The 72,089-nt window shown below is 44.0% G+C and overlaps 2 protein-coding genes across 3 annotated transcripts in view; one reads left to right on the forward strand and one right to left on the reverse strand.

Annotated features, from left to right (window-relative positions):
- Positions 1–1,679: 1,679 nt before the first annotated feature.
- LOC147894677 (7-dehydrocholesterol reductase-like protein) lies at positions 1,680–19,281 on the reverse strand. Of its 2 annotated transcripts, XM_087384681.1 has the most exons (3): positions 19,003–19,281; positions 18,751–18,870; positions 1,680–2,390 (listed from the first exon to the last, which is right to left on the reverse strand). In XM_087384681.1, exon 3 carries the CDS (start codon positions 2,385–2,387, stop codon positions 1,983–1,985), a length of 405 nt encoding a protein of 134 aa, XP_087240807.1. In that variant the 5' UTR covers positions 2,388–2,390; positions 18,751–18,870; positions 19,003–19,281; the 3' UTR covers positions 1,680–1,982. The 2 variants fall into 2 exon arrangements, with proteins under 2 accessions (XP_087240807.1, XP_087240806.1); XM_087384680.1 differs by lacking the exon at positions 18,751–18,870 and having other exon boundaries at positions 1,687–2,390.
- A 48,706-nt stretch (positions 19,282–67,987) lies between these two features.
- The window catches only part of LOC147894678 (callose synthase 10-like), a 16,174-nt gene continuing 12,072 nt past the window's right edge, over positions 67,988–72,089 (forward strand). Inside the window, exon 1 of the mRNA XM_087385355.1 lies at positions 67,988–68,183. Within this exon, the coding sequence (XP_087241481.1) occupies positions 67,988–68,183 (196 nt within the window). The remainder of the gene's footprint in view (positions 68,184–72,089) is intronic.

The raw sequence follows: 72,089 nt of genomic DNA on the forward strand, positions 1-72,089 counted from the left end.
CCAGGAGAATTTCTCATATCATTGGACCAACTATAATAAACTAATCCAAGATTAGAAGGCTCAATTATCTCGCTGAAGGTCCTTCAATGGACCCCCTTGTAATGGAGGCTTTGCCACGTGGCTATCATGATGATTCAAGTCACACCAACATTATGATAGGTACTCCATGACTTGGTGAGTGGAAACCAGGAGAATTTCTCATATCCTACTTCAAATCCTACTATTAGCTTTGCTTGCTTCCTTCAAACGAAATGGCAAATCCTACTATCAGATCTGCTTGCTTCCTTCAAACGAAATGGAGCTTATCTTTCACTCTACATCCTCCTCACCAAAGGGGTCTCGTGGGTGGACTTCAAATATTCACTTAACCCTGATTGCTAGGCTTTAGGGGTAGGGAGATAAATGGTGGCATCTTGTGGAGGAGATTCCTACCAACCGTGGGGAGCCTATATTAGTGATCCCTCACTTCAACAAAAGGGTTAAAATAGAAGTTGAGCTCCTACTGCAATACATGAGTCAATTTGAGTAATAATAGAGTTGCACTTCTTGTGTATCTCTGAATAGAATTAGTCAATTTTGGTTCTTGTGTGCATCTTTGAGTGAGTGTTTTAGTCGAAGTGCACATCATTAGTATCGGAACTTAGTTTTGGAGGTGGGGATACTACATTCCTTAGTCTTCCCATTTCCTGCTCATTCCACTCCCTCTATCTCCAAGCTCTCTCTTGATTTCCTTAGACTCTTTCTCCCTTTTAAAGTCCATAAGAAGGCTTAAGTTGCAGCAATTTACCAAGAGCTCAATGAATTAAGGGGCACTGGAAGAAAAGACATATCCTCTATGGAGGTCAACATGTAAAAAATTTCAGGTTCCAACACTGGAAGCTGCTATCTGCTCCGCTAAGTCTGCTGGCTGCTTGTGTGCACTACACACAAGCTCGTCCATGACAGTGCACTTATGCTGATCTGGTGCTGCTGTGAGGGCTGCCCCCCAATGCTGATAATAGAGCTCACCGAAACTGACAACTATCTACTGAACCGGTATAGCTCCTAGACCCATTTCCAAACTGGCTGCTCTATAAGTGGGGGGGTGTGCTCCTACATCACAGGAACTGTTTCCAATTGGAAGCGTGGTCTACTGCTATTAATGGACATATGAACATCATCTACGCCTGATGCTGCCGCTGCGCAAAATAGTGGGCTGTTTGCCTCTAGTAAATGACCACTCAATGTTGCAATAGCTCAGCTTCACTGCCCCAGATGATTCATTTACTACTGCTACCAATTGCTCACATAGCACCCCAACCATCCACCTCAATGGAAAACTAGCCTGTTGGCAACATAGGCCAACCCAGAGTCAGGCGTTTCATCAGTGGCCAAAGTTGACGTTTGAGGTACCAAGCATTGACTTGGTTGTTTGCCTGTCCTTCAACAGGATTGAAATGACACTATGGCCCGGGCTGTCCCAAACATGCTCATTAAATTAATCACTTTGCATGCAGTATGAATGGATTTTTTCAAATAAAAAAATCTCAAATGAGAAACGCCGACATTGGCAAGGTGAAAAAGACGAATCCGCATTTAATATATCTGGGCGAAAAATCAAACGAAAATCAAAATGATGATAATTCTGCAAAACAGGCATGCAAAAGAGTCACTGAAAGCCTTCACTTTCAAACCTGGTATGGTACACCATACTCATTGTGCTCAAAAGCATTCAAACAGATGGAGGAAAGTATTCCCTACATAATTAATACAATCCCACATTATAAGGTTCTGATAAATTCAATGTACATCCCTGATTGCATCTTTGTGACACACAATTCACATATACAATGATGTGTCCCAATCTGAGTTACCTGACCTTCCAGTATGATTGCAATATCAAAAGAAAAAGTTTCTGAGCCTAGAAGTTCCTCATTCACTGATTACCAAATATGGTAAATACAAGGCCACAGCCATTCATTGCAGCAATTGTCGCTCAAGAATCAACCAGGTCCCACCTTAGGGATATCATAATGCTCACTGAGATTTGCAAGATACTGATTAAACCCTTCAATACGCTCCCTATGCGATTTGCTTGCTGTTTTGGCAAGGCGACGTGCTTCTAGCTTTAGTTTCTGTTCATGATACCTCTTCTCAGCAGGGGTACGATGGTCCTCCAAAGGTGGCCTCACTGTATCACCCCCTGCATGCTCGCTGTCACCTACTTCCTGTGAAACAATTTCGGTGCCATCTGCCACCAGGCCGGCAGAAGTGTCATCATCAGTAATGACAGGAAGTTGCTGAAGGTGCAGCTTGTCTTTCTTCCTCTTTTTTTTAACACCTGATTTTACATCCAAAGCCTTTCCTTTGAGGTTAAGCTTACCCCCCACGACATTCTCATAAGACATTGCCTGCAGACAAAAACCAGAAACAATATAATATCACCTATATGCTATGCAACAAAGTATAAAGAGTATTACCTAGAATTCCTTGATTGCTTCCATTTTGATTGCTTTCTTTTTTGAACGTTCTACCTTTCTTTCACAAGAGACAACAATAAAAACAGATAGAGGGTAAAACTTCAAGGGGTCTTTTCTCCTATGCTTTCGGTTAAGGATTGCCGGTAAAGCCATATATGAAGCGGGCAGTGTGCCACAATAGTCCTCCCGTTCATGTTGTACAGAAAATAGAACAATCCCCCAAATTCAAAGAATTCCACCTCCAGGGTTTGGAGTCCCATCTTGTGAAGACATTTGAGGTGTGGCCCAGCACCTCTGGATGCGACTCTCCAAAATTGAGAGGTTACAACCCTTACAATCTCTCAACTGCATAGTCCTTGGTTGTTAATTTACGGACATCCACAATGAATGCATACAATATACTTTACGGTGGTGACAAATACAAGCCTGAAGGTTATTAACACGAGAATCATAGTGGCGTCTCTAAATTGCTCCCTAATTGAGAGTCGTGAAGCAGGTCCAGACGGAATTCTAACTAGCACCTTGGCATAATAGAATTTGCACACCTTGCTGGCTCAGCTCTTTTTTTTTTTTTGGCAAAAAAGAGACTTCTATTAAGTATTAAAGAAAACCGTTAGAGCAAGCTCCATACGGGAATACAGGATACACCATACAATGCATGAAAAGCTCAAGAGCCAAAAAGAAAGGATTGGGGCTGATAGTGCCATCTCAATCTGGTAGCAACCTCCGAGAAAGGGGAGAACCCCTCCAAACTCGAAGAAATACAGTCCTCCTAGAAGAGGCTGCCTGTGAAGGGCCCTGCATGCTAGCCCATATGGCTATCAAAGTGTGAAGGCTCAGCTCTTTTAGTCGTTGGGGCTCACACAAATTGTTGGGTACAATAGCTCCCCCGTTGGTTGCCTATGCTGTTACGAGCTGAACTGTTTCGATACATACTCATATATGCGATGATGCAAAAAAGAGATAGTATCAGCCCTCCAATGGGAAGAGCACTCTCGTGGGACAATTTATTTCTACGTTGACCTACATGCAAGGTGGGAATAAGATGCAGATGAATGCAATGCGGAGAGAAGAATGCACTCGCACATGAAGAAGGATACCCCTTCATTCATGACCCTTAACATCACTGAATTGTGAATAACCGTGCATACACGATTTGAAATTACATTTGGCCGGGGTGTGAAGTCTTGTCACAATAACTCACACAAAGAAAACTCACAAGTGTGGTCAATAAACATATGATCATAATAAATGGAAATAAGATATCCAATAATGATTCATAAATGCAGTGCAAGAACTGTAGACAATTTCTTGCATAAGGCGTTCATGTTTCAAATGCTTGGTATGGCCAACAAAACCTCATTACTTGACCTCTAGTCACAAGAGGACAAGAAGTGGATAGAGGTCAAATGGCATTCGAACACAAGTCCGATTCGAATCCATGGTACAATGCCCTAGTCGGTGTTGTTTAAGGAGACTCATAAGTATTTGCGAACGTAGTGTATTCCACCTTATAGGATGAGCTCTTTAGAAAGGATGAGTTGGCTAAGCAAATGCAGGACTTGAAGATCACCCTGGGGTGCCCCTGTCTTGTTAAGAAAGAAAAAAGATAATACATGAAGAATGTATGTTGATCATATACGATTGAATAATGTGACAATTAAGAATAAGTATCCTCTCCCTAGATCTGATGACAATAGACAAATTGGCGGAAGTAAAGTATTTGAAATTTCACTAAGATTGATTGACTATTAAACATCTAAAAAGGACGACCTTTTGAACTAGGTATGCTCATTGCGAGTTTCTCGTATTACCTTTTGGATTGACCAATGCTCTTGTAACCTTCCAACAAATGATAAACAACTTACTGCGAGATTATTTGGGCAAGTTTGTCGGTTTGTTTTTGGATGACATCTTGGTTTACAACACAACATTTGAGGACCATATTGGTCATCTTTGGATTGTCTTGGGTTTACTGCGAGAGAATCACTTGTATGCCAAGATGAGTAAATGTGACTTATTTACGAAGGAGATCATATACTTAGGACATAAGATTTCACGGGAAGGCGTCAACATTGATCTAGATCGTATTCAAAAGGTTTTGGATCAGCCGATACCTCAGACTGTGAAACAACCTTTGGTCTTTCCTAGGATTCACTAACTTTTTTAAGAAATCAGTATAGGATTATTCTAAAATCATTGTTCCCTTGACCAATATATTAAAAGGTCGTGGACGTCAGTCCAATCAGCCTATCACTTGGAATGAAGAATTCAACAAGCCTTTTGACACATTGAAAGTTTGTGTCAAGAAGGCACCCATTCTAGCATTGCCCGATCGTACTCGACCTTATGCTTTGGAGGCTGATGTGAGTGATTACGCAATTGAGGCTAGTTGCTTTTGAGAGCAAAAAGCTAGATGACACTCAATGTCGGTGGCCAACGCTAGAAAAGGAACTTTATCCAATGGTGTATGCTCTTAAGGTTTGGAGGCACTATCTGCATGGTTCCAGATTTGGCTAATCATCAACTAATCAAATATGTGTGTGATGGGACTGATTTGAGGTGAAAAAAGGCTAGATGGGCAGAGTTAATGCAAGATTTCAAATTTTAAATCCGGTATTGGAAAGGTTTCTTAAATAGTGTAGCTGATGCTCTAAGTTGGATTAAGATACTGAATGCTATGTCATTCACCGAGATATCCTCTGACCTATTCCAATCCTTTACAAGGCTTTGCGCCACTGATAGTCACTTTAGTTTATACTAGCAAAAGGTCCAAGATGGGAGCGCCATGATTGACCAAGACTCAAGGATTTTGCCACCTAGAATACAAGCAACAGGAGGTCAGTGGGTGATTCGGAAATGGTTTGCTGTTCCGAAATGAAAATATTTGTGTACCTAGGATATAGGCAACAAGAAGTCAGTGGGTGATTTGGAATGGTTTGCTATTGCGAAATGAAAAGATTTGTGTACAAGATTTATTGGATCTCCGAATCATGGTACACAAGACACTATCTCTACTGAAGCATACTTTCTATTGGCCTTGGAATTTTGTACAAACTATGTAGTACGTTGGCGAATTTGTCAAGTGCCTACAGATGGGGGGTTTATTACAGCCATTTGCAAATTCCCAGTAATAAATGGGAAAGTATTGCCATGGATTTTATCACGTGTTTGCCAAGAACACGCAAGGGTCAGATGCCATATGGGTTACAGTAGATCGTTTGACAAAGATGGCTAGATTTTTACCTACTAGATCAATTGTTACAGCAAGTCAATTGGCTCAACAGTTTGTTGACCAGTTATTTTGCCTGTATAGTTTGCCAGAGGAGATAGTCAACGATAGGGATTCTAAATTTACAAGTGATTTATGGACACTTATTAGATACCACACTTAGTTTGAGTTCCTCTAAACACGCATAATCTGATGGCCAAACTGAAGTAGTAAACCAAGTTTTGGAAGATATGCTCCGTGCACATGTTTCCAAGAGACAGTCTTCATGGGAAGAGTTCTTACCCATGATTGAATTTTGCATACAATAGTGCCAAATCATTCAAGTATAGGATTCGGTCCTTTTATGCTTATGTAGTCACCCATAATGGTTGGATTCAAGAATGATGCGGCAATATCATTTTGGAAGATATGCAAGAGATGTTGCAGTTTGCCAAAGAGTCTATTAGCAGTGCCCAAGACAGGGAAAGATTTTATTCTAATAGAACTTGTTCCCCATGAGAGTTTTCTAAAGGAACAAGGTACTTTCACGAGTTCCCAAAGAATCTGGTAAGGTCATAAATTATCCCCCAAATCCTGTGGTCCATTTCGGATTAGAAGAAGAATTGGACACCTTGCATATGAACCATAATTGCCTCCAAATGTGAGAGTTCACCTAGTTCTTCACCTTGGTACACTAAAGGATTATTGGGTGTTGAGGATCAATTAGTAACTCCACAAGAACTTATAGGGGTTGAAAGTTTAACCTTTGTATCACATGAGCTTGAAGGTATGTTTGGATTTTGTGAACATCGGGTCAGAAATAGGACAATCTATGCTCTTAGCACAGCACCTTCATCCACAAGAGACTCTCCTACAACTATTATGATGTAGAGAAGGTGCCTCCTAGGTGGATTTCAATTGACTACGCCAAAAATAGCAAAACCCTAATACATATGTGCCCTCGCAACTCAATCCGAGAATTGCCTGCCTAGCTCCAAGTCTCCCTAGGCTTTCTAGGCTAGTCTTGTGCACCTGAAGCCCACGTGAGATACGGTCCATGCTCATGACATACTCCCCTTCCTCTAAGAACTCTCTCTTGAGTTCATAAGAAAGTCCGAAAACTCTCTTTGAAGCTTAATCTATCCTTCCACATAATCTTGTATTCCATGGCCCTAAAGCTTGTGCTTTTGGAGCGTTGTGCTTTCCTGCCAAAGCTAGTTGCTTTTAGAAAGCATGGCTTTCCTCAAAAGACACTGCTTTTTAAAAAATCTTGCCTCAAAAAGCTACTACTTTTTGGCCAAAACACATTGCTTTCTTCCAAAAGCCAACTGCTTTTGGAAAGCACAGCTTTTAGGGTGCTTTTCCCTGAAAGCTGTCAAAAGCTCTTGCTTTTTTCTCAGGGACTCTCAGCCAGATATAGCCCAAAAGCAAGGATTAGCTGCGATTCAGCCTGTACCCTTTCCTAAATTGCGATCGCTTCACAAAGTGAAACCGTAGCTCTACTAGTCTATGCGCAGCAACTAACGATTTCAAAGCTGATGGACTCCTTTCCACGATTCTTGGCTGATTTTCTCTCAAGCCTCCCTAACAATCAGAGTCATCTTGCAGGAAATCTACCATCCTTTATCAAAAAGAAATTCCTCCAGACCCTAACAAAGGATTTTAGTTGAGCTTGTGGCAAAATGTGAATTTTTCTACATACTTAGAGAATACCCTAGCCAACGATTCCTTCTACATAAATTCGCTTCGGAAGTTGGTTGTGATACCAACTGACATGACCCAGAGCTCCTAAAATCCTCGACAAAACAAGCACAAAGAAACAACCACAGAAACAATATAGAAGGATGCACCACCAAACTAGGGCGTCCGCAAGGAAAAACTGAGCATCCCCTTTGAGCCATGAGCTAATCAATTTGGCATCCCACACCACCAACCGATGCCCAAGGGCCTTGGAACTACTGCTGGGTCGGGGGCTACGTTAGGCAGCAGACACACGTCCGCGACATGATCCTAGATCAAGACTGGCAAGAAAGAACTAGACTTACTCTAACTTGCACCCCCTAATCTATTTGTGCCCTCGCAACTCAACCTGAGAATCGCCTACCTAGCCCCAAGCTTCCTGGGCTAGTCTTATTCACCTAAAGCCCACGTCAAATATGGTCCATGCACATGACAACTATTCATAAGCTACACATTGCATGTTTGCAAGAACACAATCAACACTCTTTAGCGGGCCATGAAGGTTTCTTTGTTTGTAAATGTGTACATACCAATTATAGTTGCAAGAAACGATGTTTTCAGCCGTCAAAAACGGAAATGGAAACGAAAACAACCGACATTTGTTTATGGTGCAACACATGACCAATTCTATGACAAGTGTAGAAGAAAGTAATGATGTGTGGTATGTTGACTCAGGTGCGTCAAACCACATGACAGGTCATGCAGAATGGATGTAGGATGCAAGAAAAATGGAAAACCATTGGATTTATTCCAATTAATATGAGCCCCTGCTACAGTGCAAAATAAATCCAAAGCTGTCCTAAATGAAGTGAGTGTTTGTGGCGTGGCATCCAAAAAAACAGCCATGTCATCTGCCAACTCACATCCCCGATTTTTCGTTTCCTTGTTTTTTGGGAAAACCCTAACTACGGGTTTTTTGCACCGTTTTGTATGTGTTGCCTCTTTTCGCCACTCCCGCATGCTTCTACCCTCTATCCACCTACCTGCCTATTGCAGCTTGCTCTACCCTCCACTCTCCTCTACCCTCCTCTATCCTACTCTCCTCTCCTCTACCCTACCCTGCTCTATCCTACTCTCCACTCTCCTCTACCCTCCACTCTCCTACCTCTCCTCCGCCCTCCACTCTCTTCTACCCTCTCCACTACCCTCTACTCTCCTCTACCCTCTTCACTCTCCTCATAGTCCCTCCGACCTCCTTGAGGATACTCATAGATGTTGGTACTTGATTCTTGAAGCATCATGCATGCTGCATAAGTCATGACTTAATAGCACTAAGCAGATGCTAAGTAGCATAATTTGTCACTTTAAGCACTATATTCATAATTGTATTATGTATAAAAATTTAATTTTTACACATAAATTGTACTATATTGCCGTTTCTCGTTTCCCCGTTTCAGCTCGGGCTGAAAACTCCATTTCTGGCATTTCTGCCGTTTCCGTTTCGGCTGGCAACTATGATATCAATCAAGTGCCTTATGTATAATCTTCACATATTGTTTGTTTGCAAGAACAAAATCAACTCTCTTTGGGCTGTGAAGACTTCTTTGCGGGTTTTCACATCTTTAAGCCGGCCGTGCTTCCTTTTCAAGGGTTGCCATGCTGATTCATCATGACTTGCAACCGCAAATGGTATATAACGACAACAATGCTCGTTACCTCATTGTTAGATGCATCATAAATGGCAATACTTATGAATTTGCTTCAATGTATGCATCTTCTACTTTTGCGGTTCGGGCTGGATTGCGGCATCGTTTGGCAGAATTCCCTTGAGGAGTAATGCTTTCATATGTGTCTAACAATTTGCATGCTTGTGACTTATGGCAGCGTGTTGTGCCTCATAATGTTGGATTCACATTCCACCATATGCGTGATAATGTTGGATACACATTCCACCATAATGCATTCACTCAGTATTGGGCCCGCTTGGATCGATGGTCTGCATGCAGCACAGTTTGACGATTTTAGGGGTGAGATGCATTTGGATTATACTTTGCACTTATCTTATCATTTTCCTATTTCCATGACCTTGCAGTTTGGTCTACCAGTGCATGATGTGTAGCCGCTATGCAAAAGGCTTTTATTGGTGATTTTTTTTAATCTAAAGCATCGTACCTTTCAAGTTGTGGTCAAGGCTCTCATTTGTAGACTTGTTTTGCATGCTTCTGTCAATGTGGACTAGCCATAGGACTGTTTCTCATTGGGTATGCAGGGTCTTAAGATTAGAATATCTCCAATCTTACATATTAAACTTTTTATAGAACAAAGGAAAAAATATGTACTTTTTAATAAAAGAGTAAATGAGAAAAATAAAAAAATTATGGCCACAGGAATCTGCATTGCAAAGTGGTAGACACAAAGGCTATGATGCAGCACTTTACTTCTGTAGCGCAGCAGCACTAATTGTCCATGGATGACCAATCTACTTTTCAAGCAGCCCTTCATTGCTTGGCTGAGAAAGATAAACGGAAACTACGAAAATGTCGCCAGAAGCATTCTCTATATCGGCACGATTGTTTCAAGACAATGAATAGGCAACAGTGCAACAATACAATTCTACCATGTTTGCAACCCCTCCTTCCCTTTACCTATAAAGGTTGATGCCAATAATGTTTTCTTTCGCAAAGTTCGACCAATTCTCTCCCAGGAGGATACACATGAATCGGAGCTGCCTTTTACGGATCAAGAAATAAAAGTGGCTCAAACGTGTGGGTGTTTGAGTTCCAGTCCTGAGTTCAAGCCCCAGGGGCAGCTTAGGGCTTTATCTTGGTCACCCCGTATGGGAGCATTGTTGGCACTTCCAATTTCAATGCAACACAAAAACAAAAAGGGGAAAAAAAAGAATTAAAAGCGGCATTGTCTAAGTTGGGGCGCTCAAAATCCCCGGGTAGGGATGGCCAGATCAGCTCAGTCATGTTCTATTGCACATGATGATAATGCTTGGCTCTCTGCCACTATGCCTTTGCTGTGGAAAAAGAGATTGCTGTGTTTGACTCCAAAAAAAACCCTATGCTAATATTTGTTGGATTAGCGGCCAATCACATTGATGCCTGTCGTATACAAACTGGTTTCTAATATGTTGGTTCTGCACATATCGCATTTCTTATATATGGGCTTGCACCTTGCTCAGTATGGCTTTGTGCCTTGTAGGCAGATCATGGACAATATTGCAAATGCTTATATATGCCAGTATACCCAGCAGGATGTTCTAATTAGGGAAGTCGATATTCAAAAAGCCTTTAACACTATCAGATGGGATTTTATCTCAGCTATTATGCAACAGTTGGGCTTTGGTCCCAAGATGCAAAAGGTGGTTTACTGGCATTATGAAGATGGCACAGCTTGTTGTTATTTGATGCCCTTTCTTGTTCATGAACCTTGGGCCATTCTGTTCGTCAAGGTTGTCCTCTTAGTGCGCCGTTGTTTGCAATTGCTACTCAGATGCCTCGGTGTCTCAGCACTGTTTCGTATTGAGTTTCCTGAAGGCACACATTTTGTAAGCCAAGCTTAGTTGATAATTCTTTTTCCTTTGTGCTGAACTCTGAAGTAGTTGTTAGGCATCTTATGCAGGCACTAGATTTTATTTGGTCTCGCAGGTAGGTTGAAAGTGAATTTCAGTAATTCAAAACCTTTGCCTTTGTGTGAGCGCAAATGGCATTGCCTTTTGTGGCCTGGCCTCTTTCTCCCTCCTGATCAAGTGGTGCGCCATTTCGGTTATCCTATTGGTTGGCATATTGCTTTTCTGCAGTGAGTGAGAGTGAGTGAGTGAGTGTGTGTGTGTGCGCACGCGCGCAGGTGTGTGGATACCCCTTACGCTGTCCATATCCTCTACTACGCTTCAGTTCTCCTCCTCCACCTCTTCTGTGATGGATTCTCATCCTCAACTCAAGCATTATTCGCACAGGAATCACTCTCTTGATCCCAAGCGAAGACTTACAGAAGCTCCTGCAGAGGATAATCTGGATGCACGCTATGTCTTTGACACGCTTCATGAGGAATTTTTCCAGAGTAGGCAGGCATGGAACAAACCTGTTCCGGAAGTCAAGTACAAACTGAAGCTTCCTTCATTGGTAAATCCTCTGAAAAAGCTATCACAGACTGCTGTAATTTTGTTTTTTCCAGGAAGAATCCCTGCTGCTAATGATGTAGCGCAGTGGATAAAGGCCTTGTTGGGTGGATGTTTTGTTGAGGGAATATATTTTGCCTCCAAGGGCGTCTTGCTTATGTCACTTACAAGCAGAAGTTATTGGAATTCTGCCCTTTGTTTTATGGCAGACAAATGGTACATGTTTTACCTTGGTCTCCAAATAAAGACTATCAGAATTTGATCAGGCACCATTGCCCTGTATGGGTGGGATTGGTTGATTTTTGACTGGCTGCATCTTTGGGGCAAGTGATATGTCCTCCTAGACCTACTGGCTATCGCAATAGATTTTACATTTTATGGGACACTGACAAGCCTACACCTCCTTCCATTGCAGTTGAGGTGGAGGAGGTTCAGATGGGAGAGAGATATTTTGAGTTGAAGTGGGGGGGCTTTTGTAGGAGCTTGCTTCGCATGCCACAAGTTTGGTCACCTGGCATCAGAGTGCCCTACTGTTCTTCACAGACCTCAGCTATGCCTCAAAATAATGCTCAGCCTTTGCCTCGCAATGGAGAGCAGCTTCCCAACATTTCAACCAATACTACTCTAGATAAGGCATCTAAATCAGCAAATGAGCATTTGATAAAGGTAAACACTCCTACAAAGGCAAAGGACAAAGGTAAAGAGAAGCTAAAGGATATACTTCAGAGAATGAAGGCTGGCAGCAACCTAAAAAGGTTATTTCTTTAAGTGAGAGACCTTTGCAATCCAAACATTGGGATGCCTCTTCTCCCACTCTTGGGCAGGCTTCTAGTGCTCAGGTTTCCCCTGCCACTAGATTATGGACAGATGTCCTCAAAAAAGGTATTCCAATCCTTGATTTAGCTGATGCTGCTCCTCCTTATGAGCATGGGTCTCAATAGGAGGCAGAGGACATGGCAGTGACTTGATGCTTTCTCACATTTCTTGTACATATGTATACAGCTTTGAAATGTCTTTCTAACAATGTTCAAGGCCTCTGCAATGTAAATAAATGGAGGCTACTTTGGCGTTATGTACATACTATGCATCCAGATGGAGTTTGTTTGCAAGAACATAATCAGCATGATATGGTTGGACAGCAAGGACACTTTGCAGGATATGGCATTCTCTATGCAGGCACTTTGAGTTTTTTTGGGGTATGCATCTTAGTCAAACATGACTTGTATCCTTTGCTGGCTTTTAATGATCAACATGGCAAATGGATGGTGATACAATGCCTGGTTGATGAGGATATCTATGAGTTTGCTTCTGTGTATGCTTCTCAAACTTCAGCTTTGCGTGCACAGATGTGGGATGCTATCAGTCACTATCCTTGAAAGTCTAATGTCTTCTAATGTGGGGACTTTAATAACTCTCCTCATCCACAGGATAACACTACTCATAAATCTCATATGATACCCTGTGAATTTGGGACATGGGAGAATATGCAGACTACTCTTGATGCAGAGGATTTGTGGAAAGTTTCTTAACCTCAAACATTGGGCTTCATGTATCATCATAATGCATTATCCAATTACTGGGCGAGATTGGACAGATGGTATTTATTGAATGCTCAACAGTTTGATGCTTTCACCTGTAATTTGTGGGTTGAGTATACTCTTCAACTGTCGGATCATGCTCCCTTATGGCTGGAGTTATGTTTTGCCCACACAATAGATGATTTGCAGCCGTCAAGTGTTAGAATGCTTCACATGAACTTTCACACAAGCAATTTCAAGACACAAGCAATTTCAAGAAGCTATCTTACTTGCTATCCGCCCTCTTCGGTTGCATGCTTATGAGGATGTGGATTATGCATGGGAGAGTTTCGTTTGTCGTGTTCAGTTAATCATTAAGGATTATGGCATATGGCTGAATTACGACAAAAAAGACTCTGGGATCAGCATCAGTGTCAATGCCTCTCATATTAGTCATGACCGACATCTCACTTCTAATGAGTTAGATACTCTTTCCGCAGCTCAGAATTTTTTGACTAAAGAAAGCTTTGTAAATGGCAAGTTAGAGCCAAGGTTAAGCCGTTGTTGGATAAAGGCTGTTCTTCCAAATCTTTTTTCAAGAGTTTGCATGCAGGAAGACAGAGACAATCAATTCAAAGAATTAAAAATCAGGATGGTTGCTGGACTCACTCTCAATCTCAACTGGAAGATGCCTGTGTGCAGCATTTCAAACACATTTTCTCTCAGCCTTTGTCTTCTTCTGATCAGTTACAAGCGCGGTGCAGATTTCTGGATTGTGTCACTCCAATCATGACTTCTGATGTTTCTGCAGCTCTTGAAAAGACTTTTTCAGCCACTGAACTTGATGACATTTGGCAAAAGGTAAATCTTCAGGCTGGGATGGTTTAACAGTGGAATTTTTTGTGGCAGTCTGGGGTTAAGTTGAAAGATATTCTTCTGAAAATAATTAATTTGGCCTGGCAGAAGCAGCACCTTCCTTGTGCTTGGAAGCATGGCATGGTGAAATTGGTCCCCAAGAAACGTTTGTGTGAAACTCTCTGATTGGAGGCCAATCACTCTGATGCCTGTCATTTATAAGCTCCTTGCTAAGATGATTAGAGAGTTAAGGGGATTTTGCATCATGAATTGCATCCAAGGCAATATGGGTTTGTACCTCAGATGCAGATCAATCACAATATTTCCAATGCCCTGATTGCAATAGAATATGCAAAATATACCTCACAGGATGTTTTAATTATGCAAGTGGATGTTGCAAAAGCTTTTGATACTGTTCACTGGGTTTTGAATCTAAAATGATCCATGTCATCTATCTTTTATATTCGGCTTCCACTGCTCAATGCATACTTTGCAGACACTTGTCTAGGCCTTGGACTTTGTTCAGATCTGTGCGGCAAGGTTGCCCCTTCAGTGTTTTGTTATATGCCATTGCTACACATCCACTGTTGTTATATATGGATTATCTCACTGATTTGGGACAGCTGCATGGTCTCAACTACCTGGAGCTCAATCTTTTTTGGCACACGCGTATGCTGATGATCCTTTTTTCATGCCGCAAAATAATCCTGCTGAACTTAGGCTTCTCATGAGAACTCTTTCTGATTTTGGATTGGCTGCTGGTCTGCATATTAATTTTGATAAATCTAAGCTTTTGCCCTTGAAAGCTTGCGATTGGCATTCGCTTCTTTGGCCTGGTCAAATTTTGCCTCCAGATCAAATTGTCAGGCATTTGGGCTATCCTATGGGCTGGAATATTACTATTAAACAGCAAATGGGATGGGTGTCTGAGAAGCTTTATAAGAAATTGGATTACTGGAAATTATCTACATGGCCTCTGCATGTTCGCCTCAGAATTGCTATGGCTCATGTCCAATTCTATCTGCCGCTTTTACATTGGTTATTGGCTTTACAATGATAGTAACACTGCTTGCATACTCTCGGCAGATATTTCTGAAGCATGGACTCCCCGGTGCTCAATTCGTCAAGGCTGTCCACTTAGTGCATTGTTTTATGCTATTGCTATCCATCCCATGCTTCAGTATATGGATTATCTCGTGGCAATAGATAGACTTCATGGTTTGGACATTCCTGGCAGTGGTACGCTGATTGCTCAAGCATATGCTGATGATTCTTTTTTGACTCCAAGGAATACTCCGCAGGATTTATCCTCTCTCATACAAGCACTCTCTCTTTTTGCTTTGGCTGCTGGACTTCATGTTAATTTTCAGAAATTTAAATTGTTACCTTTGCATTCCAAGGAATGGCATTCTCTCTTATGGCCTAGGGAAATTGTTCAACCAAATCAACTGGTTCGTCACTTGGGCTATCCTCTTGGTTGGATGATTACTCGTCGACAACAATCTGATTGGGTTTGGGCAAAATTGAAGAAGAAACTTGAATACTAAAAACTTGCCACATGGCCTTTGCATGTCAGGCTACGGATTGGTTCAATCCATTCTTATGGCATACATTCAGTTTTATTTGCCCTTGATCATGTTCAACAAAGGGCATCTTTCAGCCTTCATCTCTCTAGTTATGGAAGCCTTTTGGCGCTCTAAACACCGCAAAAAAAGCTTACGGTTACTTTCGGTGCAGCATTTATGTCCTCCCAAGATGCATGGAGGACTTAATATTCTAGATATTCATGTACATATTCTTGCTCATAAAGGCAAAATGATGCTGAAATTTATGCAAGGTTCTCAGCCATGGGCTGCCATGATGCGTCATTTGCTCTCTCAACCGACTACCCCTGCCTTTGGTCACTCCTTGGGATTTCATTTTAGGTTCTATTGAGGGAAAAATCAAAGGCTGCCCACTGATCTCCAAAATGTTGATCAACTGGAAATATATTCTATCTCACTGGCTTTGCAAGAGCCTCGACATTCTTATTTTCTGATTATTAAGGGGATCCATTCTATTGCAGATGTGATTCATGATGATGGGATCCCTCTTTCATTTCCTCAGGCTGCTGCAAAATTGTCTTGGCATGCATTACCATCCTGTTTGGTATCTTATTACTCATATGCTTCAACCTTATATTCCAATACCTCCTTTGGAAATTCAGAAGATTGGACGCTTCATTTGCCATGGTCGGCATGTCATCCCTTGAAGTTGTCTCACATAACAATTTCTTCTTTGTCTAAGGTTCTTCAGCCCTTGCCTTGGGTTTCGCAACGGGCAAACAACCTTTGGCATATGAATCATCCCGCAAAATGGTGGCGACGAAGATTGCGCGGGATTTGGAAATCTAAAATTCCTCTTCGACACAGGTTTTTCTCTGGAGAATATTGCTAGGAGTTCTTCCATCTAGACAGTTTTTGTTACGCAAACATGTTTCTCCTCCTGTTTGTCATAGATGCTTGGCTTCACAAGAGTCAGAGCCTCATCTTCTTTGGCATTACTCTCACACTCGTGACTTTTTAGGATTGCTCCGCCAATGTTTACAAACTAGATTTCCCACTGCAACTTTTGAAAAATCTTTCTGGTTATTTGGGATTCACCCACACCGACAAGGTTTTGATTTGTTTTTTGTATGGGTTCAGTATTGGGCACTATGGACTCTCTGGAAAGATAGAAATCATTGAGTCTTTGGTGACCCCTTTTTCCCCTATACTCCTTCTTCAGGCACTCTTTGCAGCAATCTTTTTTGATTGCTTGCAAACATGGACTTTTGATCATGATGTATATTTGTCATATCTTGAAATCTTCTCTTGATGTACTTGAGCACATCCTGCTTTGAAATTGTGACTCTTGTAATATAAAAATAACTCTTTTCAACCCAAAAAAAAACAAGTGTGTGTGTGTGTGTGTGAGAGAGAGAGGGAGAGGGGGAGGGAGAGAGAGGGAAGAGACTTTGGGTTCTACAAAAGCTTTTTTGTAAGCTGGATTACTAGAAATTGTCTACTTGGCCACTGCATGTTCACCTTTGGATTGTGCAGTCCGTTCTTATGGCATATGTGCAGTTTTATTTGCCACTTCTTCCTTGGTCTTCTCTGGATATTTAAGAATTTATCTCTAAGGTTATTGAATGCCTTTGGTGCACATGGCATGATCGTAAGGTGTTCCGTCTTCTCAATAGAATTATGTTCGTTCGTCGAGGATGCATGGGGGTTTGAACATTCTTAACACACACACTCATATGTTAGCTCGCATGGCCACGCTATTAATCTCCTTTTTGGAATGTTGTCAGCCCTGGGCTCTTATGCTTTCCTGTATGGTTGTCTCTCTCCATACAGATTCTTTTGGCCATTGGATTCCTGTCAGCTCTAGTGTTATTTTTGAGCACTTGCAGGCTCATATTCCAAGCTGTCACTTTTTTACTCGCCTGATTCATGATTGGCAGCAGCTTTTGGCTTATTTGCATTGATCAAATTGACTTCCAGATCCTGGCAACACCATCCTTTTGCAGAGTTTTGCATTGAAGTTGCATGTTTGATTCCCCTTTAGCTCATCTTCAGCTTTTTTGCATCGCTTGGGGGTTACAATGGATGATGCGGTGGATGATATGGTCTGCACTCATCTTTTTCCTCGGGCTAGAAGACACTTTTGTCTGGGTTTGCATTTGGTGTTCGCTCTTCTATGCTGCAACCTTTTCAGCCTATACCTCACCTGTTTACACAATAGTCTTCCTCTCTTGGATCGAGCACTTCCAGGTTACTTTTCTTTTTCCTTTGCAGATCTTTCTGCCCAGAAGGCTAATCATTTGTTACTTTCTACCATCATGGATCCAAGACTATGGGAATCATTTCTAGTATCTTCATAAGCCTCTAGCCTGGTGGAAGGTTTGTCTTCATTGCATCTAGGGCAGTAAGCTTCATGTGGCGCTCTTTCATTGGGCATTACCGGTGGGATCTTTATTCGTTACCAAGCATATAGATTCTTAGCATGCCCTACTGTTCACATTTCACGGAGGCTATGCTACATTGTTTTTGGACCTATCCCAAAAATATGTGTGTGTGTGTGTGTGTGTGTGTGTGTGTAAGAGAGAGAGAGAGAGAGAGAAGGGGGGTGGTTAGAGAGACTGCACGGTTTGGATAGGATGGCATGAATAGATTAAGAAGTCTCAGATCAAATCGTGTGTACATGGAGTACCACCGTGACTTACATAGTGCCCTCTGTAGTATCCATGTTGGCCCCCTCTATGCCCAATAATTTGGCATATTTCCCCCCCTTCATTACAGCAAATCATGATCCAAACTCATATTTTCTAAAACCTACTCTTCTGGCTGCTAGATCAGTAACCCCAAGCAAGATGATAACTACATCACATTTAGATCCATACACACCAGGGTTTTAGCAGCAGCATGAATGTCTAAACAATTGTGGCAGAACCATGCAAATAAGAGATGCAAAGAACCGTCAGGCAAGGAACAAACTTATGATTTCAACTAGACTACCAAAACATATCTTGGCTGTCCCTTCATTTCTCTCTCTTAATCAAAACTGCAATCTCAAAGAACGGAATTGGATAGATGCTGGGATTGAATGAGGCAGACAAACCAACCCACATTTCAAGCAACACAAAAAGCCCTTACATGAATGCATCCACCTTGATAGCGCCATGACTGAAGTGAGCGCAATCTGAGCGCTAGCACTAGAAGGAAGGGACAAAATTTGACGCTATGAACAATTGGGAGGATCACAGGGAAGTCCATAATATTTGCTCCAACAGATAGAAGACAAACGCTTTGATAACAAAACATGGGACAACAAAGTCTAATCATCTAGTTGTTACTCCAAATTATTCAAGACGGTCATTTTAACTCGATTTTAGCCGGTTGCCTCGCTCGTATGGTTCAGATTGATAGGTGATAGCTTCGATTCAAAGCTGTTCGCGTTGCGCTCAAATTCCAGCTTCATGCATTTAGGTGATGAATTTTCTTTCTGGCAGCACTTTTGAAAGTTAGAAATGCTTGATTTAGATATAGCGTTGAAATCATACGTAATGCAGCCAGTGGAAATGCAAATGAACTGACAGCAGGAATGGAAGGGTTAAGGATTGAGAAGTTCTCATACCTTGAACTGAAACGTATTACAATTCCAGTGACGCTGCGGCTGTAAGGGTTCCTGGTGCTTTATCCCAGAGTCTACGTTCTAGTTTACCTTCTTCATCATCTTCGGTTGCTTCTCCCAGTTGGCTTTCGAGACCGCAAATTCATCAACAACTCATTCTCTCGCCTTCGCAGTGGACGCACAGCTTCTCTGAAGGGAGGTCGATCCCAAGGGAGACTGGGTAGCTGATCCCTTGAAGTGTGTGAGACTCTCTCTCTCTTTCTCTACTGATAACCCTAGCACAGAGGTGGGAAAGCTAAAAATAGATTTCAAAAAAAAACTTGAGGTTTTTGTGATTGGTTGTGGGCTCTCTTTTTTAGCCACCATAGATAGGCCTTAGTGAAGAAGTGCTTTGCACCACCAAAGATGCGTGACCATCCTCAACCACTCCCCATGTGAAGGTGGATCTTTGATTCTTAAATTTTGGCTAAGTCCTAACCCATGGCTCAGAGACCTTCCATCTCCTCCTTTCATTCCATTAACCTTCCATCTCCTCCTTTTTCCCGAAGGTGACCTTCCATCTCCTCCATTCCATTGACCTTCTATCTCCTCCTTGCCCCTAAAGCTGCTCCAAGCCTTCATCCAAGAGCTCCTTCTTGTGACACGTGGTAGGCTCTTCTCCTCCAAGCTGCCACATGTCCTCTCCCTTTTTTTTTTGGTGTCTATGGTTAATAGGTTAAAGATTGTGTTTGGGAGATGGGAAAAATATTTATTGTGTATTTTCATGTGCCTCATTTTGTGGGTTTTTAAGGGATTGGTCCACATTTTTCACTCCATGAATGTTAGCCGCCTAATTGCAAATTGGTTAAGTTCTCTATGATTCTCTAACTCCTATGATTCTCTGAGTTTAGTGCTCAATTAACGTGTATGGTTGGAACTTCTTTTGCAATCGCGAGCTTTTGGTGGTATTCTTCATGTTTTCATTGACAATTCGTGCTCTCTTATTAGAGAGTATTGAGTTAGACTATGGAATGATAGCGCACGAAGAATTCTGCAGAATCTCCTTCAAGATGGTATTTGCTCTTCTTGTGAGAGGCGTATGGAGTGGACGAGAGGGTATCAATGCAAGAGATCTCTTATGCATGCAAGGCTGTAGCAAGGGAGGTGGTTCTACTTTCGATTGTATATAAAAGCAACGAAGGTGTTCGCCGCCCATGGAGTAGTGATTCTGTGTGTTTTTGTTCGTTTGCATTTCGATATGGCCGACTATGAGGGCGTGGGAGATTCGATTAGTGATCACCGTGTAGAAGGAGGATCTGCTACTGCACCTGAAGGCTCTCCTATGTCCATGGACATAGGTAACGATACTTTCCAAAGGGGTTTGATTCTTCTTTATTCATCTTTCTGAATTCTTCATTCGCTCTTCTAATTCGACTTTACTTTGCGAAATTGATTTCTAATATATGGGGAAGGGTGTGCTGCAAATAGAGGACGACGCGATGTCCTTAATGAAAGGTATTGTCGCGTGCAAAGGTTCAGGGTCATTGCTCATAAGACTTGTGAAATCCTAGTAGTAATATTTGTGAATGCATATTCAAAGGCAAACACTGACAACAAGTTCGAAGGGAAGACTTTTCCATCAAGGTTTAGTTTGTCGCTCATGTTTTCAAGTGGAAGTAAGCCTCCTAAGTAGTTTGAGTTGCTTAAGAATTCTCCTATTTCCAAGAATATTAAGCGTTCTCTTCGCAAGGCTTTCCAAGCAACAGCTCAGGAAGCATCCGCTGAAGGTGTTGATACTCTGTTTTGCTTTTCTTTTCATTAACAATAGTGTGCTAACCTTCCGTTTCAAATATTGTGGTGGATGCAAGTCTATGTTTTGCCACTATTGTTGCACGTATAACAAGTGGAAAGAAGCTATGCTGTGTTTTGATGATTATGTTTACAGTGTGAAAGCAGTAGAAAATTAGAAGCAACAGTTTGGCTGATTGTTTGGAGGTTTGTTGTAGTATTTTGTGGAGTAACTCTTCAAGTTGTGATGAAGAATTAGTCAACCAAATGTTACGTTTAGTTTTTCATGAGCGTGAGATTTTTTGGGACAACCATTCATATTTAACAGACAATGCAATATTGTTGTTTAGTTTATTTCTTATGTGTGTCATTTTTGGACTTGTGGATTTGTGCTTCATTTGCTGAAAGAAATCTTTTTTTTTTTAAAGAGTTTGGGGAGTCGAATGTACGTTGATCATTAACCATGCCCATGAATGTCTAAAGCAGTTGGAGTGAAGCAAAGCCCTAGACTCAAAGGTTGGCTGTGAGTAGTTTGCACCTGAAACACAAAATGATAATTTGCCACATTCACAGGACCCACGAGGACGCTCTCTAGAATTGGTCGTATTTTCATCCTCAACCGATCCCACATATATTAGCTTCCATTGCAAATGTGCATAAAGTTGTATGTCACAATAAAAACCAAATCATTCATAAACAAGTAAGCTTGACCTAAGGGATAAAACAAATGTAAGTCTCACGCATAAACGAAGATGTCATAACAGTGTAGCCCAAATTGTTCTCAATATGAATCACACAATCTCGTTAGCAAGGCAGTAATAAGGCTTATGAATTCGTAGACTTGTTCAATTATTATGAACTGCAAATTGTTTTTGTTTGCCTATCATGTTTAAGCAGATTTTATTTAGTGTGAAGTCTTGCTTGTTGTTTGTTTTCCGTCCATACAAAGGAGTAAATTACAAGAGAATTAACTCAAAGGTTTTCCATGGACATTGAAAAAGTGAATTAATTGAAAGCTTTTGTATGGACATTTTCTATTGTTAGATTCGAGTTGAGGGTAGTTGTCAATTTCTCCTCTAAAAATCACAATGCCTTACCAATGCTTTCCACTGTTGTGGTGTCTAAACAAAGCAATAGTTGTTATCATTTATATCATGAATAGCAATGATAATCCTTGCATTGGTTATGCATTCTAGAGGTGAATGTGAGAGCTTTATGATTTCATACTATTGTAGTGCTAAATGGAGCAAAAACATTGCAATTACACATCTTAACTTAAAAACCGTGAAATCACCTTGGTTCAACCATTATTTCAAAGATCAAGGAAATTTGCCACAATTCTGCATTTGTGTTCCCCACTTGAATGCTAAGGAAAATCCGACTAAATTTTGGTATGAACGTTGCATTTTAAAGCAACTCCTTTGATGTTTTGTGCACTCTACCAATTCTTGCAGCAAGCAAAGCATCATTGCTCAACAAAACACCATCCAACTAGTTGGAACAACCTCTGGATGCAAATGAAGCAACCTCAAGTGGAGCCCACGATGTTGCAATAGAGCGCACAACATTAGCCCTTACCCCAGGCAAATACATGACATACGTAATGTGGTGGATACTTTAGAGGAGACTAGACCATACATAAGACTTATACAAGACAAACAACATCCAGCAGAGCTAGCTCCTCTTCACAATTGAACACACAAACATAAGGATAACTGCTGGGATGTTGAACATGATAGTCCCTGGGAACCTTGACATACCAGATGGCCTTGTAAATGGAGCTGACGTTGTCTTCAAAGATGCATCCATAGACGCAAGACCTCCAGTTATTTGGGTGGAGTTCACAGATCCAAAAGTGGAAAAACATGTGCACATGAGTCACTACTTCCTCTACAATGAAAATTTTCCAAAGGCATGGACACCAATTTGTCAAATTACACGCGAATTCCAAATCGGGAAAAACCATCTCAGCATTGTGTGCAGGTACCAATTTCCAATACAACCAGCTGTAGTAGCAAGGACAATCCACTGTGCATAAGGGCTTTCAATGGACTCACTAGCATTTGGCCGAGCCAGAATCAAGCCAGAATCAAGCTCTTTCCTCCCTTAGATGAGAATGAAGATGGTAACATCCCAAGTGATATTGTACTCTAGCATAGGGAGAAGGAAAGGATCAGTAGAGGCCATAATCTCCCCAAGCCATGGTTTGTGCCAAAGAGAAGACTGATACGTTGTTGAAAGAAGATCTTGCGGCTCAATATGACATGAACTGATATATATCAAGGAGTTTGAAGGGGATGATTGGGTTGGATGGGTAGGTTCCATGGAAACATTGCACCTCCTTCATAGATACCTAAGTAGCTCAAAATACTCTGCAAACTATCATCAGACACGTAAGCCTATAACTTCAAGCAAAGACTATAAGAAAATAATACAACGTCTGTGCTCAACAGATAACAGGATCTCGTACGCAAGAGGGAAAATAAGATAGTATGGAGAATCAAAAATTTGATTACTGTAGAACTGATACAATAGATGGCCCTGCCTCCCAACCGTGTGCTCCTGTGAAAGAAGCTTCGATGGTATGCTAGAAACAGTAGAAAACGGAGGCTGGATGCTAAGGAATCAGGGTTGCTGTAGCCAGTGATGAAATGGGCTTCACGGGCTTGCTCTTATATAGCCACCAGTCGTAGTCGGTTAGGCTCAATTGGGTGGCCGACCCAGTCCGCCCAAAACGGTCGACTAGGGGTCAGTCCCGAAATAGGCCACTGACCATACGATAGAACCAATGCGCAAAATAGAGCAACTCACCTACGATCACCGTTTGCCCCATAGCCATCTGGGATCATCTGAGGCTCCAAACGGGCCCCACAACCCGAGAGTGGGCTGCCCCGAGAAATGCTCCATCTACCCTCAGTGCGGTCAATCAAGGGATGCCTTCCCTCACTTGCATGTAGCCTAGTTGGCGGTGTGCCACCTCTATCTGAGTCCAGCCATCATGCCACACATGGCTCCCATCTGGTGTCCAAACCAGAACCTACCGGATAATCGAGCTCCTCAAATGCCTTCTCCTCATATGGGGGGCTTACAAGTAGAGTTAGCTGGTTTCCGCATAGTTACATGAGAGTGGAGCATTGATATCTAACACCCTCCCTCAATGTCCACACACAAGTGAACTTACTTTTTCAGCCCATCGATGAAGATGCCTCTCCAGCAAGTCTCTTCCAAGAGCCTTCGTGAAGATGTCCGCAGCATTCTCTGTAGTCGGACAGTATCGGACAGTACACCAAGTCGACCTCTCCATCCATGATCAGCTCGCATACAAAGTGATATTGAATCTCAATGTGTTTTGTGCGAGCGTGGAACACCGGGTTCTTTGCAATCGCCATGCAACTCTGATTGTCACATGATAACTGCGTAGGCTTGTTCTGCACTGCACCCATATCCCCTAAAATCCTCCTCAACCACACTGCTTCGCAAGAAGCAAAGCATGCAGATTTGTACTCGGCCTCGGTAGAAGAAAGAGCAACTATGGGTTGCTTCTTGCTGACCCATGACACAACTCCAGATCCAAGTGAGAAACAGTACCCTGTCACTGATCTCCTGCCGTCCACGTCTCCTGCCCAATCTGAGTCATAGAATCCGGTCAAGATGTTGCCCTTGGTATAGGTGATGCCATAATCAAGTGTGCCTTTAATGTATTTCAGCACCCGCATCCCTGCCCTCCAATGGTTCTCCTGAGGCTTATTGGAAAACCTGCTTAGTACACCAGTCGCAAAACTGATATCTGGGCGTGTGTTGCACAGGTAAATCAAGCTACCCATAAGCCTTGTGTACTTCGCTTCGTCCACCAGTGGTAATGAATCCTCGTTTGAGAGCTTCGCGTCAACCTCCATATGGGTACCAACTGTTTTGCACTTAGCCATGCCAAATGCCTTCAGTATCTCTCCAGCATACTTCAGCTATGAAATGAAGATCTGTTTCGGCTCCTGCCAAACTTCAATCCCCAAACAAAAATGCATCAATCCGAGCTCTGTCATTTCAAACTCTCTTCCTAGCAAATGCTTCGTCTACGAGATCTTCTCTTCATGGTTCCCTGTTATGACAAGGTCGTCCACATAAAGGACCACGATCATACACCTGCCTCCTCTAAAGATATTCAAATTTGCATCAGATGGGCTCCTTCTGAACCCGTTTTACAGAAAGTAGGCATCAATTCGCTGGTACCATGCTCGTGGGGCCTATTTCAGCCCATAAAGTGCCTTCTTCAGTTTGCAGACTTGACCTTCTGAACTGAGGATCTCAAAACCTGGTGGTGGTTCCACGTATACCTCCTCCTTGGGATCTCCATTTAGAAAGGCAAATTTCACATCCATCTGAAACACGGGCCAACTTCCCTGGGCAGCTAAAGCCAAAACACTGCGAATTGTGGTTATTCAAGCTGTGGAAGCAAAAGTATCTTGATAATCAAAACCATGTACCTGTGCAAATCCTTTTGCCATGAGTCGAGCCTTGTACTTATCCAACGTGCCGTCGGACTTGTACTTGATTTTGTACACCCACTTGGTTCCAATTACCTTGCGTTTTGGTGGTTGATCCACAAGGTCCCAATTGTTGTTCTTCATTATGGAGCCATACTCCGACTGCATAGCCTCCATCCACTTATCATCGCCCTGTGCCTCTTCAAGACACTTGGGTTCATCAGCACGGATCACTGCTGTCATCAAAGCATAGTTGACCAAGTGTTTCTGCGCCCTTCTTTGCTCCTCTAATCTCTTGGACCGATGGTGTTCGGATGGTTCCTCCTCAATGGGTTCTCTACCATCCAAGAGCTACTTTACCCACTTCGGGAATGGCCATTGCCATTGTGGTTTTGCGGGCTCTTCTTCATCTTCTTTGTCTTGAATCCTCCCAAGCACCGTTGGGGGAGTTCGGTCTGCTGTTGGTGGCGGTACTGGATGGATATCCTGGTCCTGGTTGTCTCGGAAGGAAGCGTCCTCCTCCAATTGATGCGGCTATTCTGAGAAGACCACATCGCGACTTACAATTACCTTCTTGCTAATAGGGTTATAGAGACGATAACCCTTCGCCTCTTCACTGTAGCCCAAGAAAATACACTTCCGGCTCTTCGGTTCCCATTTGGTCTAGGTAGCATTAGGGACATGCACAAAACAGTCACATCCAAAAACTCTGAAATGTGTCGCTGAAGGTTTCTTACCAGAAAAGGCTTGCAGTGGAGTCATCCCATTCACAGCCTTCATGTAGCTACGATTGAGGATGTAAACTACAGTGTTACATGCTTCAGCCCAAAAAGTCTTTGGCAAATCTTTCCCTTTCATCATACTTCAGCCCATTTTGCAGATGACACGCATCTTGCGTTCTGCTACTCCATTTTGCTGTGATGTATGTGGCGGGGGTTTTTACCTCTTGATTCTGTGACTTTGCAGTAACTTTCGAATTCAATCGATGTGAACTCTCCACCTCTGTCTGCTCTTAGCTTCTTTACCTTCCTCCCTGATTCTTTCTCGACCATTACATGCCATTCCTTGAACCTACTGAACGCCTCGCCTTTCGTCTTCAGGAAGTATATCTATATCCTTCTACTGTAGTCATCGATCAGCGTCATGAAGTAGAAGGAACCACCCAAAGCTTCCATCTCCATCTTTCTGCAAAGGTCCATGTGAACGAGCTCTAGAGGAGTCTTTGCTCTGTTGGCCTCTTTAGGAAAGGGCTACCGATGCTGCTTGCCCATCATGCAAGCTTCACATACATCGGGCAGATCTGAAATTTATGGTAGGTCTGCAATCATTCCACTCTTATGCATCTCCTTCAAAGAACTAAGGTTTAGATGACCAAACCTCTCAGGCCACAGCTTAGTGTTCTTCACATCCACTCGAGCACTAAAAGCTGAGAGTTCATAAATGTTGTTGCGCCGTGTACCTTTACCAACGACCTTTCCTTGAAGATCCAGGATCTGTGCACCATTCTTATTGAATTGAACTTTGAGGTCCCGATCCGTGATCGCAGAAATGGACAACAAGTTTCTCTAGATATTTGGCACAAAAAGGCACAAAAAGAACATCGGCTAACTATTTTACAACTCCATTAGACTTGAGAGCAATCGTACCTTTTCCTTTTGCTGGACGTTTTGCATCATTGTCGACTGCTACCATGATGTTATTCCTTACCGGTTATAGAGAGGTATACCAATCCTTCCGACTAGTCATGTGGCGTGATGCACTGCTATCAATAATCCAAGGTTCATCCGCAGGTACATGAACTGCATATGTGCAAATCTCCTCAATTGCTACGAACAACTCTATTGGTACTGCCTGTGCGTTGTTGCTGGACTCTTTCTTTACTCCGTTCTTCTCATCTGCAATCTTCTTTCGGCACTCATTCTACTTGTGCCCTGCCTTGTTGCAATAGAAGCACTTGATCTTCTTCTTTCTCTTTTTATCATCAGAAGAAGATGGGTTACCAGAGTCCTTACCCTTACCTTTCTTTGATCCGGTCCAGAAAGTTGAATCTTCTCCAGTCCTCATCTTTTGATGCATCTCCTCCTCTAGAAGCATCGCACTGAAATACTCAAAGTTGGGCGGATTTCTGTTCTGCGTATTCAGCGCCATAACAAGACCGTCGTACTTTGGTGGGAGAATCCGTATGCACCTTCGTGCTAGATTCTTGCTGGTGTTCTGCGTATTCAGTGCCATAACAAGACCGTCGTACTTTGGTGGGAGAATCCGTATGCACCTTCGTGCTGGATTCTCGCTGTGATGGTGATGCCAATCGCAATCATCAGATCGCGCAGATTCTTCACCCTTGTGATGAACTTCTCTGCCGCTTCAGACTCAAACAACTTCTCGTTCGTGAGTTGAGTCTCTAAATTTTGAATCCGCATCTGATTCGTGGTCTCATACTGATTTTTCAAGACCATCCATGCCTCCTCCGCTGTGGTGACATGTTGAATTAACGCCATGACGGAATCACTAACACTGCAGACAATAGAACACAACGCATCTGCATTTCTTCTTGTCCATGCGAGAATCTCATCTGCAGTTGGTACTATTTGTTCTCCTGCATTGGCTGGATCCAGTCTCAGAACCAGCCTCACATCCACCCCAGTAGCAGTGTCCCAAAGCTCATATGCGCTTAGGATGGCTTCATCTTGAACTTCCAGAGAGGATAGTTAGAGCCGTCCAACTTTCCGCTTTCGCCAAACGGTGGGATTCGCAATCTTGTGGGTTGGGCCATCTCTCACAATCTGCTTGCAAACAGAAACACACTACCAAATCTTCTTGCTAGAGTCCAGGCTCTGATACCATGTAAGAAAATAATACAACGTCTGTGCTCAATAGATAACAGGATCTCATACACAAGAGAGAAAACAAGATAGTATGGAGAATCAAAATTTTGATTACTATAGAACTGATACAATAGATGGCGCTGCCTCCCAACCATGCGCTCCTATGAAAGAAGCTTCAATGGCATGCTAGAAACAGTCGGAGATGGAGGCTAGATGCTAAGGAATCAGGGTTGTTGTAGTCAGTGATGAAATGGGCTTCACGGGCTTGCTCTTATATAGCCACCAGTCGTAGTCGGTTAGGCTCAATTGGGTGGCCGACCCAGTCCGCCCAAAACGGTCGACTGAGGGTCGGTCCCGAAATAGGCCATCAACCATACGATAGAACAGGTGTGCAAAACAGAGCAACTGACTTATGGTCACCGTTCGCCCCATAGCCATCCAGGATCATCTGAGGCTCCAAATGAGCCTCGCAACTTGAGAGTGGGCTGCCTCGAGAAATGCTCCATCTACCCTCAGTGCGGTCAGTCAAGGGATGCCTTCTTGCACTTGCATGTAGCCTAGTTGGTGGTGTGCCAACTCTATCTGAAGCGGTCCAGCCATCAGGCCACACATGGCCCCCATCTGGTGTCCAAACCAGGACCTACTGGATAACCGAGCTACTCAAATGCCTTCTCCTCATATGGGGGGCTTACAAGTAGAGTTAGCTGGTTCTCGCATAGTTACATGAGAGTGGAGCATTGATATCTAACAGACATGATATCAAATATTCAAACACATGTAGAGATGTGCCTTGAAATGGGCTTCGCTCTGATATAATTTCGTAAGAAATAGAGAACCGGTTGAAAAGTTATGGACATTTTACTAAGGGGGTAAAAATGTTTAAAAAATAAGCAGTCTCACATAGAGACTCATAACTTTTGGATTTCACATCTAAAACAAAAATAAAAAACATACGGTGATGCGCCTTGAAGATAGCTTTACTGTGATATAAGTTTCATCAAATTGGAGCATCTAGTAGAAAGTTATGAGCAAGATACTGATAGGGGGTTACACAATCATGAAAAACATCTACTCCTACTACTGATGCTGACTTGGGATTTCCTAGGAGGGAGGTAAGAGCTCCCTTCATAGCTTGGGAAATGGATAAACCATGTATGCACAATGAGTGCCATAGCCGACTCTTTTGAACACTTTGGAAGAGAGAGCAATGGAAAAAGGGGAGAGACACTCAAGAACCTTCAATGACCTTCATTACTACCAATAGAGTGAGACTCTACTCAAATGCAACTCAAAATATTACAAACACATGGGAAAAGAAGAGGTTTCATGCATACAAGAGGGAGCAGGAGCTCCAAAACTACTCATAGAAAGAGAATGAACTAGAGAGATATGGACTCAAGAGTCTGCATAAGAGGATATCTACAAGAGGGAGAGAGAAGGCTCATAGAAGAGGCTTAGAGCTACAGTAGCATGAGGCTCAATGGTGGAAGAGATGTTGAACAAGGGAGAGGAGGGCTCCTTTTATAGAGATTTTGTCGTCCTCTTTCACCCATTTACAATTTCTGCCTATAGATTCCTTTCCCCATCAACCACATAAGCCTGTATGACACCATCCATGTTTCTTTTGGCTACTCATGACATGTGTCCCATCAAAAGATGCTCAAGACTCTTAAAATATTGAGAAAGTCAAGAGTCTCCCTGCATGGAGCCCATAGGGACCCTCTCTTTTCCAAATGTCCACATCCTCCTTATTCCACATAGGAATTCTAGAGGGATTCCTCTTGACTCCACACTCCCCCACATGCCTTTCACACACTTGGCATGTGATCTCTCTTACACTATTGGAACACATGGACATGAGACCCACTCTTTATATGACTCACTCTTCCTATTTTCTAAAAATCCCATAATATCCAATGCACAAATAACTCTCTTCCCATACAAAGGTATTTGTCATTCATACACATGGTATTTATAATGATCCATCCACTCATCCTCTCAAACCCATACAATGTCTTAGAAAATGGAAATAAGTGAGAGCCACTAGGCTATCACTTGATACTCACACGCTTATCATAGAGAAAAGCAACACCAATGCAAATAAAAGATATCAAATTTAGGCATCACAGTACCTTGTGAACTTGTACATCCTGCAACCTTTGCAACCATCACCTATCAAAGTCAACCAATCAGTACACGAAGAGCTTCAGTGACTACAAAGCACACATGCATGGTATGCCCGGTAACTAGACTTCAACTCGCTCAATAGCAACACATTGTCCCTGCAATCATTGAACACAAGGTCCTTCAATGCACACAAGGTAGACATCCTCTCCTCATGTAGCATCCGCATCGCAACTTTTTTGTGCTTGCAAGAACTTCACACAAAAAATGCAAGCACAACTTTGATTGTAGGTGGAACAGAGGGACTAGGCCTTGCCACATACTACAAACATAGCATCCCTTTGGTACAAAAAGAATTTTTGCATGATCAAGGTGTCGAGTGTTTGCTAACGACTTTCGACGACTCACACCTCCAAGGATTCAGAGTCATAAATGTCTACAAGTCACCAAAAGCCAACATCTTCACTCTCCTTCGTACTCATCAGACCCTAATTCACAATGCTAGCCAAAACCCACCAGCGTACATCGTCGAAGACTTCAACATTTGTTGCAATAAGCCATCACAACCTTAGAACATTGCAACTGTTCATGCAGCAACACAAAATGCACCAAATAATATCACAACCAACAATAGTGCATGGGTCACCCTTAACCATGTTTGGGTAAATGATAGCGTAGACATAACACAACAATGAGTGGATTAAACTACAATTATTGGTCAAATCACTCATTAGTGTACACTACAATCCAAACAACTTGTCCTACAATAAAAAATCACACTCCTCCACCTTCTAGTAGTGGCAGGCCTCATGAATATAATTCATCTTGTTTCTTCATTCTATTTCAATACAGTCCACTTGAACATTATTCAACTTGTTTAACACCTATAGTGGAGGATTGGAAATCTTTTATGAATTTCCACTTGTAATTTCTTTAGGGTAGGCAGCCTAAAGGGAAGTTTTCCTTTTATGAACACTCTTGAGTCACAATCTTAAGCATTGATCTTCAAAGATGTAATGGTTTAAATTGTGGCTTTATTTTTTAAGGTGGATTGCTTTTCAAAAGCCATCCTTTCAAATTTAGCAGTATCAACATCACCTCTTGCACTTCACACCTGTCTATCTCCTTCTTCTTCATCTTCATCTTTTGACGGAAACAATTTGAACACAAGTGCCATCATGCAACCTTCCTCCTGAATACATAGCTCCCTTTAGCCTATTGTTGTCATTGCGTTAGGCGATCTTTACTTGCACCACCAAGGAGCCTGAGTCATAAATGTCTACAAGTCACCAAAAGACCATTTGCACTCTCCTTCATACTCTTCCAACCCTAATTCACTGTGCCAACCAAAACACGCCAATGTACATTGTCGAAGACTACACCATTTGTTGCAATAAGCCTAGTCACAACCTAATAACATTGCAATAGTTCATGCAACAACACAAAATGCACCAAATAATATCACAACCAACAATAGTGCACATGTCAAATCTCAACCATGTTTGGGTACATGGCAGCATAGACATCACAACAATGAGCGGATTAAACTACATTTATTGGTCAAATCACTCCTTAGTGTACACTACACTTGTGCTACAATAAAAAATCACACTCCACCTTCCAGTAGGCAAGCCTCATGAATATAATTCTTCTTGTTTCTTCTTTCTATTTCAAAGTAGTCCACTTGAACATTATTCAACTTGTTTAGCACCTATAGTGAAGGAATGGAACTCTTTTATGAATTTCCACTTGTAATTTCTTTAGGGTAGGCAACCTAAAGGGAGGTTTTCCTTTTATGAACACTCATGAGTCACAATCTGAAGCTTCAAAGATGTAACGGCTTGAATTGTGGCTTTATTTTTTAGGGTGGATTGTTTTCAAAAGCCATCCTCTCAAATTTAGAAGGATCAACATCTCCTCTCACACTTCACACCCATCTATCTCCTTCTTCTTTGTCTTTTCTTTCTACACAAACACTTTGAACATAGATGCCATCATGCGGCCTTCCTCCGGAATACACAGCTCCCTTTAGCCTATTGTCGTCATTGCATTAGGCAATCTCTACTTGCACCTCACTATCAATGATTAGCCAATACCTCAAAGGCCCTACAATCATGGTGTCGGTCTAATCTTTCAAGCCATTGGAATAATTTGAAGGCACTGGCTATGGATTACATTGTCATATATGGAATTTGTAAGGAGCTATGCAAACATACGTTCAAAGTTATTGAGTAAGTGGATCACTGATTTCCTATCATTTTGTAGGCTCGTGAGGTGTTTGAAGTTCCGTTCACATGCACAATGATGAAGTTTCGAAAGCCGTCTAAGGTCACATGCGGAAGGTAGTCCATGAGTTCTTTGACTTGAAAATAGAGGAGTCTTTATTTGCAAAGCATCTTTAATCCAATGGCATATAAGCTCAGCTTGTGGAGGGAGGAAGGAGGAGGAGAAGGGAGTACAAGGGTAGAGAGTGCAAGGGTAAGGGCATGCTAGAGCACGATAGTATAAGAGAGCATGGATGCAATGGAGATCAATCACATGAACACAATAGTGATCTTGAACACTGAACCCCAAGGAGTGGGAGCTTCATTCCATTGAGAGATATTTATACATGTTGGTGTCTACACAATCCATAGGTACCTCCGCGGTGGGACCTCTTTTGTAGGAGACCTTTTGGATAGGAGTCCCTCCACATTGGGGGGGGACCTTTTGGGTCTCTACACAAAGTGGGGGGACCTTTGGGTCTCTACACAAAGTGGAGGGACCTCCAAAAGTGTAGGCTTTTAGTCTTTCTCTCTCTAGATTCAATATTTCTCTCTTTAGATCTAGATTTTGCAAGTATGATTGGATCTTTTCTAGAGAGAATTTTGGCTATCCTCATCCTTTAAGATTTATCATACCATCTTTCAGGATCAATATATTACAAGCGGAGCTTTGCCACTACTCTACACACACAATGCTCTCATAGTTCTTGTCCTAAACTGCACTTCTGGCCCTTGTTGCCATAGGGTTAACAGTAGCCCAATATCAAGGTAAATGAAGCCTTGGACCTTGATGGATAAGACCTCAAGTTCCCAATATCCTTTCAAGGGGATGAGGTTTGTTGGAGTGGCTAGGTGGGGCATCCTCAATACACCTAGTATGGGTGGAGGCAATGGAGTTGTGGGCCTGGGTACTCGGCTAGAGCTAGCCACAGGGCCACCTTGCGAGATCTAGGGGTTGGGCAGGGTTGTGAGGGCCAATGGGGGTTGCATTTGATACATGGGTTGGGGAAGGGACCTCAGAAATAGACATTGGGAGGTATCATGGTTTCCCCACCTATGGCAGTGTGCACAATAGATGCCAGCCTTGCCCTTAGGTGTGGGCACTCATTGGAGGGGTGGATGCCATTACATACCTCGCACCAAACATTGTCTATTCATTGAGACAAGTGGGTTGCTCAGCTCCTCTTTGGAGGTTCCTTCTCTCCATAGCTGACCTAGCTGCTCCAACAAATTGGAGGCAAGCTCACTCACATCCAAGCTTTTAGGATCATTAGCCTCCTTCTTGCTTGACTCTACACTTGAGGACCTAACTGAGTGGGCAACTTCGGAGGGGGCCGAGGCCTTGTCCAAATCCACTTTGTCCATCATATTGTCACATATACGGATGGCCACCTTGTTGCATAGATCAAAGGAGGTGGGATTCATTACCATGAGGTGGTCGTGCAGCTTTGGGTCTGCTAATCTGATAAGAAAGCGAGGCAACAGTCGTTCATTGTTCATTCACTCATAGGGTTCACAGCAGGCATTGAGCTACTTAATCCTTGCAATGTAATTCCATAGGGATTCTTTGTCGTTTTGTTTTACCCCATACAGCTGGTTGATCGGGCTCCATCTATGGCCGTCGGGCATGAATCCCACAATAAAAGCCTTCTCAATGTCTCCCAGTTGATCTTTTCCTCTGGGGTGAGAGCCCTAAACCATTGACCTGCCTTGCCATCCAGGTTGAGGCAGAATGCATTGGCCATTTCAAGGTCGCCTAGTGCACCAAAGGCTTCACAAGTCTGCTCAAACCTTTCCACATGGGAGACCGGGTCTCCTTCTTTGAGGAATTCGGTCATTAGCTTGGAAATGGCTATGGTACGGCTTCTCGAGGGATTTGCCATTCCTGTAGGGAACATTGGGGTGGGTGGTGGTGGGGTTGCCCCCCTTCCTAGGGCGTTCACCAAAATATGCATAGCCTGATCAGTCAACACCGTTTGAGCAGCTAGTGGAGGTGGTGTTGCTGGGGGCCTGATGGGTCGCAAGACTGGCCTTGCCAAGTGGTGGAGTTGCTGGTGTCTATGTAATTGCTAGTGTTGGCATTGGGACAGAAGTACCCGTGCCTACGTTCATTTGGTGCAACTGGTATAGACGTGAAGGGATGGACTCCCGAAGGTGAGGGGTCCTGGGACATGGTAACATTGGTCCCATGCTGCGGGCGGTAGGGTGGGAACTGTGGTGCCCCAAGGTTGACGAGGTTAGAGGGTCATAAGGCATTCCACTTTGGAAGTTCATAGTATCCCCTGTTGACTCGGGTCTTGTCTACGGAGTTCCCTCATCCATATATCTTCATCATCCATGTTCTCCCATTGGGGGGGTCTGGCGTAGGCAGAGGAACCTAGATTGCCAAAGGTAGTATCGATCCCAGTCTGTGGCTCGAGGACTGTATGTTGCTGGCCTTCCCTTCCTACGGACATGCTAGCAATGGGGTTCTCCATGTCTACCGACTCTCTTCTTCCTAAGCGGCCGAACATGTTAGAGAATGTACCTCTAAGCCTGGATGCAACCGAAGGTGCAAGAGAGGTGGGAGAGGCTACACTCGTGAAGAGGGGGCTTTCGACCTTGAACCCGTGGGGTCTTGCATCACTCCTTCAAGGCTCTTTGTTTAGTCTGAACTAGAGCAAGTGTCTGGATGGGGTCCTATGAACGCGTGGAGGCTCGGGATCAAGCTTTCGGACTCCTAACTAGGATGGAGGGTGGGCTGAGCGTAGCTTGAAGCACTTTCTTCTGGCATTGGACCCTTTGGCAAAATACTTCCGGACCTCAAGTGCATGTGGGATGCCTCTAGCTGGGGACGCCCAAGCTAAACTGAGGTTCTGGAATTTTTGTTAATTCCTTAGCTACCCCAGAGGTGTCACACCAGTTGGCGGGATAACTCTATGGCACCGGTCGGTGGGCTACGATATAGCGATGACGGGTGGTGTAGTACGATTTCGACGACAAGCGATAACGTCATCTTTTAGCACTGATCGGTAGAATAAGGAAATAGCACCGGTCAGTGTGATGGATGTATGGTGATGATCGGGGAAAAATAGTTGCCACATGGTCGGCGCGATTGATTTCAGAAGGGATATCCCCACGGACATAGGGATATGGTATGATGTCGGACGGCGAGGTAGTATAGCGACGATGGTGGGGTGAGTGAAAAACACCGAACGGCGGTATAGCATAGTGAGATGAGTGATGCGATGGAGTAACGCGATAGCAGAGGGGAACGATTATGACCACGGAAGGAGGGGAGGGTTCACTGTGCCGGCAACGGGATAGTAAGATAATAATGATCAGTAGGGAAACACTACAACACCAGTCAACCACTTGTCAGATCGGTGCGGAAGTAACTCTGACAAGCATTAACTCCGGGGACGGGGTAAACCGTAGTCAGAGGTTAGGTCACCAAGGAAGTGTTACGGTAGGATTCAGCTAATGTGCTGATCGGCGGGAAAACTGCTCGGTGCGATACGGCTACAGTGCTGACTTGGTTGGATAGTCAAACACAGTTTAGCCAACCGAGATTTGGTGATTTCTAAAGATTTAGTAGTTTTTGTTCATGATTTTTCGTGGTGGGGGGGTGCTACACTACCTAATCTACCTACTCAATGAAAAAAAACATAAAAACAAACACCTTTTGAAAGTCAAAATGCAAAAACTCAGAAAAGGGCAGTTCTAAAACATGAAACTACTTTAAAACTTGACAAAAATCCTTAGTTTTGTTATTTTTTAAGGTAATTAGACCACACACACCGCTTAGAAATCAAGCCTACTAAGTTTCTATCAACTGGAAACATCCAAAAGCATCCAAAACAAGCTTCCTAAGCTCAAAAATCGCATTCCTACATGAAAAAATAGATTTATGTCCTCTCTCTCTCTCTCTCTCTCTCTCTTTCTCTGTCTCTCCCCTACAAATCCACTAACAAGCTCCAAGGTCAGCTTGAAACTTGTGCAATGGGAATATATCAAAGGGAGACAAGTGCAAATGCAAAAGCATACCTTTTCTCCCCGACAGCGGCATTAAAAATGTGGTGGGTCTCAGCGCTGACTCACATGTCGTGGGGTAGTTGAAGATATGCCGGCAGAGCTTCCACTCCCAGCTACTCCTTGTGGGAGCAATGTATAGCATGAGCCATCCGCAAGTGTCACTCAAGTGGCCTCCGGATTGTTGCAATGTGGTTTCACGTGAGGAAGAGGGAAGGGGAAGAGGAGAGGGGAGAGGAAGAGGAGGGAGAAGGGAGGAGGAGGAAGGGAAGAGGAGAAGGGAGTGAAGGGGGATATAGTAACAACCACAAAGGCACTACAATGAAAACAAGAGAACACCCATTTAAACACTCTCTTGGAAGAAAAGAGGGAGCTTGTATTCAAACTTGTGCAAACAACAATGAAGACCAAAGTCAACCCTTTGGCCTTTTATACATGTCACCAGCTTTTGAAGGGAGGGCCAACCCTTTTCCTTTTTAGCACTCTCCCTCACTTTACAACCATGGGCTCTTGGGCAGCGAGGCATATTGCTAAACTTAACGACTCTCCCTACTAGTGGAAATAGCACTTGTGCTAACCATATTAAAGCACTTGGGACAAACCTGGAATTAGGAGGTGGCCCTAACTAGTTCCCAAATAGCACTTATGTTAGCCTTACCACGCCTAGGCTTGGGTGATTTGGGGCTCAAACTGCCTGAGCGCCCTCACACCTTGACCTATTTGGGGATTGAACCTCATGAACGTGGCTCGAAATTTGGAATGACGAGGCTAGGCTTCCATGAGACACTCAAAGGTAATCCTGAATGTTGCTAGGAAGCCTTTTCTTCGAAATATTTGGGGAACAAACTCCCTGAGTTTGAGCTATATTTCTTCCGAGGCTATTTTCATTGGTGTCGCTATTTCCTATGGATGTGGAGCTAAACAGTGCAAGGTGCATGCACTCTTCGTGGCCCAAAAGTGTGCATCTCCTTGTTCCTACACCTCCTTGTTTCGTCGGGTGGGGGCAGCTGGAACATACAGCTTGTGCCCGTTGTCTAGAATCTTTGGACTTTGGAGCGGGGCTTTGGGTATTTGGGGATCAAACTCCCTGAGTTTGAGCTACACTCCTTCTATGTGCACATTACTTGTAGTAATTGACTTTGGTGTATTTGGGTATCAAACTCCCTTGAGCTTGTCCTGTTGGAGTAGATCGTTCGGCTTGGTCACCTTTACTCATTGATTACCTTGCATTTGGTGGTTGTACTTTGTGGATGTTAATATACTCACGTGATATCATAAATCTCCCCTTGTGAATCCCCTAGGCATTGCAGAAACAAGAAAGTTTTCTTGTTTTAATCAATTGGTTGTTTGAAAAGCCCCATATGTTGTGCAGACCACGAACTCCTTTAATTTTGTCACATCGTTCTTGCTTCTCCTTTATGCAGCTTCATCTACTTTCACTTCATGAAACACTCTATGTACTACACTATTCCTAAGGCTTTGTTTACCGTATGTTGAATGCGTGTATGTGGAGAGGTTGACTGTTAACCATGTTACACCACCATCATGGTAATCATTGAGTTTTCTTGAGGGCATGTTAATTAGTGTTTAAATAGATCTTGCTTAATAACAACACCACATCCATCATGTTCACCCTTGCCATGACAAGACCCAAAGAAATTCCATATCATGTTTAGACCGGTTAGGGATTTAAACCTTGAGACAAAGTAGAATCCATGGGCTAATTTAAATTGAGAGGCAGCACCATCTAACCACACTCAATCTTGTTTTATATTTTATGCATGGGGATTTTTCTTTCTCAGCCATGCCCAATGCAGTAGAAAAGCATGCTGCATAAATAAGGTGTCATGTTCCCTATCATCTGAAATGTAGAAATGGTATGTGCGACGTTGCACTGACCTGGACGCATGTGAATCAGCAAAGCAGATTGGCATTAGGCGTAGAAGAATCAAGCAAATGACTGTTATGTGATATGCACAAGAATTGTTATTTTCTTGTCGTACCAGTGAGCACTTTGTATCTCATCTTGTTCTTGAATGAATAATTTTCAGCAAAATCTATGACAAAGACAATAGTGTCATGGGGAAAATTGGCAAGGCACATCTTGTTGAGAGATCATGCTCAACATCATGTGATCATATGTGCATCGCACCATCATGTGATCATATGTGCATAGCACTAACCCAATAGAGTGCTATAAAGAAAAGGGTTAGATGCCCTAACCCTAACCCTAAATGGGTTTGTATATATTCTACATTTTCGTCTAAATCTACTATACAATTAGTCATTTGTGGTGCGCTCTCTAGCTGTGCCCTCTCTCCTCATCTCCACTCTTCTCCTCTCTCCTCTTCATATTTTGTCATGGTATCATATCTCCCTTGCCTTCCACTAAGGCATTGTGATCCATATGAGAGAGTGTGATCGATTGAGAGGTTGAGAGCTTCTCGAGTGTTCTTATGAGAGTTCACTTCCGTAGGGAAAAGTTTCCATCCATGAGAGTTAAGGATTTCCGTCCATGTGTGAGGGAGAGAGACTTCCATTCATTTTATGAGAGCTTCTTGTGAGAGATCTTTAAGTTTTTTTTGAAAGAGAGAGAGAGTTTGAGTGTTCATTTAACATTATCCTTCCTTGAGAGAGATAGGTCTCAGATATACGGAGAGGAGGACTCTATCGATAGAGGGGAAGCTCCCAGGCAACTTCTCCAATCTTCTACAAAGCAACAACAATGTTATACTCAGAACTACAATAGTACTTCGACCCCAACTCCTATAATCTATGTGCTACTGCACCATCGACTACAGCGGTGGCTGGATGACTCAGGCACATGCAGGCCCCGTCTCTATAAGCTCTACAACGTCTACATCAACTACGCGACCCTGCAGCTTAGCCCACCCGACCTGCATCATCGATTGCTACATAATTGTTGTTGTGAAACAATAGCTCCCGGTCGCTCGATTGAATGACACAACGCTAGTAACGGCCAACGACTCAAAGCATTCAAGCTGCAATGAAGCCAACGCCAACTACGTCGCCACTTCATCCCACAAAGAGCAACGCCTTGCTACTCCTGGCAACGACTCCCTCAAATAGCTTCCTCACAACGCGGACGACGAGCTTCGCCTCCATAAGCCATCTTCAGTGACAACCATAGTCAACAACGTAGCAACAGCCCTGAACAACTCAACGGTGCCATCTACAGCACCTAGACGATGACTTGACTAGCAAGCTTCTACGCCTCTTCATCAAACGACCTTTGGCTCACCCACAGTGCCAATAGCAAGCACCTTAGACTGCCAACAGACGGCCAACCATGCCAACTGATGCATCCTCCAGTTTCGAACAAGGCTTTCATCAACACTCAAGCGACCTCCTAGCGACTCGGCTCTAGCAACAAGCTAGTAGCGCACTGGGCCCTTCTTAGGTTCCTCCAATGCCAACGAAACCAAACTCCACGCTTCATGTAGCTCCTGCAACAACGGCGCCCTCTTCCCATGCGTCTTGTCTAACGAACGACTGAGTAGCCGTGACTAACAACGGCCAGCCAGCCCACGCACCCACGAGCAGCATTCAATGCTCACAACAATCGCAACACGTCCTCAAGCTCCATCGATGCCTTCACGCTTCTCCAAGGTTCACAGGAATCGACACGTGGCCGATTGGATATAGCCATGGTTAGTTTAGGTGGGGTGAGTCCACGTGGCAGATAAGGGTCAAGTCAAGGTTACCACTAGAAGGGTTGGTCACAGTAGTGACACATGGCACTCCACCCCTTATCTGGTTAGGTTAAACTTGGGTAGCGTAACCTTGGTTAACAAGTGGATAGGGTTGGTTAAGTGAACCTAGGTCAAGTTAACACATGATTGGGTCACCACAGAGAACTGTGGTTAAAATTGCGACATGTGGCACCCTTATCTTCACTGCCCTATCACCATAGACACCTCAGCAATCAAAGTCAAAGTGCCATGTTACCTTTGACTAGTCAACAACCACGTGGCACACACAGCGCCAGCTAGGCACACTTACCTCTCCACAGGCACTTCATGTGACACACAACTGCCACCTCATCACAATGCTCCCTAGGCACACCTCTTGCTAAGTACAGTGCCACATCATCACTGCATGTGACTCACAGTGCCACATCACCAATGTGCATTTTCACTCTTTTGTGCCCCTCCACCTAGATCAAGCCGTATCTCTTAATCCAGGAGGAATTTGAGGGTGATACAAAAAGGTGAAACGATGGATTTTTCATGCTCTACACACTTGTCACATCAAGCACACATTTTGGCACAAGTATCACTCACTTTTGAGCTTCGTTGCTGACAAATCCACTTCCTACATGCACATCAGCCTCTACATCGACGCATTTGACCCAGCATATAAAAAGAACCAAAGAAAATAAATTATTTGTTGTTCTTTCATCGATCAATGCTTGGTATGGATCTAGATCAGAGTATACTAGATCGCCATAGAGGGGACGCTTTGAATTTTCCCAAGTTGCCAATCTAAGCCATGTCAGAAATTCCCAACTAGTTCCTACTCGGAGTCAGTGTTTCACATCATCACATTACCTGAAACCTGATGTTCATCAATTCAATGAACAGACTTCAGAGTGTTTAGAGGCATTGCCAATTGATCAGTGGGCAGATAACACAAGATTTGATTTCACACACACATGCCATCATTGTAAAGCTTACTTGGCTATTTCACGGCATTGTGCACATCATTTCATCCTTGTAAAGCCTCTTGGCCATTCCCGGCATCATTTGCCATAGGCCTTGTAATTCAAATCGGATTATATATTTTGCAGTTCTACATTTACTGACAGTTCAAATTTCACTTGCCACAATCAGTGTTTTGCAGTTAATTCAGATAGATCTTCACGAGTACACTTTGAGTACATTTCTTGCACCATGTCTATGACTAGCAACCTCGATTTGGAGGCATCTGCTACTCCAATTACGGCACATGGAAATACCGAATGGAGACCATTCTTATACTTCAGGAAAAATGGGAGTATGTCAATGGATCTACACGTAGACCATTGGATGATCCAACGAGCACTAGCTCCACTCCACCTGTTGTCACAACACCAACAGTGGTATCTATAGCAAGATCTCCACATACACAAATAGTTTCTGCACCTGTAGCAGATCCTGCCATTGCTCGAGCATAGGCAGAATGGGATAAGAAAGATAAATATAGATATCATCTGATCAAGTCGAATGTGCAAGACGTCATGCTAGGACAGCTCAACACCGTTAAGACATCAAACGATGCATGGGATATGTTCGCAACTCTCTAGAGCCCAAGAACACTTCCAAGATTCTCACACTAAGAAACCAAATCAACTAGAGTTTCCGCAACAACAGTGAAATCGGTCATGCTTACGTACTCAGGATCAAAGACTACAACAATGAACTCGTAGCAGCAGGAGAGAGCATGAATCCAATAGAAATGGTTTAAGTCATCCTGAATGGACTAGGAGAGGGATACGAGAATCTAGTCCAGAGTATTGCCATTCAACAATAAATTCCAACACTAGAAGAACTTCAGTCAGTCTTACTTGGTGAAGAACTCAAGACTCAAGCCATTCATGCACGCAAAGGTCATTCTAATGATCAGGCATTCATAGCTTCATACAAAAGCAGAGGCAGAGGAAGATCATTCCAGAGAAGTGGTCATCATTAACAACAGAATCATCTGCAAAGTCAGAATCAAAATCAACATCATCCTCTCAGCAACATTAACATCAGCAAAGAAGGAATCATTCCTACCAAGGAAGATTCCAAGGATGAGGGAATGCATCCACCAACATGTCAAACATCCAGTGCAACTACTGCCATAAGTTTGGAAACTATGAAAGAGATTGCCGGCAAGAAGCAGTACGACCAAGGCGGTCAATCCATCAATAATTGATGGAATTTCCGAGGCAAAGGAAATCATTGTGGTGGACATTCTAGTCACAGTCATTTCGCAAATGAACATGGGAATATGTTTCTTGCAAATGAGGAAATGCAGAAGATTGATACAGTGTACCTAGACAGTGAATCCAAAAGAGGATTTCAGCTATCAAGTCGACCAAGCAGAACAGGATCCTTGGTACATCAATAGCGGTGCATCATCTCACATGACAAATCATCAGGAATGGTTCACAGAGATGAAATCTACACATTAGAAGGTCAAAAGAATGTCATCTACACAGTCGATAATACACTGAATCTAGTTCAAGGGACATGCATTATCCCTATGAACAATTTTAGTGGTATGAAAGGATTGGTGAAAGATGTACTCTATGTTCCAAAGCTCAGCAAGAGCCTCTTGTCAGTAGGTCAAATGACAAAACACAACGCTTTGATCTTGGAGGAGAGAAGATCTGAGCACTTGTATGCAAGTTCTTGTGCAAGAAAAGTATCTCGAGAGGCGGGGTGGTAGCTGAAATGGAGCTTAGCTATGCGAGCTTGAGCCTTTCTCCGAAGGCACAAAGGAACCCCACACCATCCATGAATTGATGCAAGTAGGGGTGAGGCTGCTACTTAATATTGTACGAGCTAGAGAAAGGCACACAAAGAGATCCTTTCCCCTTCTAGGAGCTCAAATGAGCTATGCCTTGTAGCCATACGGGATGAGGAGCCTGGTGGAGCACTCGAATATGCGTGAAATGCAAAATGAGAACTGAAGGTTGGCCTCCTGTCAGCCTTCAACCTACAAATGCATGATAGTTGTAGTTGTCCACCAATAAGGGATATGGTGAAGCTTAGGATAGGGTGAGAAGAGCAAAAGGTGCAAAGATGGAGAGGGGAATGAAGGAACAAGGGGATGGCGAAGGCGAGAGGAGAGTAGCTAGCAAGACATGGAGAAGTCTTGGAGAGTCCATCCAACTGCTTGTTTGACTCCTCTTTAAGGTTTTGCTCCTTTCTCTAGCCTTCACAACCATAAAAGTTGCCCATGCCTGACGAACAATTCTCTTACATCTTTGCATCTAGTTCCATAAGTGTCAGATAATGAAGGATTACTAATGTCCAACTTATTGGTAGAGAATCTATTGAACTTTTTCATGCTTCAAGTTTAAAACCTTTACTAGTATGGCTCTATAGAATATGCTTATCATTAGTTTTGCAAGGGCTAACATTCAACCGAAAAAGGTATCAAGAGGCCATGTAGAACACTTACTAAAAAAATGCAAAATGATTATTACAATTGAATTTCACACATCTAGGGAAATCAATAGCGAGTCTCAAATGCTAGCATTGTTGACCCAGTCAAAGGATTTATGTCGGCCTTGTGAAATTTTACTTTAATTATAGATTAGAGCAAGGTGTGAACTGCAAGTACTGCAAGTGCATGGAAGATATATGTACAAGGTGGAAATGGATCTAAAGCAAGCAGAGAAGAGAGGTGGCATGAGCTCTATGGTGGAACAAATTCTTATCATTGTTTTTAAATCATTTTTTTTCCCCAAAAAATGAGGGTTTCTATTAAAAGGTCAAATTTATATATATCTGTCTCAAAGAACTTTTAGCAAGAACAACTTCTCAAAGAAAGATCACTACAGTCATGCAAAAATAAACAATTGCTCAACAGGATCCAAAATAGCAGGAACGAGATTAGCAAGAACGGGATCAGTAAGAACGGGATCAGCAAGAACAGGATCAGTAGAAACGGGATCAATAGGAACAGGATAAGGAGGAACGGGAATAACAAGAATGGGCACATCATATTACAAAGCTTCATCTTTAATAGCCATAGTAGGATAGGGAACAGTAGGAACTGGAAGAGAAGCAGAAGGGTTGCACAGATGTTCCAAGAAGTCTTCTGCCGCCGTCGATAGTGTCTCTTGATAGACTTTATATGATACACTAGAGGGTCCCATACGTGACACAGGTCTCTTAAAGGGGCAAGCATAAGATGGGGTAACCACTTGAGTGGCCACAAGTGCCGAGAGCTAGTGGGTGGTGGAAGGCCCACAGAAACTAGTACTAAGGAGGGGGTCGCAGGGGAAAGTGCAGGCAAGGCCAGGATGGAAGTGGGGTCCAGTGTGTGGCTTTTTCGAAACAATTCTTCTTTTTTTGCTTCCATAAGCTCTGCCAAAGCTAGAGCCAGAGCTTGATCCGGCAGAACTGTTTCTTCATTGGTGAATCTCTCCTCAGTGGCCAGGCACTCCTAGATTTGGTGGCTTTTGTACATTACCCCTTTTAATTGAATTCAAGCATACAGTTTCAAATAAATGTTTAGTATCCATTAGAACATTATTAAGCACCTTATTACATCTTTGCATCCATATTGACCAAAGAACTGAGCTTCTAATGGCGTTCTGAGCAGGATAGCCGAATAGCTAAAAGGAAAAGGAGCAAGACTTCTATGAACTAGATCCCAGAGTTCCTTTGAGAGCACATAATTGAGAAAAATATGTGAAATATCCTCCCGTGCTTTGTTGCACCATTTACACCATCTGTTTCCATGACTAACCTTCTTGGTCCTAGTGGCTGTCCATACCCCCTTGTGAAGAATAAGCTAGAGAAGACACGATTGTTTCTGCGTGGTCCTAGACTTTAGCAAACCTTTGGGCCCACATTCTCTCATCATCTCTCTTGAACCACGTTTTGTTGAGACGGGTGATCATATCTTCCTAGCCCTCGTGGATTAGTGGAACCAGTGTTAGGTTTAGCTGACCCACCCACCTAAATTCCCTTGTAGTAGGAGGGAAGCACCCACCTAGCCACAGAAGGTTTTCTCTAGCCCATAGTCCCTAATGTTCCTTGATTAAGAGCAGGTTGAATCTGGTTAATCTGTATCTGTGCAAGAGAGTCACATCATCATACCATCTGCCTTGACCACACAGGCTGTAAGCCTATTTTAGTTCCTTTGGAGCAGAATGTGAAGCTGAGCGCAGATGCAGGTGAGCTTCTGGAAGACCCTACTATGTACAGACGCATAGTAGGAAGTTTGATTTACATGACTATTACCAGGCCAAATTTGAGCTATGCTGTTGGGTTGGTAAGTCAGTTTATGCAGGCTCCAAGGAAACCGCATTTGGATGCGGCTAGATGCATATTCAGGTATGTGAAGTCCACATTGCAGTATGGACTATTTTATGAGGCTGGGGTTCAGATATAGTTGCATGGATACACTGATGCTGATTGGGCTGGTAGTATTTCTGATAGACGATCTACCAGTGGGTATGTGTTCTCTTTTGGGACTGTTGTAGTGAGGCTGTAGTCACTTGGAGCAGCAAGAAACAGCCTACAGTTGCCTTGTCGAGCATAGAGGCTGAGTACAGGGGTGCAGCAATGGCTGCATGTGAGGTAGCTTGGTTGCATAAGCTACTCTATGATATGCATCAGTCTACAGATGGGCCAGTTGTCATTTATTGTGACAACATGAGCAGCATACACTTGGCAAAGAACCCAGTCTTTCATGCTAGAACAAAGCACATTGAGGTGCATTATCACTATGTGCGGGAGAAGGTGTTACTAGGTCTTATTGATCTAGTTTATGTTAGCATAGAGGATCAGGTAGCTGACATATTCACGAAAGCATTGGGCGCAGAGAAGCTGCGCAAGTTCAGAGACCTGCTTGGTGTGCAGGAATTGGGATTGAGCTCGAGGGGGAGTGTTGAGAAATGCCAGGGTGACCGTTGTGTATTTATGTCACCGACTTGTTAGCTACAGATGCAGTTGGTACACCGCCCATGAATAATAGCTGGATGACAGCTATCCTTATCTACACTAGTTTGTGGCTCAGTTAGTATGCCACCTTAGTTAGTTGAGTTTGGTTTGAGACCCACATATAGGGTTCTTCTATTTTTCTTTGTACTTGAGTTCTTTTGGCTTTCACAACTAAGAAGAGGAAAACTGTTTTAGCCTCCACCTTTGTGTGTATTCCCCCATTGTGCTTGTGAGAATGCCTCAAGTGAGACTCCTTCCCTCTCTCCCACTATCTTCACATTCCATGGGGTGAGATTAGTGTCATCGAGATAGCTATAGGCCAAGGAAGATCTCTCCCTTCCTTTGGCTGTTAGCACACATACCCCACATAGAGCCCTTGCAATGGCCAGGTCTTGGTTGTTTCCAATTGCATGCTAACGATGTGGTTTTTTAGAGGAGTCTCAAAGCACTACATTTGGGCTTTCATACTAGCATAGGAGGTTTGGAGGAGTGCTTTGAGGATGGTCTTTGATGGGATTCAAGATGAGATGGCGGTGACTTGTGGGTTATAGATAGAGGACTTGCTTATGGGTACAAGGACATTTACGAGAGTTTGTCCTTTAGATTGGGAGAGTAGGAGTTAACCTTCATTCATACTCTGGTCCTCACATAGATGGCATGGAAACCTAGACACTATCGTAGAGGGGAGTTGATATAGCAAGAATCATTGCTTGATACATATGGATAGCTAGGTGCAGACATTCCATGAAGCAGTAGACCAGCCTCCAAAGACACTAGCGAATATTTTTCATTCGTACTCTTAGAGGTAGATGGGATAGAATCCATGGAGATTTGGATCCAAAGACACTAGCCAATATTTGTCATTCATACTCTCAGAGGTAGATGAGATTAGAATCCAGGGAGATTTGGGAGCTAACCTTTCATTCATTTCATAGATGGTGGTATAGTATGGCATAATAAACCTCCAGAGTGGCTTATTTTTTATCCCTTTGTGTGATGTATTCCCCTACAGTGTGACCCAAGGGGAAAACCTTGTGTTTTCCCTATTTCTTTTCTTTGGGAAAGAAAACTTTTACATGAATAACTCAAAGAGGGATAGGTTCCTAATCATGGAAGGGTTAGGGGATTCAATTTTTTTATTGATGGGAGGTTACAAAAAAATTACCAACACATAGGTCATCATAAGTATTATATCCTTCTTTCTATTAATTATCTCACTCACTTGGCAAAGGTAGTAATTACAATGGTACCATAGTGGTACAATTGATCCCCTTAGAAATTTTGAGATATTAGAGCATTGAGATTGTACTACTTTTAGTCAATGAACTATTGCATTTATTCTCAAAAAATGGGATGGTGTACTACCCCTAGTACCAATGGAAATATTTTTGAATCCTAAGGAATAAGGTAGAAAAAACTCCACTACGAGACTTCTCTATGTGGGTATAATATTGATCTAAATATCAACCATTTACTAATGCCTAATGCAATGTCTATGTGGGTATCATATTACTTTGATAAGTCAAAGTATTACCATCTATTTTTAAATTCCATATCGTGTTATCTCCAAATATTAAGAATTGAGCATGTGAGTGTGCATGTAGACCTTAATATAAGTGTGTAGATTAAGAATTAAAGGGAGAGTCAATTGATCCCTATTACCTTAGTCATAAACGATGAGTAAGCATGATTTTCTATAGCTAAAGTTTATAAACCCAAGATTATGCTTTATTAGGTGAGATGTATTTTATATTACAAGGTTGGGATAGATAAGGGCATTGTGGTAGCCATGCACATCTGCCAACCCACTCTTATCCTCAACTTACCATATGTGTAGAGTGCTTAGTGTGCATCATTTTTTATACTATATTTTAAAATCTACCACCCCTTTTCAGGAGGCCTTTTAGATTTTGACAATGATAGGACATAAGTCAATTTGCAAAGAAAATTGGATATCCTATAATAATGGGTAAGTTTAGTCTTATTGTAAGCATTCTGCACATAAACAATCCTAGTATCTCTAGATGAGAAATTCCACACTCATTTTCATTCTTTGGAAGTGAACCTTAGGATTTATAGTTGATATAATTCCTTGTTTTTACATTTGGAGAACCTCTTCAAGGTAGCCTAGTTACAAACTCATATGCTTACTCTCTATCTCAACACCATTAATTAGTCTTGCTATTTTCAAGGACTTTCATACTAAAGGTTGGATGCATCTTTCCCAGTATGACTTTATCTTATACGAGAATTGTCCATGTATATAAGCACCAATAGAAAACTTCTAGATTTAGCATATATTTAGATAGTGGAGATATTAACCGTACAACAAACGCATTCTTTTAGAAAAGATAGCCCAAGATGTTGTACCACATTAAATTTGTTGATTATTTCATGCCAAAATTTTCCTTTTACCATCATTTTTGTGTTTGCATATAGGCTTCTAGATGCATCATGTAACATCATGTAACATCATGTAAAATCACCATTTAGCTACATTTGATTCTAGATCACCATTTTAAAATTATATGGCTATATCATATGATGAACTAGCAATTTGTTAATGATCAGAAATTTTTAGAGCTACTCTCACCAAGGTCATCCTTGCCACAAGATGGTGTTTGAAAATAATGGAGAACCTTCCTCTATGTTAATACCTTTGCCACTAATATGTCTTGAATCTCACTATTTTGTGTCTTTAATTTGTTTTGTGCTCACTAAAAAATTTCCTTTAATTGTATGTCTTCCTTAAGGCTACTTACACAATTTCCACCATTCAAGTTTTCTTGAGTGTCTCCAACCCAGCATCCATTACCCCTTGCCATGTTAGCATTTCATCTCTATTAATGCTTGTGTGAGGAGAGATATCCTCAAAATTCATATTAAACTCTTAACCATAGGTATTTGTCACAAAATTCAAGTATCAAGGTTTTCTATCTTGGCTTCTTTTGATTTTCTTTTTCATTAAGAATAGGTGGGAACAATTCTTTTCATACAAACTCTCTATTGTACATCTCATTCAAAAAAAACTTTGTTCTTGATGAAATTTGGACTTTGATGAAATCCAAATGGACTTTTAAAATGCATTCAAAAATTTTCTATCATGTAATTCCATCTTGAATATGTAAAGAGAATATGTATATCAAAATATAATATATCAATAAATAAGCTTAACCTAAAAGCCCTTGGGTTTTTACATAATTGTGACAAGACTTCCTATGTTGAATCACCTTGAAATAAGACAAGACTTTGATCCTAGCTCTTCTTCTTGATAAGAGATGTTGACATTGTGCAAGATCCAATTCTGAAATTTATTCGCATTGAGGGTATGGTTGAATTAAACAAATGTGTATTTTACTTAGGGAGGACATAAAAATCTCTAGTCACTATGAAAGGCTAGAAGGGGTGGGGAGATTCAAAAGCCTCTAGCCATTACTAGATTTTGGTAGGGGAGATTAGTAAAGGAGGGGAAGTGTAGAGTGGAAACAACCTCTAGCCATGGTTGGATCTTAACAACCTCTATCCATTACTAGATTTTGGTAGGGGAGATGAGTAAAGGAGGGGAAGTGCAGATTGGAAACAACCTCTAGCCATGGTTGGAGCTTAATAGTGGGAGTGATGAAGGGAGGTGAGGTGAGCAATGGAGGATCTAGGGTGAGAAAAAATGTAGCGATTACAATATTCAGAAAAAATCTAACATTACCAATACTGAGGAGTTTTTTTCACTAGCTAAGAAATTGCACATCTTCCATTGAAATAGAAATTCTACATAAGAGGTTAAGTGGGGGAGGTGAGGAGAGAAGGGTAATTGATGATAGGTTGATTAGAAACCACTAGCCATAGCTAGAGGTTAGTAGTGGGCAAAAGGAAAGGGGGAGAGATGGTCAAGTGAGGTGGAAGAATGGAAGGGGGAGGAATAGTGAAGGGGGAGGGATGGTCAAGTGCGATGAAGTATTGAAAGGAGAAGGGATAATGAAAGGAAGAAAAGGGGAGGGATGGTGAAATGAGGTGATGTGGAGGCGAAGGATTGATGAAAATAGGAATATCTTAGAAAACATCTTTAGAGAGTGGTACAAAAAAATGGGGAATGTACAAGGCTTGTGGTTCATGCAATGTGTGGAGAAAGGGAGGCACATCTAGGGATTTTAGCTTGCATGTATAAAATAAGGATTTGCTAGAGTGATATACCCTTTATCAAAAATATCGATAGTCTCTCCTCCGCCTGTTTTTTAATACATCTTGAACAAACTCATGGCTCTATACCCAAAGGACTTTTACTCATTTGGAGGCCCCCATTCCTTCTCATCTATCCTGTATAAAAAGACTATAATGATGTGATAAGACATCAATCTCTTTCATTCTTATAGTGTTAGTTGGATACATTTGCAAAGCTCGAATCTTAAGTGTACATGATAAAAGACACAATGCAAAAAAAGCAAGGATGGGTGGCCCCGCAAGAACATATAAGTGTTTCCCTTCTCAACCTCTATCAAAGGTGAGGGGTTTTTAGCCAGGTCCCACTCATCACACCCCCTCAACTCCCCATAATTACTCACTCCCAACTTTTTATTGTATTATAAAATCAATTTGTGCCCATGCAAGGAGCTCATCGAGAATTGTGGTTGAAAACAAAAATACCTCCTATTATGATAGGAGGTTATTGAAAGTAAAATGATGAGAAGGAGAGGCTAGGAGGAGATGAAAAAAAATATTTTGCACTATAGTAGTTTTTGGACGTGTAGGGAACCATAGTAGCATGTAAAGGGTAAGGTATAAGGGAAGATATTAGGATGAAACTAGAGAAAAATGTCATATCATAACAAGAGGGTGTAAGACATTACAAAGATATGGTGTTGTAGGCATAAAGTCAACCCTATGGTTGACCAATAGTACTTGGGTACTATATATACCAAGTACTTGTATTGTTCCATTTGAACATTTCTATTGGAGCTTTCTTGTGTGTGTTCTCTTGCTCACTTGTGTTCACAACCTGTCTCCACTTTGTTCCTACATTTGGTATCAGAGCAGTCCAGCGATTGTTTTTTGACTTTTTGAGGTCCAATTTAGATGTTTTTCGAAATTTCTGAGCTACCTGCATACAAACAAACCTGTCCCGCACCATTTTAGGCGAAAAAATAATTTTGTTTTTTTTGGGGTCCATCGTACAGTTGTACGAACGTCCGTATGGATTTGTTCGTACAATTGCGCGATAGTGTTGGGAGTCCGTACGACTTGTCAGAGGGTGATTTCGAGTCCGTATGACTTGTTAGAAGGCGATTCGAGTAGTTTTTGGCTGTTTTTCGACGTTTTTTCTTGGATCTAGACTCTTTTGAGGTCTAGCCTCTCTAGAGTGTGTTCCAGCAGCTCCATGCATCTCCATCCTTCTCCAAGCTCTTCCCTATACATGTATTGTGTTCAGAAGCCCGAGAGCTTCATTCAGCTCCAAGCAGCTCACTTCACCTCCTTTGTCATCTCCAGCTTGCCCACACAGTCAATGGACTGTTTTACAGGTGGTTGCAACCAAGGTGCGCTTTCAGTAAGTGTTTTGAGATGTGTATTTTGATTTGAGACTGTTTTTGCAGCCCATACTCTTGTACTCTCAAGTGCATCTACAGATACTCTTCATTGTTGGGTGCATTTGCAATTACTTTACAGTTGCGGATGTCTTTGAGCTCCTTTGGATGCATTTGAGCACTCATGGGTGCGCTATTTCAGATTTGGGTTGTGCATTTTCAATTTGGGATTCCACTTCAGATTGCAGCAGAGTGCAGTGATTGGTTGATGCCATTTTTGCAGTGATTGCATTGCATAGTCAGTGGCATTTTAGAGCAGCCAGTCGTATTTTGCATTTGCAGCAGCCAGTTGCACTTTTGGGACTTGCAGTTCTTTTTGTAGGTACATTTGTAGCTTGTGGGTATCCCATTTGCATCATGTCGACTCCTTCAGACAGTTTTGGCAATTTGTCCGAGGGTGACAAGCTGGATGGACCAAATTATGCCTTGTGGTCACTCATGCTTGAGAACATCTTGGTTGGTAAGGGCTTGTGGGATATTGTCAGTGGGGATGAGGTGAGGCCAGCAGGCTCATCTACATCCAGTACAACTTCTTTGGGTCAGACTACAGGAGGCAGACAACATTCTGCTACAACCCCTCTTGCTAGTCCCATAGCATTGACGCAGGAGTAGAAGAAGTTTGACCACCGTAGTGCCCAAGCAATGTTTTTAATTATGTGAAGAGACACATTATGATGACTATCAAGTCGTGCAAGGATGCAAAGGCAGCATGGGAAAGATTAGCAAACATGCATCATGTTAAGAATGAGGCAAGGGCCATTGCCTTGACAAATTAGCTCAAGGATCTCAACATGCAGGAAGGCCAGGCCATCACTGATCATATTGCCAAGATCACTAATCTATGTGATCAGCTCGCAAGTATTGATGAGGAAATAGAAGACAAGAAGCTCATCTCTATTACTCTCAATAGCTTAGTGCCCTCATATGGCACATTCGTCACTTCATTGACCATTGTTTTCAAGGCAGCCCCACTCTCGTTTGATGAGTTAATTGCGCTTTTATTGTAGGAAGAGGAGAGATGCTCAAGTTCTCATTAGGGTGAGCAAACGTTTGCCATGGGTGGAAAGGGCAAATTTCAAAAAAAGTTTGAGCCAAAACACAACCATACAACTCAGCCCAAGGAGGGGAATGCAAGCAGTTCAAGCAAAATAAAGAAAAAGGGCAAATGCAGCTGTTGCAAGAAGCCAAGACATTACATCGTAGAGTGTCAGAAGAGGAATGCCAATGAAAAGAAAAGGCAAAGGGACATCTCTAGCAGTAATTTTGTTGCCCCCACTGAAACTCGTGCTTCATACACACATGGTGAAGCTCATCTTGCCCAAGGTGATAGAGATTTTGTGTTTGTTGCATTTAATGAGAAGATGGATGCCAGGGGGGATTTGAATGCTGAAAATCAATCAAGGGATGCTTCCCTTGTTGCAAGTGATACATGGTATATCGGCAGTGGTCCTACTAAGCACATGACTCCTTGCCAAGAGTGGTTTGAGAGTATCACACTTGCTCATGGCAGACAGGTTACATGTGCCAATGATGCTTCTCAAGACATCATCGTTGTTGGCGCACATTCCTATTCAACTTGATAATGGGAAAGTTAAGTATATTCGAGATGTTTGGTATGTTCCAGATTTGAGGCAAAATCTGATTTCAATTTCAAACATTGCCCATGATCAACATATGTTGGTCGAATTTCAGGATAACCAATGCAGGATCAAGGAACCAAAGAAAGGGTATGAGGTTGTAGCAATAGGCACATATGACAAAGGCTTATTTTTTTTTTTGCCGAAAAAACAGTGCTAATTATATTACTTCAAGAGCAAGATACAAAAGGTCAGCTTGTAGCTGACAGGCTGCGTTCACAAATCGGACACAGCCCTAAAAGGTAACAAAAAAGTAAATCTCTCTCTCACGGAGGGATAAGGCGAGTGTGAATGAACAGCCATCGGGGTGGTGAGTAGCGCCACCGAAGGCCCTGTGAAGTCTACTCGAAGAAGAGGCCCTGTGTGTCCCAAGCCCGGAGGAAGCATCTCCGCTTCTCCCGACCGGCCCGGGAATCTCCCTGAATCTGGTCCCACTGGCCTCTGAGGGTATGAATAATCTCGCTCCAAATATCAGTCATGATCTGGGCAGTCGATAAGGAGGTGTCACCGAGGATCTGCGCGCAACGGGAGGTCCAAATGTGCCACCCTGCGATGCTGCTAATAATCTCCCAGACTGGCTGCCTCTCCTAAACTCCTGTATCAGCCTCTGCTAGGTGCTATAAGATACCCTCGAGCGGCCCCCACGTCCCTTGTGTGATAAGGAAAGTGGGGTCCTGCTGGCATGCCTCGAATAAGTGATGAAAACCAGGTGCGGTGCAGCACCAACAGAACGCGCCCCAAGTGATCAAACCTAGCTCCGATGCTGCGCGAGTAAGAATCCTGAAAGTCCACCTCCACACTTCCTGGGCACGAGTGCAGCTCCACAGGCAGTGTTTTGGTGACTCCTCATCCTCATGGCAGATCTGACAGCGTCCGCCGTCCTGGCCTATCTGACGCAACCAGCTCCCCACTGGAAGACCTTTGTGGGCAAGAAGCCACAGGAAGTAGGAGATCTTCTGCGGCCGCCAGCTCTCCCACAAGGCCTTCCAGAAGGCCTGCAAAAAGAACCTGGAAATACCCTGTGCATACCAGCTCGGCCGCTGGGTGGGGGGGCGGCTCTGCATCCTCCCAAGAACTCGCTTGCCCAAAGTCGTGCTATAGGCAAAGAAAGAGGTCGGCCCCTGTCCTGTCACAATCTCTGGCCATCTCCACTCTCCTGGGTCCCAATCAAGCTCTGACAAGGCCCGCCCCTCCCAGAGCCAGAGTCGCCAAAGCTGCAGCTGATCCTGCTCTATGCTGGGATCGGTACGCTAGACCTTCCCCAAGAGGCCTACGACCCAAACCCTCTGCCATGGGAGTAGGGGGTCGATGAGCGCATCCTCTCTCCTGAGTCGTCCATCCCCCATAACCGCGAAGAAGGAAATAGAGGAGTCATCCATACGTCCTGCGACCACCAGTGGGATGCCACGGGGGGTAAACTGTCCCAGCCAACGGTTGTCACCAGGCATGAGGATCTGAAGCTCAGGTGGAACCAACCAATCAGCTGGGATCGCGCCGTCGATCTCCGTGCATCTCGCCTAGGCTCCACGGGCACCTCCAGCTACGTCTGCGAGATCAGCCGTCTCCAAATGTCTGTACGTGTCCCTCCAAACTCGAAGGGACCAGAAGCATGTAACATAGTGTGCATGGGAGGTTGGGGAGTGGAGAGGGTGCCATGTGGCATATCTATTTGAATGCCACATGGATCCTCTCCTTAATATGCAGTGTGTGTGTGTATATCTATATATATATATATATATATATATATATAGAAAGAGAGAGAGAGAGAGAGAGAGAGAGAGAGAGAGAGAGAGAGAGAGGCATCTCTTTTATACTGTGCCAGCCATCCCACCTGATGTGTGATCTCTCCCCCAACTGAAGGCCCTCGGCATCTCTGACCTGATCATTCTAGATAAGCGACTGGCGATCAATCTCCTCCTGACAGCTAGGAGGGGACTGAATGAGACTGAGGCAGAGCCGCTCCAAACCATGAGGAGGCTACGAACGAGTGGGGAACAGGGCTGAGTGAGCGGGGCGGAAGTGAAGATCCACCTGAGGGACGGGAGCCACTCTCCACCTCGGTGCGGGACACAAGAACCGACCCCCTGCTGAAGTAGCATCTTCCACGTCTGCCCCCCCGGGGTCAAACCGCGGATGACTAGCTTGCCTAACAGGGCCTGACTCTGAAGCTCTGGATCGATGACCCCCAGGCCACCCTCAGCCTGCGGAAGAATGAATGTCTGCCAAGCAACCCTGGCTCTGATATCTCTGAGGCCATCCTCCTCGGACCAAAGGAAGTTCCGAACCAGCCTCCTAAGCTGTGCCACGCTGGATCTCGAGAAACACCAACAGGAAGCCACATACCAAGCCGTGGCTAGGAGGACCTGGTTAACTACCAGGGCACGACCTGCAAGGGAAAGCTTAGCAGTGCTCCAGAAAGCCAGCTTCCGTCGGATGGAATCTAGCACCGGGAGAAACTGCTGAGCTGGCGTGATATCCAGGCCGACTTGAAAACCAAGGTATCTAGCTGTCTATCCCTGTGGGATCCACATGAAACCCAAAAACCTCCCCCACTGAGAACACGCCCCGAGGTATGTGAGAAAACCAACTGATTTGTTCCAGTTGATTTTCGCACCAGCAGCCGAACAGAAGACCTCCAGGGCCATCCTCACCCTCTCCAGCATCATCTCATCGTTCTGGACATATAGAGCTGTGTCATCCGCGTACTCCGAGTCCAAGAGCTCTGTGTCCTCCCGGAGTGGAAGGCGAACACCCCTGATCCCTGTAGACCTTGCCCGAAGGTAGTAAGTCATAGCCTCGGCGAAGAAGAGAAACAGGTAAGGAGCAAGGGGGCAGCCCTGACGCACTGATCTCTCCAAGCTAAAACGCTCACCCATCCTGCCGCCAATGATGACTTTGCTAGAAGCTGTCCCGTACAATGCTGAAATACCCTGAACCCATCCTGCTGGGAAACCTAGTCGCTCCAGAGTCTTCTCCAGAAAGGACCAGTCCACTCGATCGTAGGCCTTCTCAAAGTCGAGAAGTAGGATGGCTAGGTGTGATCCACTGTGCTGAGCCCACTCCGCCGCCTCTGAGAAGGTGAAGACATTATCCAGGATACTGCGATCCTGGACAAAGCCTGTCTGAGTGTCATGAATGAGGTCTGGGAGTAGAGGCCGAACTCTGGCGCTGATCATCTTGGCAAGGATTTTGTAGGCAGTGGTAAGGAGAGTGATCGGGCGCCACTGACGGATCTCCTGTCTATCTCCTCCCTTTGGGATGAGGCAAATCAGTCCCGAGGAGAGGCTCTCTGGCATATAACCGCTGCTGAAAATCCTCTGAAGAGCTGCTAGGAGGGGCTGATGGATTTGGTCCCAGAAGGAGGTGAAGAATGGCCGGGATAGCCCATCCTCACCCGGGCATTTCTGCCTGTCGATGGCCATCAAGGCCTCCAGCATCTCATCCGTGGTGAACGGTGCCAACAACGTCGCTTACATGCTAGGCTGGACTTGGGATGGAGTGTGCCTCCACACCTCCTCACGGGAACGTCGAGTACGAGGGGCAAGCAGCTCCTGCTGGAAAAGGGTCCTGTAGAAGTCGGTGGCCACAACCCCAAGACCTCTCCCGGATCCGTAACGATGTGTCCCTCCGCTGTCCTGAGACTCCGAAGCTGATCACTTGCTGCTCTCTGGCCATGCGTCCTGAAGAACTCCCTGCACATCCGGTCACCCTTCCGAGCCCAGAAGGAGAGAGAGGCGTGATAGGAAAACTCTGAGCGGCCCGCTGGAGTGTCTCCTCAAGAAGGGCTCTGGCTCGAAGGGCCTGGATCCGAAGCTCCTCCGAGCCCGGGGCTGCCTGCTGGAGTCGCTGAATGGAGGCGAGGTCCCTCCGAAGAGCTCTCTCTCTACCCCACCATTCCTATCGAACCTGTAGGGCTACGAGCTCTGGCAGATCTGGCTGGCAAAGCCTGCGCCACCGAATCAACCAGATCCACGCACTCGCCCCAGTCTCTGTCCCAAAGACTGCATATACTGCTGTGTACGTCCTCCCTCGAGAAAATGGAGTCAGGAATCCGACATGAGCGGGGGGGAAGGGCCTGAACTGCCGAGTCTAATGATAAGAGCATAGGCGCATGGTCGGAAAGTGTCGTCCCTAGAACTATACCCGCCTGACCGCCTCTGCTGATGGCCTAATCACTAACATAAAATCTATCCAGCCTCTCCAGGAGTCTGCCTCCTTCCCTGCGGAAGCCCCACGAGAAGTCCAAGCTCCCGTGCCAACGCCGGAAGGACGGGTCTCGCCAACTGTCGCTACCTCTTGTCGCAAAGATAAAAGAGTCCCAAGCGGACTCCTCTGCCTGAGACATACCTGTAAACTCCGGTCCTCTGCCCTGTTGGTCTCCAAGGTCTCCAGATTGTTGAAGTCACCTCCAACAATCCAGGAATCCATGTCTGGGAGAATCCCTGTAAGTGTCCTCCAGAAGGTGGCTCTGCAACGGAGATCTGTGGGAGCATAAATGTTGAGGATTCCAACTCTGGAGCCCTCCAGTTCCAGGCCTACCCAAAGGGCACGGCCTGGTATCAACGTGCCATGACCGAAAACTCCCTGGGCTAGCTGCTCGCCCACGGAAGTACAGACACCACCACTCCTCCCCAGTGTGCCGATCGAGGGCTCCCAATAAGTGTGAGAGCGTCCAGGGAGAATCTTCCCGCATCTACGGGAGTGAGCCGCAGAAAGCTTGTGCTCCTGGAGCAAAACTACATCCAAACGACCAATCACTGCTGGCTGAAGTTCCTGTCTCAAAATGAGCTTCCTAGGACCACGGGTGCCAGAAGAGTGAAACCCGTTCACATTCCAGGATACGAGGTGTAGGCTCATGGTGAGGGCTGGGAGGCTGCGAACAACTGCGGTCGAAGTCGAAGAAGAAGCTGACATTTCGGAGTGGAGGCGCTGACGCTTATGGGAAGGTTTGGAGGGGGAAGCGGGGTCGTCCTGCCCGTTCTTCAACACCTTCAGCAAAGGTGAGAGGCCTTTGGTACCATGAGCGAAAGCTTTCTCGAGCCAGCTCGAGATCTCTGAGGTAGTCATCCCGTAGAAGGCACGGAGTTTCTGAGGAGTCCAGGCTCTGACATCCTGGGGGAGGGGCCAAGACAGGGGGGGCCTGAGGATCACAATCAGTCTGAAGCATTTGGCGACGCAACGCCACCGCAGGCGCACGTCACCCTAGGACCACTGAGTCTCGAGAAGCTGCCCACCGGACGGGCCTATCCAGGAGCAAACCTGAGCATGCATCTGCTCCCTGAGAGCCTCCCAGACCGAGTCGTCTGTCTAGGTCTCGGTGCCGTTGCTAAGGAACGTGAAAGCAAAGCTAGGGCCATCCCTAGGGGCCAAGGCGGCTATCTTCCCATCCGCCCCTTTGCGGAGCAGGAAGATACTGATGTCGAGGCAAGCAGGGAAGGTCCCGAGGTCGGCCACATCCAAGTAGTCCCAGGGGCCAGATCTGTAAAAGTCGCGGGGGAGCTCTCTCTCCTGAAGCTGAGGCCCATCAGAGTCTGCCACTGAGGGGCTAGCGGACAGAGAATCCTGCTCCGGTGGTGGTGTAGACTCAGGGTGTCCTGCCAGCGGAGGGGCAGGGGGAGGAGGCTGGGGGATAGGCAACTCAGACTCCTCAGAGGCGACTAGCGGAGGAGGAGGAGGAGGGGGAGCGGGGGCTGCCCTCGGTTGAGGAGCCGTCGGTGCAGCTAGCTCTGCGGGAGAGCTGAAAGAGGCGGGGGGGGGGAGGGATGGGGATGCATCTGGAACTGGGGTTGAGAAGGAGGGGGAGGAGACTGAGGAGGAAGAGGCGGGGGCTGAAGCTGCGGGTCGGGAGATATGGGGTGCAGCTGGGGGATGGGCTGGGACTGAGTGGGAAGAGGCTGGGGAGCGGAAGAGAGGGGGACCTGAGGCTGTGAAGGGCGGGCTACCGTCGAAGAAGATGCTCTCCTAGGTCCCTGGGGCGGCTGCCTGTCAGGTCTCTGAGGTGCTGCTGCAGGTTGGGTAACCTCTGCCTCCTTGCCTTTATCGGAAATCTTCTTGTTCTTTCCTCTTTTCCTTCTAACCTCAGTCCCAGCCGCCAGCTAACTCTGGTCCGGACTCCGGCTGCCTCTGCTCCTCCTGGCGTGGCTGCCCGGAGGGGGGGGGAGGGGGCGGAGAGGGAGGGGGCAGGGGAGGCCGAGAAGAGCTGGCGAAGCGTGGACAAACAGCCGCCAGGTGCCCAAAGCCGTGACACCTCAGACACTGTCCTGGCTGTCCGGTGACTACCATGCTCTGGGTGATGCTGCCGGCATCTGTCACGATCTCGATCACTACAGGGAGAGTCGCGGGATCCGCCACAGCCACACGGACTCGAGGGGCTCCTGCCGTAGTCATCGCATCGGCGAAAGTATCGTGCATAACCCAGCCAAAGTGGGAGCCCAGGTCCCTGACAATCGGCCGCAGCTCAGCAGCAAGACCTGGAAAAACTAGCGTCACTGGATGGCGAGGTATACGGAACCGAACATCAAAATCCGCTGCATTGAATCCACGGTACCACGGGACTATCATGATAATCTTTCCATCCACTGACGTGGGGGAGCCAGCAATCAGGTTGCTCGCAGCTTTCGCATTGGAGAGTTTGAGCCAGAAGATGCCCCTTCCCATAAGGGCCACCTCCTCAATATGGCCGTCCTCTAGCATGAGCCAGTCCCTGATGGCTGATCTGGAGGGGGAATGTCCAATGACTCTGCCATAAACAGAGGTAAGGGCAAAGTCATTGGCAACCTCCTGAACCCGAGATGATTGTCGCTCTGTCAGGATGACGCGGTAGGCATCTGGAGAGGGAGGGTACGACTGGGCCTCTGGTTCCGGGCAGGGAGCCACCATACCGCCAAGACAAACTGCGAGGCTTCCGATGAGGAAGAGGCTGCCACCCAGAAAAAAGGGGGGATAGATGTGGGAGGGTGGAGCCTGGGTGTGCGGAAGACGGGTGCGGAGGCCAAAAGCGGGAAGGTTGGAGGGCGGAGGAAGCGGGATGGGAGGACAGGAAGCGGAGGTGGCGCGGGGTGGAGGAGTGGGGGCGGAGAGCGGGTGAGGTGAGGAGGCGGGAACGGGAGCGGGGGAGAGGCGGAGCGGGGCGGGAGGACGGAAGGGGGGCGGGGTGAAAGGGGGGGGCGGAAGGGGAGGGGTGGAGTGAAGGGGCGGGGGGGGCGGGGGCAGAGGGCGGGAAGGGAAGGCGAGGGTTGGAGCAGAAGGGCGGAGGGGCGGGAGGGGGCGGGGGCGGTAAGGCGAGGGGCGGGGGGGCGAAACGGGAGGCGGGGGGGAGCAGAGTGGCGGCGGGGGGGGTGGAGCGGAGGGGCGAGGGGGGGAAGGGACGGAGCGGCGGAGGGGGTGGACGTAGCGAGGGGGGACGGAGTGAGGCGGGGGTGAGGCGAGGTGCGAGGGGTGAGGGCGGAGAGGCAGCGGTGAGGGGGTGAGGCGGAGGTGCGAGGGGGTGAGCGGAGGTGCGAGGGGGTGAGGTTGGAGGGCAGGGGGTGAGGCAGAGGTGAGGCGGGGGTTGCGAGGGAGGGCGCGGCGGCGGCAGCGGGTGAGGGGAGGTGAGGGCAGAGAGGTAGGGGCGGGAGAGGTCGAGGCGAGGAGGAGGGGCTAAGGGAGGTAGAGGTACGGGAGGGGAGGGGGAGGCTCGCAGGAGCGATGGAGATCCGCAACGATATGACAAAGGCTTATATAAGCTTGATGCTCAACCTTATGATCAGAAGGCATTGGCTATAGCAAACACTTCCCAAGCTAATTTATGGCATGCCAGCAGGTTTGGACATGTCCATCACAGGGCATTGTCCTACTTGTACAACAATAATATGACTCAAGGAATGCCAAAATTGTAGGCAACTAGCAAATGAAGTGTGTGAGGAGTGTGCACTTTGCAAATTGCATCGCTTGTCATTCAGTAAACAAGGCAAGAATTGGGTTAAGGTAACCCAAGTGTTGTAGCAAATAGTGCACAATGATGTATGTGGCCCCATGACTATTCCGACGCATAGAGGAGCAATGTACTTTGTGACCTTTATAGATGACTTCTCCAGGTCCACATGGCTTTTTCTCATTAAGGATAAATCTAAGGTGTTCTATTGGTTTCAGAAGTTCAAAGCTATGGCTAAGAACCAAACCAATTCTAGAATTGGAACACTCAACTCAGATAGAGGGGGAGAGTATATGTCACATGCATTCCAGGGATTTTTGAAGTAGCATGGGATTAAACATCACTTGACATGCCCTTACACACCATAGCATAATCCACTCTTTGAGAGGAAGAATTGTACTCTCATGGAGATGACGAGATGCATGCTGAAATTCAAGAGAGTCTCAAAGGCTTTTTGGGGAGAAGTAGTTGTGATAGCCACTTACATTCAGAACAGATGCCCTGCCAAAGCTTTGGTTAATGTGACTCCATTTGAGGCTTTGTATGGCTTTAAGCCAAAGGTTTGTCATTTCAAAGTTTTTGGCTTAGTGGCATATGCTTTGGTTCTAGATGCACATTGGACAAAGCTTGATGACAAGAGTGTCAAATGCATTTTCGTGGGGTATAGCACTGAAAGCAAGGGATTTAGGCTTGATAATCCTGCTACCAGGAAGGTAATAATAAGCAGAGATGTTATCTTTGCTGAGAATGAGTGCATGCAGCCCGCTAGTGTAGACTTGCCACCATACGATGACACCCCTTTGGACATCATCCAGTTTGAGGATGATGAGATGGAGTCTCTTGATGCTTCCCCTTCTACTTCTCATAGTTCAGAGGGCTTGTCACATGTTGAGGATGGCTCTCCCTCAAATGTTTTAGATTTGCAGCCAATTATTGAGAATAGATAGCCTCATGTTTGGAGGCATTATCAATGTCGTGAGTCCACTAAAGATGCTGATGCAGCTCCAAGTGGTACATCAGAGAAATCTATTCCACGTTGCGCAAGGTTGACCATTCAAGATGCTAAGGATCAACCTACTTTGGGGAAAACTAGGGCCAGCACTCAAAAAAATCAGAAAAAGCTTAATTTTGCTTTGATGACCTCAGTGATGGAAGCTGAATATGAGCCTCAGAGCTTCAAGTGGTACATCAGAGAAATCTATTCCACGTTGCGCAAGGTTGACCATTCAGGATGCTAAGGATCCAACCTACTTTGGGGAAAACTCGGGCCAGCAGTCATAAAAATCAACAAAAGGTCAATTTTGCTTTGATGACCTCAGTGATGGAAGCTGAAAATGAGCCTCAGAGCTTCAAGGATGCTCAACATAATTCAGCATGGTAGAAAGCTATGGAAGCTGAGATTAAAGCAGAGATTAAATCTATTGGGAAGAATGCCACATGGGACTTGGTCGATGTGCCCATTTGGAAAAATGTGGTTGGCACGAAATGGATTTATAAGGTGAAATACCATTCAGATGGCACAGTTGAGAAATACAAAGCCCGTTTGGTTGCCAAGGGGTATGCACAAGAGGAGGGCATAGATTATGAGGAGACTTTTGCTCCAGTGGCCAAGATGACCACCATTCGTTCTGTTATCTCTCTTGTTGCATTTTATGGTTGGTCAGTGTACCAGATGGATGGTAAGACCACTTTCCTCAATGGAGATCTTAAAGAGGAGGTCTATATACATCAGCCCCAAGGTTTTCAGGTGAAGGGACAAGAGCACAAGGTATGCAGGCTCAGGAAGGCTCTATATGGGCTGAAGCAAGCACCTCGTGCATGGTATCAGCAGTAGATACATCAGTTTTTGATGTCACAGGGCTTCGTAAACATTCATACAGAGCCAAATCTGTATGTTCTGCAGCAAAAATCAGAATTGGTCATGTTGCTACTATATGTGGATGACATCATACTCACTGGCAATGATTTGCAGCAAATTACAGCAATGTAGTCCGCTTTATGTCACAACTTTGACATGATAGATTTGGGCCTATTGCATTATTATCTTGGCATTGAGTTTTGGCAGACCCATGATGGGATTTCTATGTCACAGACAAAGTATTTGAAGGGGTTGTTGCAGAAATCTAAAATGGAGAACTTTAAGCCTATGGCTACTCCATTGGAAAAGGGACTCAAGCTGAGTAAGCATGATACTATTGAAAAGTTTGATGGCACTTTATACAGGCAGTTGGTTTTGGCAATTTGATGTATCTATGCTCCACACTTCCTAATATTGCCTACGCCACAGGGCTTTTGAGCTAATTCATGCATTGTCCCACGATCACACATTAGCATGCAACAAAGAGGGTTCTCACATATGTCCATGGAACTCTCTCTCTTGGCTTGCATTATGCTTCAGATTGTGATCTAGAGCTGAGTGGTTTCACCGACTCAGATTGGTCAAGGGACATTGACGACAGACGGTCGACGATTGGCTATTACTTCTCATTGTGTTCAGCTTGTATCTCATGGCTCAGTAAGAAGCAAGAGCGAGTCTCTCTTTCCTCCAGTGAAGCAAAGTACAAAGCTGTAAATTCAGCCACCACTACTGAGTTCATGTGGTTAACGAAGCTTTTGCATGACTTGCATCATGCACAGGATGGTGAAGAAAACTCTATCTTCTGTGACAGCCGGAGTTGCATTGCCATAGCCAACAATCCTGTCTTTCATGCTTGCATGAAACACATTGAAAATCATTATCATTATGTACGGGATTGTATTTTTGATGGCTTCATTGATCTCATCTATTGTCCATTTGAGGACAATGTGGTGGATATCTTCACCAAAGCCCTGTTAGCATATCTTTTCTTATGACATCGACATGGCTTGGGGATCAGAGACATTCTCACAATGTCAATGGGGGTTGTGAAGTGATTCACAATGACATTGTTTTCATGTACTCCCATAGGTTGCATATCCATCTGGATGAATTTGTGCAACCATGGTACTTTAGGTACTATAGGGTACACCTGAGACGTTTCCAGGGTACTTTCAGCCATATCTTTAAGGGGGGATTTGTAAGACATTACAAAGATATGGTGTTGTAGGCACAAAGTCAACCCTATGGTTGACCAATAGTACTTGGGTACTATATATACCAAGTACTTGTATTGTTTCATTTGAACATTTCTATTGGAGCTTTCTTATGTGTGCACTCTTGCTCACTTGTGCTCACAACCTGTCTCACTTTGTTCCTACAGAGGGTTTTAGGGTATGATGAGGAGAAGGGGTTGGGGAGCACACCATTCACACAAATATGTATGTATGTATGTATGTGTGTGTGTGTGTGGCTTCATTGATCTCATCTATTGTCCATTTGAGGACAATGTGGTGGATATCTTCACCAAAGCCCTGTTAGCATATCTTTTCTTATGACATCGACATGGCTTGGGGATCAGAGACATTCTCACAATGTCAATGGGGGTTGTGAAGTGATTCACAATGACATTGTTTTCATGTACTCCCATAGGTTGCATATCCATCTGGATGAATTTGTGCAGCCATGGTACTTTAGGTACTATAGGGTACACCTGAGACGTTTCCAGGGTACTTTCAGCCATATCTTTAAGGGGGGATTTGTAAGACATTACAAAGATATGGTGTTGTAGGCACAAAGTCAACCCTATGGTTGACCAATAGTACTTGGGTACTATATGTACCAAGTACTTGTATTGTTTCATCTGAACATTTCTATTGGAGCTTTCTTATGTGTGCACTCTTGCTCACTTGTGCTCACAACCTGTCTCACTTTGTTCCTACAGAGGGTTTTAGGGTATGATGAGGAGAAGGGGTTGGGAGCACACCATTCACACAAATATGTATGTATGTATGTATGTGTGTGTATATATATATATATATATATATAGAGAGAGAGAGAGAGAGAGAGAGAGAGCATTTAGTTAAAGCTATCATTTGCAAATCACTACGTTATTTTCATCCACTTAATATTGTTATTCTTAACTAAAGAGTATATCAATTTACAATTATTCACCACATGCTCATCACATATGATTGATGTACTATTATTTTTTGGGGGGGAAGAGAGAGAGAGATATGAAGCAAAGATACTAAAGTTGTTATGAAAGTACACCTCTCCCTTGGGAAGAACTAGAGGTGTCTATCACACCTTCAAATCAATGACAAGAAATACTCTATGTGGTGTTAGGAACTAGTTCCTATCATATCCTTAACATGTATCGTGAATCAAGTGTCTATCATGATTAGTCTGGGCCTCTGCTTGGATACAACTGGGGTCCCATCAAGATCCTAGTGTCTCTTGAGCATGCTTCAGATTAGTTGTTTCATCCATGACTCCTCTCTCTATGGCATGGTCATGCATAATGAGAGGCTACCTACTATCGCCTAGATGATGTAAATGATGGCCCCCATAATGGGATGGGTGCTTATGGGATTATATTTGATCTCCTACTGACTTGGTATGCATGAAATTCAAGGTCTCAATCTCGACGTCTACCAACCATCTCCTCATCTATGAAGAAGAAGTCTATGGTACATTCTATCTTGGCGGTGTCCCATGGTGGATCCATGAGTCTAGCAAGTAACCTCGTATAGAAAGAGTGTGCCACATCTCTAATCAAGGTAGTCAATGAAACTAATGTATATCTCCACCTCATTTGTGTCACATAGTGTACAACTCAAGGGAGGGTCAATCATAAACGTGTAACATAGCACGTTATGCATGGAGGCATGTTTTTTTAAGAGAGAGAGAGAGAGAGAGAGAGAGAGAGAGAGCATTGGATAAAGTTATCATTTGCAAATAACTAGATTCTTTTCACCCACTAAGTACTCTTACTCTTTACAAAAGAGTTGATCAAGCTATTATTTTCCACATGCTCACCGCACATGAAGGATGTTTTCCTGATGTTTTCTTATTTGGGGAGAGAGAGAGCATTGGATAAAGTTATCATTTGAAAATCACTAGACTATATTCACCCAATAAGTACTCTTATCTTAACTAAAGAGTCTATCAAGCTATTATTTGTCACACACTCACTACACATGATGGATGTGTTCTTTTTGTAAAGAAGATTTTGAATCATATTATTCTCCTTACCCAAGAGAAACTACATGTGGGCATCTAATCCATCATGATTGACAAACGATTCTCCTTTATAAGATAATATTAAGTAATTCTTTCTTTGAACACTCAACTTTGGAAGTCCTTTCTTGCTACTTTTTGAGCTCTTTAATATTTGTGCTATCTACCTTTTAACTTGAATTTTGAAAGATTACCTTCATGGGGGAAAGACCTTCAAATATTACTTCCTATGGCATGTCTTTGGTGTTATTTACGATGTCTTGTACATTAAATGATAACTAGATATATATTTTTTACAATTTAAGCTCAATTTAAGCTAGTGAAAGGAAAATCTCAAAAAGCTTATGTGAAGTAAGTGATCGACTTTGCAACATGACAATTGGTTTTCATAAAAATAATGCTCAAATAATGTGTGTGTTTACACATGCTAGTATTTTCATTGCCCTTACATATATCTACTCCATATATGACATATTTCTCTTTCTAATGAAAAGATGGGAGAGGGCAAGGCTCAATAATGTTATTGCATTTTGTTGTTAGTATCTTAGTCAAAATTTCAAAAACCACCAATAGTTGAGTGCAAATTTAGGATGAGAATATGATTATAAGAATTTGAGAATATAAGGAGTGTTAGTGATCCACATGATGCTTGTGTTGCTAAACATGCCCCTTGAATAGGATAAGAACATTTTACAATGTGTGCTTGTGTACATATAGTTGATGTGGTTGTTATAATGTCTAGTTACGCTTAGAGAAGAATCATATCCCCCTTGCAGTGTAGGCATCCCACACTTGACAAACAGGTAGGTAGTGGCAACGCTTAACAAATAGCCAACCAATGAAGACTTGTCACACTAAAATCAGGGCCTCTTCTTTCGACAACAAGACATAAGGCTTGCCAAAGAATGCTGACCTAGTTGGCATGACTCAAACCAACATCCAATCCAAGAAATGAACCACCTTGGAGCACCTTTAGGAAGCTTGAGTGTAGTATTGCTTTGGAAAGTACATGAAAGAGGCACAATGTATTCTATGTTTTTTGTTAGACACATGAGAGAGAGAGAGAGAGAGAGAGAGAGAGAGAGAGAGAGAGAGAGATGATCGCATTAAAGTTTCCTTGAGACCTTTCAAGATCTATGGGATTGATAACCACTATTAACTATTAAAGTCTGCTTGAGACCTTTCAAGATCTATGGGACAATAACCACTATCAGTTGATAGTGGTTCTTTTACATTCGAAGAATTGAAAAGAAATCTTTACAAAACTCGCTATGTTGTAAGTGTTTACTTAGCTAACTAGTAGGATGCCTTTACTACTGTGCTGAGGTGATATAACAAAGACAAACTTGTGCTTTCCTCAATGAGCCACCGAGAGGGAAACGTGTGCGTTAATTCATGAGCCACCGAGAGGGAGTGAAGAGACGAGGGGCTAACAAAGGCAAATGTGTGCTTTACTCGAGGGAAGACGTGAGAATACGGGAAAGAAAGGGAAAGGGCAAAGGGCTCAAAAAAAGAGGAAAAAAGAGATTTTGTGGTTTACGCCACCAACTGGAGTGTGTACAATCAAGTAGTGGCTGCTCTTGCCACCCTGCGTTGCTCCCTTAACACAACGCCAACGCCAATTGTCCATGGCTCACTCTCGTAAAGCTCTCGCCAATTGGACTCGCCTCGTCCTCTCTGCTCTCTCCCCCCCCTCCCCTCGCCCCAGCACTCGCCTCCCCGACTCCATCCCCCCCTCCCTCGCCCTCCGCCTCTCCGACATCGATACCATCCTCCAAGTCGCCGATGACATCCAATATGAAAACCCAAACGTCTCCCGCATCCGTATGCTCTCTCTCTCTCTCGCTCGCTCGCTCGCTCGCTCGCTCCCCCTCCCAGAAAACATATATTTCTGCTGCCAACAAGTTCATCCTGGCGGCAGAAATCGTGATCCTACGCATTAAAATGGAACTTACCGCGTTAAAAGATATACAATGCGTCTCTCTCTCTCTCTCTCTCTCTCTCTCTCTCTCTCTCTCTGTGGCTGTTGCTGCATGCTTTGACGCTCCCTCCAAGAATCTTCAAATTTATGGATCGAGCTTGATGTAATTCCTGAAACGTTAATTACTACAAAGTCTATCATCTTTAAGCTCTGAGCTTTACATTGTTTAGATAGGGAATGCTTGCAGTCCGTGGGTTGGAACTACGAAGTTAATTATCTTTAAGCTCTGACCTTTACATTGTTTAGATAGGGGATGCTTGAAGACCGTGGCTTGGAAGGCCTTATCTGATGTAATGAGTCAATAGGCTCTAAGAACTTCCGACATTTCTTTAGATAAAGCGAATAGACAAGGTTTGATCAGTTTTGAATTCATCGTCTAGCGTTATCTCTAGAGTAACGACTGATCAGTAGCAGTATATGTCGTGTCTAATATGACGTACTGAATATCGAGAAGAAATTTGACTCAAGCATCTCACGTTGACTTCTTCCACTTGATAAGTGTGTGCAAGGCATCTCTGCACATCGATAGATTGGGACCATAACCAGATGACGGCATTGAGAGAAATCTACCAACTATGAGCAAAACGGTCAGGAGGATATCAACTGAAAATACCGATTCAGACACTTTTAAATCCTTATATACACCAAGTTTAAAATATGTTTCTAGATATCGATCTTCTAGGTTAGTCAATTACCACATGGTTTCATTCGATATTGTAAAATGTGAAATATCTACTCGTCTCTGTTAGACCTATATGAAGATGCCTGGGACAAGTGAACTCAAGATTACATGGCTACTTCAAGAGACCATTCATGACTTTTTAAACTCCATCCATTCTACGTTCGAACAGACTTGCCACCATAAGGTCTCAGTTCTGTTCCTGTCTCACTAACAGGCAGTGAGAAAATGATACCACGTTCTTGGCTATTGCTTTCTTTGAAACACTGTCCTAGGAGCATTCTGAATTGGGGTGGGAAAAGGTCACTCTGTTATAAATTGATATTCTCATGTCTTTTTGCTTCCATTATCAGCACATGTTATGCAACATTCTTTTGGTACGTCTTGGATGCTCCATGACATGTTCAGCACAACAACGTGATTCATGACATTGTGATGACATAGTGCTGATGAGCTCCTTCTCGACATAGGCATGGAAAAATTTTCTACCCTTTTAGGTCCAGTATGCTAATCAGACTCCTCCTGAGATAATTGTATCTTAGCCATCACGGTCATGAACTTGTCTAGAATGGCAGCCAAACGAGCAAAAATGGTATTGCAAAACAAAGCCCATTTAGAGAGCTTCAGAAGTCATCAGGCTCACTATGTACAGAAAAGATTAGTGGAGTGTTCCACGTGATATAATCTCAATTAAATGGCCGGCTATACATGTTATATAGCGAATGGATTGTTGCATGACCTATTTCTACTCGCACAGCTGTACAAACAGTATGACACACCCACAAAATCTTCCGTATGCAAGAAAGTACAGCTTGTATGGCACGCTTAGATATCTATTTTTCTACATAGTCTGAAGCTGTACAGTTGCTGGTGTAGAAAGTGTGCAGGTCATCAAGAATATTGAGGTGACATCTACATTCACATGCCAACGAGTGTCCTTTCCATCTTTCCCACTTTAATTCAGATGGACCAATACTTCAAAGGGGGATCCCAATTGAGGTGGTGTTGCATTTCAAATCTGTCATGTATGTAGGTGAATGTAAATGAGAGGCATGAGTGCCCACTGCTCCAAAAGGTTTGTGCATGGAGAGTTCCACCCGTCTAAAATTCTGAAGAATCATTCCCTGCACATAGTAATAATAAGGGAGCCCAATGGATGTAGTGTTGTGTCTCAAATTTGTTTTTGAATGTAGGTGTTTATAAATAATAGGTATGATCAGTCAGTGCTTCAAATGGTTTGTGCATGAAGAGTCCACCCTGATTTAGTGAGGAAGCACACCTTGCACATAAAAAGAATCAAGTCTTGTACATGTGTTCATTGAATGAACGGATATGTCACTCTTTGATAAACAGATGTGCCTCCTGAGAGGGCCACATTTTGTCATGGAGAGCCTTGACATCACATGAAGTCTCACAGTTATTATAGCATTTTTCACAGTAGCTTGGGCTGTCTCTAGTGTCTCATTCATCAGATAGGTGGAAGGATTGACTCTTCAAGGTAACCTTTGATGAACTTGCTATAAAATGAAGCCCACATCAGCTTCAAATGAAATTCCCTCTTAATCTGACCTTCCCACTTAATCTAATTAACAATGAAAGAGCACTCACTCAGCTTGGCCTGACATGTAAGATGAGTTACTTTTCTGCTTTATGAAGAGGTTCCATTGCAGGTATGGCTAGAGGTCTTGCCCACAGAGTCAATGGGATAGATGCAGGCACTTCCTAGGCTGCTAGAGGCATACAGAGAGTCAAGACTTTCCTTGGGGGTTAATTTTGTGGCACATTCTTCGAACCTTCAGGGTGCATGACGAGGTCTAGTGCATTGCCTTTACTGATGCTGCCTCTTGTTGCGTGTATTTCTCACTTTTGTGTTCAACAACCCACAAGTTCATGTCGGGTAAACAATGGCGCCAAAAGGGAGCCCTTTGCTGCCAGCATGCTGGCACATAAACATTGAGTATCCCTAGTGAGAGATCCTCAAGCTGGATACCCATTGACACTGCCAGACCCCCAACAAAACTCCCCCTGATCATAGACCTCTAATCGAGGGTCTACCAAATAGAAATGATACTCTCCCGCTCCATCTTACCGTTGGGGACACACAGGACTGCAGCCTAGGATACATCTCATAATGTCCCTCATGATAGACTGCCCATTAGTCTGCTTTCCTGACTTGCCTTACTTTTGGTTAGTTTAGTGGATCTTTGTTTGAGCTGGGTCGGAGTGAGCTCCTTAGATACCCATATCTTTGTGCCCTTCAACTTGTGGGCTTGTCGAAGAATCTTTACCTTTGCAACCTTGTCATTAAGAAAGACTTGTACATGTGTTCCCTTTTGATTGATATTCAATATGTCATCTTGATCCCATTCAACTTGTGGTATTTTCTCCTTGAGGCAATCGATTGTGTCTTCTATGTACTCTCCTTCGCCAAGACAGCCATCCAGTAATCCCTCCATGCATAGGATTAGGGTGTTATTTACTCTAGATTCCTGCCTTTTCACATCCACATAGAGGTTAGCTTTGTTCACCTTGTTGAATTCAGCAATCATCTCTTGTTTTGTTGACCTCACCTGAGTGGTGATGATTTCTTGAACCATAGAAACAAGTTGTGGTGCTGGTGGAGATGTGTTATATTTGTGTCGTAGCCTCTTTGAAGACTTCATGCTTTCCATTGAAGCTTGAGCTCTCATATTTCTTGTTGCATATACTAAATCCGTTCTTATGGATCTGAAATAGTTTTCTATCTCTAATGTCTTGGTGTATGGGGTGGGTATCAGGGCAGCAGCAATGGCTGAGTAGGAAAAACTATTGGTTGGGGTTGAGGTAGCAAAGCTTCCAATTTTGAGGTAACTTCAATATGGCTGAGTTGCCTTCTAATCAAAAAGGGGGTAGAGTTGGTGGCATTCACCCTCTGGAGAGGGCAGCCTTGGATGCCTTCTTGTTTTTTATAAATGGTAGAGATGCTTGATTGATGATGCCTTTCACACTCAAACTCAGTCTCTCCTGTTCTCATGGTCGAACAGGAGACAACGGATGCCTATACATGCACGGATTGATAGATTCTATGTTG

Source organism: Dipteris shenzhenensis, chromosome 14 (assembly GCF_047967505.1).
Source record: "Dipteris shenzhenensis isolate YYH24624 ecotype China chromosome 14, Dip_SZ_1.0, whole genome shotgun sequence".
In the NCBI taxonomy this organism is placed as follows: Eukaryota; Viridiplantae; Streptophyta; class Polypodiopsida; order Gleicheniales; family Dipteridaceae; genus Dipteris; species Dipteris shenzhenensis.

Coding starts and splice junctions, on each gene's coding strand:
- LOC147894677 (XM_087384681.1), bottom strand. CDS start 2,387: ATGTCTTATGAGAATGTCGTGGGGGGTAAGCTTAACCTCAAAGGAAAG.